At 42.0% G+C, this 72,089-nt stretch overlaps 1 long non-coding RNA gene across 2 annotated transcripts; it reads right to left on the bottom strand.

Moving 5' to 3' along the window:
* Positions 1 to 2,066: 2,066 nt before the first annotated feature.
* LOC115091531 lies at positions 2,067 to 38,003 on the bottom strand. Of its 2 annotated transcripts, none has more exons than XR_003856755.1 (3): positions 37,879 to 38,003; positions 36,856 to 37,004; positions 2,067 to 2,318 (listed from the first exon to the last, which is right to left on the bottom strand). It is a non-coding gene; the product is annotated as an uncharacterized LOC115091531 (long non-coding RNA). The 2 variants fall into 2 exon arrangements; XR_003856754.1 differs by lacking the exon at positions 37,879 to 38,003 and adding an exon at positions 37,122 to 37,193.
* Between the last annotated feature and the right edge of the window lie 34,086 nt (positions 38,004 to 72,089).

Here is a 72,089-nt window from a genome sequence, read left to right on the forward strand (position 1 = left end):
GACACTGAATACTTCCGGATTGAATACAGGTACTGACCCCTGTTTTGGCTGACCATTTTGATCCACTACTCTGGCCTTGATTCTCGCTATTCATTTGGACTCTCTGTTCTGGCCTCCTGTGACCACCAGACATTCTGGTTTGGACCTCGACTGCGCACCCTTGTTCATGGTGGGCATGCCTCTACACTTTCACCTAAGACCAGGTGGCCCAGGTAACCAAGGGCTCAACCTGAGGGAACCTCGGGTTGCTATTGGTGAAGCTCCAGCTAGCCTCTGTCTCCTCCTGTGCTCCGCCTCCTGGTGGCAGCGCTCTCCGGGTCTGACTGGAGGGCCATACCAATCCTGCACCGGGCCAAGGGTCCACCTGCAGCGCAACACTTTCAGGAGATCCCAGGATGTGAATGAGTCATAGATTTGCAGTTCAGAGAGAAGGAAAACCTTGATGCTGAAGTGAATGGCAACTCCATTCACACTGTGGAGGTAGAACTGTTGTCTTTTGTGTTTCTGAAGTTTTTGGTTTAGGGAATTGAAAGGTACATTTGTGAGAAGGAGTGAATGGATGATAGTACAAACTGTGAAAGGTTAAGAAAAATTTGCTATGTATGTATGGTATGTTTGATGTATGTATTAAATGGCGTTCTTGCAACCCACTTGCTTTATTCATATGTTAGTTGTACTGTATGGTGTTGTGAATTAGGAGAGGGAAACCAGGCTTGGGGGTTCCCTCTGTATGGCACTTGGATTGTTATTAGAGATAATTATTAGAGAAGTACATTAATGGCTATTAATCAATTTTACTTAGGCAATAGCCACTGCTATTAATTGCATCAGTAGCATGGGATCTTCTTAGTGTTTGGGTAATTGCCAGGTTCTTGTGGCCTGGTTTTGGCCTCTGTTGGAAACAGGATGCTGGGCTTGATGGACCCTTGGTCTGACCCAGCATGGCAATTTCTTATGTTCTTATGTTCTTATCTTTAATGCTTTCATCATTTGGCTAATCTAACGGTATGCTCCCTTAATGTGGATGGGTTACATTCACCCATCAAATGCAAAACATTCTTGATGGAGCTGAAATGGAATAAAACTGATATTACCATTTTGCAAGAAACACATCTTGTTGATATTGAGCATGTAAAATTAAGGAGAGAATGGGTGGGGCAGGTATTTTTTCATCTCACCAACGGGATGCTGCAATCTTAGCTCAAAAACAGTCATTCTTTGAGTTAGAGCGTCAATTTAAAGACCTGTCATGATGTTCTATAATAGTGATGGGTTCTTTTGTTGGTGTTAAAGTGCTGTTGGCTAGTATATATGCACCAAATCAGTACTCCCAAATTTTTTCAATACTATTGTTTCAAAATTAGTTTCTTTACAAGAATATGTTCCTTTGCTTGGGGGAGAATTTAATATAACTGACAACCCTTTAATAGATTGTTCACCTCCAAAGACACCAAAGAAAAATCAGGCAGATATTAGAATTGGGTTTCCTAGTCAGGAGCTCTGGTTAATAGATGTATGGTACCTAAAGCATTTAGATGATAAAGAATATACTTTTTATTCCCAAGTACATGATGTATATACCCAGGTATACTGTATATTGGTTCCAGAGCTATGATTTGATAAAATACAAAACTGTGACATACTGAAGGTCCCCTTCTCAGAACATTCTTTGCTCAAATTACAACTATCATTCATAAGTAGGGGAGGGAACCCTCCAAGTTGGAGAATGTCAGTGGCAATTTACTTTGAAAAGAATTTTTGAAATTTCTGAAACAATAATGGAAGGAATTTACACAATTTAATTTAGATGAAGATCTTAATGTTCTCACATTCTGAAATGCTAGATAGGCATATTATTGCCTATCAGACTACGCAACTGTGAGAGCATTCTAGTAGAATCTTAGAACTTTCTAAAGTGTTGACTCAGCTTAGATGGTCACATACTGTAACATTTGACCCTAGTTTCAAACAAAAGATTAGTGATACCCGAAAGGAGTTAGATGATTTATTGAGCTATAAGTTAAGCAATATCTTCTCTAATTCCAAAACAGGCTTTTACAGGCTTTTCCAATGGAGTAATTAAGTCCAGCAAATTACTTGCAAATTTAATAAAAAATGTTAAATAAAAAAAATGGTACACAGGCTGCCCTATTGGGATGCTATTCATCAAGACACACCCTCAACATTAGCTGCATTTCAGGATTTCCATCAATAGTTCCATATGAGTGAAGATTCCTCAGTGGATTCTCAGTGGAAGTTATTTCAAGATCTTTGTTTTCCTCAGTTGAATCAACATAGTAGGGACACCTTAGAAGAGCCTGTTAAGGAAGATGCAATTAGGAGGGTTATTAGCAAATTACAACAGGGAATATATCCTGGGCTGAATGGGTTCAGTAGAGAATTTTATAAACAAGGGGAGACAAAATTGTTATTAACTTGAAAGAAATGTTTTTAGCAGCTAAAGAGGGTGGTCATTTTGAGATGGGATGAAATCTTGCCACAGTGGTGCTATTACCAAAACCAGGTAAGGATATAATGTTTCTTTAATCATGCAGACCAATATCCTTACTTAATCAGGATATCAAGATTTTAACTGCCATCCTTGCCAACTGAATAAACCAATATGTCCAATCATTAAGTGTACCAAATCAAACTGGTTTTATCACCAGAATGCATTCTTCTGCAGATCTGCTAAAGGCCTTGGTGGCTGTCCAAGGAAGTCATAACAAACAGGGAGATAATTTCCTTGTTAGTTTGGATGCAGAAAAGAATTTTGCATTGAATGGCCTTTTATGTGATGGATATTAAGACTGTATAATTTTGGAAACACCTTCCTAAATTAGATATGGCTCTTTTACACAGATTTTTATGTGCAGATCATGGCAAATGGAGTTTTCTCCAATACTTTTTCTTTGAGTAGGGGTATATGGCAGGGGTGCCCATTGTCTCCCCTGTTGTATGAAATTGTCAGCCCAGTGTGCTGTGGTGATCAAAAAAGCAAACAGAATGTTAGGAATTATTAAGAAGGGAATGGAAAATAAAATAGTGGATGCCATAATGCCTCTGTATCGCTCCATAGTGAGACCGCACCTTAAATACTGTGTGCCGTTCTGGTCACTTCATCTCAAAAGGATATAGCTGCACTGGAGAAAGTGTAGAGAAGGGTGACCAAAATGATAAGGAGCATGGAACAGCTGCCCTATGAGGAAAGGCTAAAGAAGTTGGAGCTGTTCAATTTGGAGAAGAGATGACTGAAGGGGGATATGATAGAAGTCTACAAAATCATGAAAGGACTTCAACAAGTTAATGTAAATCAGTTATTTACTCTTTCAGATAATAGAAGGACCAGGGGGTACTCCATGAAGTTAGCTAGTAGTTCATTTAAAACAAATTGAAGAAAATTCTATTTTACTCAGTGCATAGTTAAGCTCTGGAATTCATTGCAGAGGATGTGGTTATAGCAGTTAATGTAACTGGATTTAAAAAAGGTTTAGATAAGTTCCTAGAGGATAAATCCATAAACTGCTATGATGGTAATTAATAAGCAATAGTAGCTTGTGATCTTTCTAATGTTTGGGTACTTACCAGGGACTTGTGACTTGGATTGGCCACTGTTGGAAACAGGATACTTGGCTCAATGGACCCTTGGTCTGACCAGGTATGGCATATCTTATGTTCTAATGTTTTAGTGCTGTTACCTCTGGCTATTAAGTTGAAAAATCTGAGTATTTTTCAAGGAGTTGCCATTAAGAACAAACAAGTAAAACTTAGTTTATTTGCAGATGATGTGATGTTATTTATAGTAGGGATGTGCAGCAGGGAAGGATTCATCCCATTCGGTATTCGTATTCTTCGGGACCCAAATCCGTTGCATCCGTTCTCGGGGGACCCCGATCCGTTCATTAGTTACATATGTATTCATTGCCCAAAAAAACCCCATCCCAACCCTTTAAAATTAATTAACTACAGCCCCCTACCCTCCTGACCCCCCAAGACTTGCCAAAAGTCCCTGGTGGTCCAGCGGAGGTCCTGGAGACATATCCTGCACTCGGGCCGTCGGCTGCCAGTATTCAAAATGGTGCCGGCCATCCATTGCTCCTACCATGTGACAGGGGCTGACCAATGGCACTGGTAGCCCCTCTGACATAGTAAGGGCAAAGGCTATCGGCACCATTTTGAATACCGGCAGCCAACAGCCCGAGTGCAGGAGATCGCTCCAGGACCCCTGCTGGACCACCAGGGACTTTTGGCAAGTCTTGGGGGGTCAGGAGGGTGGGGGTTTGGTTTATTCGTTAGTGATATGTTGTTGTGGGGGTTCACCATATGTTTTGTGACCCCCACGAATACAATGAATATGGCATATCGTTGCAGATTGCCAATACATTGCAAACAAATGCACACCCCTAATTTATGGGCAATCTTAGAACATATTTCACTGAAATTATTAATACTATTCAGTTGTTTGGGGCTTTTTCAGGATTGAAAAATAATTTCAGCAAATCTGAGTCATTTCATTTAGATCCTATTGTACAGTCAGATGGCTGGAATCATTCCCCCTTTAAATGGTCTTTGGATAAATTTCAATATTTAGGCATACGGCTTACACATAGGGGCAGATTTTAAAAGCCCTGCATGCGTAAATCCAGCTGGATTTACATGCGTAGGGGACTTGCGTGCTGGCGCGCCTATGTTGTATAGGCCGCTGGCGCATGCAAAGCCCCAGGATGCATGTAAATCCCGGGGCTTTTCTTGGGGGGGCGCATCAGGGGCGAGTCAGGGGGCTTGTTGGGGGCAGCGCGGCATTCGGGGTGTTGCGGGGGTGTGGGCGTGGTGCCGGCCCGGGGGCATTCTGGGGGTGTGGCCAAGGCCTCCAAACCAGGTTACGCACGTGCCAGCCGGCACGTGCGTAACCTGCACGTGCCGGCTGGCACGGGCAGGCGTAACTTTCTGAACAAAGGTAGGGGGGATTTAGTTAGGGCTGGGGGGTGGGTTAGGTAGGGGAAGGGAGGGGAAGGTGGGGGGGCTAGAAAAAGAGTTCCCTCAGAGGGAACGGAGGCAGGCTGCTCGGCTTGGCGCACTCAGGTTGCACAATTGTACACCCCCCTACACCCTGGATTTTATAACATGCACGTGGCAGCGCGTGCATGTTATAAAATTGGGTGTAGATTTGTTCGCGCTGGGTTGCGTGAACAAATCTACGCCCGCGCATAACTTTAAAAATCTACCCCACAATGTTCAAGATATTTTTAAATATATGGGTAGGTTTTAAGAGACACGCGTACGCACATGGAAGCAGCGATTTTATAACATGTGCATGTAGTTGCACGCATGCTATAAAATACTATACCCACTTGCACATGAGGGCGGGTGGCGTCTCATGCGTGCAATGAAGGATTTTTAAAAAAATATATGCGGCGACGCTTGTAGGCCTTTCCCAGTTCCCTCCCAGTCCGTTCCAATTAAGGAGTAGACTGGGAGGGAACTTTCCTATCTCCCTAACTAGTCTTCCTCCCTTTTCCCCTCTCCTCTCCTCTCCTCCCCGACCCCTAAACTCCACCTAACTCCTCTAATTGTTTTGTTTCAGAACTTATGTGCTCCTTCGAGCAGCAGCAAGTTCCATGCGCCAGCCGCCTGCCGGCACACGCTTCCCTAGGACAGGGCCTAACGGCCACTGTCCCAGTCGGCCCCCGCCCCACCCAGACCCCGTCCCCCAGCCCACTCCTATCATCAAGCCTGACACTTCTGCGCATATCGGGAGATACACATGTGGCCAGGCCATTTTTAAAATGCTCTCGGCCCAGCCACACGCATATGCCCCGGTTTTTGTGCGTGCCAGCGTTTGAAAATTTGGGCTTTAGTGTTCTAGACAACTTGTGTAAAATTAAAGTATTCCTTAAGAAATGGATAACATATTTATTTATTTATTTATTTATTTATTTATTTATTTATTTATTTAATTGAAGTTTTTATATACCGACATTCATTTAGTAACATCACATCGGTTTACAGACAACAATTTCGCAACAGCGCTAAGAAAAAATAGCCATTAGCGGCAGTGCTTTATAAATAATGTTAAACTTAGGAGAATGATAGAGGCGTATAGATTAAATGCCAAACATGGTTTGACAGGGAGATGTGCAGTAATAAAAAAGGTTATTCTTTCTAAAATCCTGTACTGCGTGCTAATTTGGATAAAGAACAAGGAAATACGAAGTTTTAGATCAATGATTATTTCCTTTATCTGGCATAACTAGTGAGCATATCTGAAATTAGACCCTTTAAGCTGTGACAAGAAGATGGGAGGTTTGGCTATGCCTGACCTATGTCCTCATAATAAAGCCTGTCTCATGAGATATAGTAGTGAAGGACTATTATAGGAATGGTCTCGGCTGTATAGAATTATTAATATATTCAATAAATCCAGGGCAGTGACGAGCTCTCTATGGATTTCTGGATTCTGAGTTTTCACTTTTTAAAAGGCATGGAGATGGTGGAGAAAGAGTACTCATAGATCATGTACTGTCTTTCCATTCTTATTTTTTTTATGGGTAATGGAAAATTTCCATCTGGCCTAAATAACACACTTTTTAATTCTTGAGAGCAGAAGGGGTTTTATTGTTTGAGCTATTTAGTAAATCCAGAGTTGGAATTCTATACTCATTCCAATAATTGCAGGAAGAATGGGAACTTCCTGGAAAAGATTTTTTTTTGGCTTATCTGCAGTTAAAACAGTATTGTCAGTATTTGCAAAGAGAATTTAGCTCAAATTACAATTTCAATGATGAAGAAACTTTTATGGAAACAGTTCCCAAATTTAATAAAGTTGGAATTTGGATCATGTCTCTTAGAAAACAAATCAGTACATTTTGTTTGTCCAATCTGGTAAAAAACTGGAGAGCAGATTTCAGCTATGCAGTGGAGAAAAGTGAAGTTATTGCTGCATTTGCTGCAATTTATAGACTTCTCTTCCCAGCTAATCTAAGAGAGATTCAGTATAAAATAATACATCACATTTATATTCCCAGATTGAAAGGAGTTAAAATGCAACTTTGGAGTTCGGTTCTCTGCCTGAAGTGCAAGCATCACGCTCTGATTCTCTCTGTAAAATATTTACACAAAGCTATAATTTATAATCTTTTTGGAATCAACTTGTGACCATTGTTGAGAGCTTACTTGGCGTATGTATAGGCTGGAATGATAAATTACTGTATTTTTACTTGTTGGATAGAAATGTTATTTTATCTACTGGGGGGGGGGGCAGAGATTTGTAGCTGTATCTTTAATATTGTCAAAAAAAAATTGAAATGTTAAGTCATATAGGTATTGAAAACTTATGGAGCAAAGAAATCTCAAGTTTTAAGGCTTTATTAAAGCTGAAAGGTTATTTTCATTTGTGGGGAAAAGTGTTGAAGGGGTTAATAAACATCTAGATATAGGTGAACTGGTAGATGTAATGTATTTGGATTTTCAGAAGACATTTGGCAAAGTTCCTCATGAGAGGCTTCTAAGAAAAGTAAAAAGTCATGGGATAGAAGGCGATGTCCTTTCGTGGATTACAAACTGGTTAAAAGACAGGAAACAGAGAGTAGGATTAAATGGACAATTTTCTCAGTGGAAAAGGGTAAACAGTGGAGTGCCTCAGGGATCTGTACTTGGACCGGTACTTTTCAATATATTTATTTATTATTTATTTATTTAACGTTTCTTTTATACCGATGACCGTTCGCACATCGCATCGGTTTACAGTGAACACAAAACCATTGGGCGGGGCCCTTACATAAAACAGATAATATACTGAACTAGGAAACATATAATTGAAATTAGGGGGGAGCCCTTACATCAAAACTATTTACATTAAAACTATATACAGAAATTAGTGCACAGTACCAAATCGACAAGCATAGAGGTGGTCAAATCAGGAAATCCGAGTAAGGGTAAGGGTCGGAGGGGGAGTTATGTAATAGGGGGTGTGATGGAGTAAGCTTGTTGGAAGAGCCAGGTTTTAAGTTTCTTTTTGAAAGCGGGGGTATAGGTCTCAGTGCGAATATCATGGGGCATAGAGTTCCATAACGTGGGGCCGGCCAGAGAAAAGGCTCTATTAATAGTGGAGGAAAGCTTAAAGGATTTAATAGTTTGGGCTTGGAGTGTTCCTTGGAGTGCTGGGCGTGTAGGTCTCTTGGAGGTACGGGGTATGAGGGGGGGGTTGAGCCAGTTGAGGTTGGAGTTTAACAGACTTTTGTGTATGATTGAGAGAGTTTTATAAAGAATTCGTGACTGTATAGGGAGCCAGTGTAGTTCCATAAGTATAGTTCCATAAGTATATATATATAAGTGTAGTTCCATAAGTATATATATATAAATGATCTGGAAAGGAATACGACGAGTGAGGTTATCAAATTTGCGGATGATACAAAATTATTCAGAGTGGTTAAATCATAAGCAGATTATGATAAATTGCAGGAGGACCATGTGAGACTGGAAAATTGGGCATCCAAATTGCAGATGACATTTAATGTGGATAAGTGCAAGATGATGCATATAGGGAAAAATAACCCATGCTTTAGTTAGACGATGTTAGGTTCCATATTACGGAAAGAGATCTAGGGGTCATAATGGATAATACTTTGAAATCGTCGGCTCAGTGTGCTGTGGCAGTCAAAAAAGCAAACAGAATGTTAGTAATTATTAGGAAAGGAATGGTGAATAAAACAGAGGATGTCATAATGCTTCTGTATCTCTCCATGGTGAGACCGCACCTTGAATACTGTGCACAATTCTGGTCACCACATTTCAAGAAAGATATAGTTACGATAGTGAAGGTACAGAGAAAGGCGACCAAAATGATAAAGGGGATGTAACTGCTCCCCTATGAGGAAAGACTAAAGAGGTTAGGACTATTCAGCTTAGAGAAGAGGCGGATAAGGGGGGATATGATAGAGATGTTTAAAATCATGAGAGGTCTAGAACGGGTAAATGTGAATCAGTTATTTATTCTTTCGGATAATAGAAGGACTAGAGGGCACTCCATTAAGTTAGCATGTAGCACATTTAAAACTAATCAGAGAAAATTCATTTTCATTCAATGCATAATTAAACTCTGGAATTTGTTGCCTGGGGATGTGGTTAGTGCAGTTAATGTAGCTGGGTTTAAAAAAGGTTTGGATAAGTTATTAGAGGAGAGGTTTATTACCTGCTATTAATCAAGTTAACTTAGAAAATAGCCACTGCTATTATTAGCATTCAGTAGCATGGGATATACTTAGTTTTTTGGGTACTTGCCAGGTACTTATAGCCTGGATTGGCCACTGTTGGAAACAGGATGCTGGTCTTGATAGACCCTTGGTCTGACCCAGTATGGCAATTTCTTATGTTCTTATGTAATGTAGATTGATATGGATGTAAGTGGGCTAGGTTGCATTGTACCATGATTGATATTGCTTAATATGGGAACTAACTTGATGCTGGTATGAATGATAAGGTGTAAATGGTGTGGGTATGAATGGTATTTGCATGAATGGGTATGTGTGGTGGGGAATTGTTTGAGATCTGTTGCAAGGAATTAGCAATCTGTTAGTAATCTGTTCGAGATCTGATGCCTGATGGGAGGAGCAATATAGGAGTGTTGTGGGAGGATCCTTGGACCGGTGGCAGATGACCACGCCCCCAGGGAAAGCTCCCGAGAGGGACCACCGATCAGGCTCAGAGTTAGGAGACAAACACACACTAGTTCTTTTATTAGACAGTATACTGAACCACCAAAGATGGCAGTAGTGAGCTGGAAAGCCCGGCTGAGCTGTAGTCCCTCAGATACTGGAACAGCGATCCCTGGAGGCTGAGCTGTAGAGAAACTGAGATATAGTGAGTAGGCAGGGTATGCAGATGGTAACACTCACACAATGTCCCAATAAAGCTCAGGAGCTGGAATGTATAGGCCCTCGAGGAGCAAGTACCTGGTTCCAGGGAAAGCTCTGAGAGAACGATGATAACTCACTAATGTAGTTGATATAGTTGGTAGTGATGACTTCCAGGCAAAAGAGCAAACGGAGCAAGTCTGGGAACAAGGGCCCTCAAAGAGCGAGTACCGCTTCCAGACTGTCACCTGAAAAACAAAGGAGAGAGCGAGGCCTCCAAGGAGCAGGTACCTCTAGTAAGTCCGAGGAGGCAGAGTAGCTTAGGTAGCGAAACCCTTGCTAACTCAATCTGTTAGAAAATACTGAGACCTTAAATATCTGTCACGGGTGATGTCATCTTCGGGGAACGCCCCCGAGGTTCACGCCATCGCCGGTTCTTCAGTCGGGGCCGCGCCGCGTGCGTGCCCCTAGGCCTCCAGGGTCATGGTGGATAGCAGCGTCGAGCCGGTCCACTTGAGGACTTGCAGCAGAAGAACGCCGCGGCAGCCAAACTTCCCACAGTCAGAGAAGCAGGCGCCAGAGAGGTAAGGAGGGTGGAGAGAGGGCATCAGGCACTGACAGACACAACAGTACCTCCCTTCAAAGGGCGATTTCCTCTTCGGGTACCAGGCTTAGGTTTTGAAGGATGCGCGAGGTGGAACTGACGAAGCAGTTCTTTGTCCAGGATATTGGTCTGAGGCTCCCAAGAGTTTTCTTCGGGGCCGAAACCTTCCCATTTTAGAAGGTATTCAAAAGTCTTGCCTCTCTTATGAACATCCAGGACTTCTTCGACTTTGTATTCTAAGTTGTCTTCTGCATTGATGACAGGTGGATCTTGAGTCTTAGAAGAAAATTCACTGAGTATGAGTTGTTATCAGCAGTGATGGATGAGCTGCTGGGGACATCACTGAAATCTTCAGTGAAAGTGGCGAAGTTGGGGAATGTCCAAAGCCCACTTCAAAAGATGACACTGTAGTGGATCTTTCAGCTTGTTGAGAGGACTCCTCAGGTCTTCCACTAGACGTCTGAGAATGAAGTTGCCTCCTGCCCCTGAGTCCACTAGGGCAGGAGTCTGAACCGTGACTGGTCCGTAAGTCAAGGAGACTGGGAGAGAGAGTGTACAAGAGGGTGCAGTAAGGCCTAAGTATAGTCCTCCTGTAGGACTTTGGCCCGTCCGTGCTTTTGGGCGAGTAGAGCATGTAACGACATCATGGCCAGGCTGACCACAGTACATGCAAAGGCCGTGCTTCCTCCAAAACCTTCTCTCCTTGGAAGTCAAGTGTCCATGACCAAGTTGCATCGGTTTATCTGTATCAGCAGCAGGGACTACTGGAACCATCTGAGATGTAGAGACAGCACTGGCCTACCTTTTTTTTTCTTTATTTCAGAATGTATGCCAGATCCTGAGCTGGCATAAGTTGCGTGCGCCAGCAGTCTGCTGGCACGCGATCTCCCGGCACAGTGGCAAATGGCCACTGTACCGGCCGCCTCCAACTCTGCCCCTCCCCGCCCCTTTTTCTAGGGCCTGCACTTCTGCATGTAATGGGAGTTTCGTGCATGGCCGGGCCTTGAGCACATCGCGTGCATATTTAAAGGGGTCTGGCCACACACGTAACCCCCATTTTCCCCGCTCACAGGGGATTTAAAATTTAGCCTTTATTGTATTATGACCTCTCACATCATCTCTAATAAGAAATGTAAACAAATATGCCAGATTTCTTTCTGGATGAATGTTTATAGAGTGGCATTAAATCCATCAAAAACTGAATTGATGTGGGTTAATAATAGTGATGTGAAGTTGGTGGATATACTTTGCTGCCAGAAGCAAAAAGTTTGAAAATGATTTTGGTTACCACTTAACTCTTGATGTACACATCTCTTTGCTTTGCCAAAGAGCCTCTCATTCCCAGCCCCAGCAGCAGCATCCCTGCCTGTTGACAGGGAGAGGAACTCCTGAAAGAAATCTGAGGTATAGAGGCACTTCAGAGTAAAGATGGCCTGTGTTTTGCAGAGTGCATTCACTTTGCAAAACACATCACTGCATCAGTAGAGAAAACGTACTGGGCATCTTACAAACAGTGGCATGCTATTCATGTAAAAAGATCACTTGTTAGCATAGTCTTCAAGGGAAGGCACCAGTACTAGCCTTGTAACCCAGTCTGCCAGTCAAAGAAGCAGTAGCAGTAACAGCAACAGAAAATTGCTAAAATTGGGGAAGTCAGTCTTCCAAGCTAACCCCTGGCCTCCTCCCCATCCTCAAGTGAGTTGACAGGCAAGCAGCCCTCAGCCCTATATCAGCAGCAAGCCACCATGGAGAAGTTGGAGAATATGTCATCACATCACTGTCCCATAGTAGGAGACATGCAGTATCAAAAGTGTTCATGTACTGCATTGGGGAAATTATTGCCATGGTAAAGAACATGGGATTTAAGCAACTGCTCCAGCTGTAGGCCCCCAGTTACAAAGTACCTTCCTGGCCAACATTCAGCAGGCAGGTAATCCCCAGTCTGTATCCTCCAAGCTGTGCTATCACTCTGGTGCAACAGATCAAGTTATAAAGGGGGAAAGGGGGAACATCCATTTCACTAGTGGCACTTGTTTAGTGATAGATTTTATCTGTTTTACAATATTAATATTGGTGCCTTCCTGTAAACCGTTATGATGGTACTTAACTTAATGACGGTATAGAAAAGCTTTTAAATAAAATAAATAAAATAAAATCTGGACATCCAGAATGCTATACATGCTTATCTTTCCCTGATACTACACTGAGTTCAGCTGTCTGAGGCAAGAACAGGTTGCTGGCCTAGCAAAGGAAGAGAAACAGGGTTTAGGTGGCCTGTGTTCCATACCCAGCTGATGGACAAGTGTAATACTTTGGTGAATATTGGAGACTGATAGATAGAGTAGATATAGTGAATTAAGAACATTTATTAATTTAATTTTTTGTCTCTGCTAAGCTGAAAGATAGTTAGTAACAAATGAGACAGTCCTGGCCATTTTGTTTGAAGTCAGGAAATGCCATATTGTAAAAGAGCTCAAATGTTCTTTTGAAAAACAAATGAAAAGCAATTAATTTTTGTTTAAGATAGAAATTGAGGCTTGTGCTTTCCATTTGAAGTGTTAATAAGGGGGTAGAGGAAGAAACCCTAGTAGCTAGCAACTACAAATGATGCCATTAATTCTACTGGCTGAAAGCAATTTGCTGGTCAACATTGCCAATCTCAGGACAGTACTGTAAAAGGGGCAGGATATTACAATTTTTTGATAGCCTGTCAGACAAGGTTGGAATTTAAACTGGGGAATGGTAGACGTTTGCATCAGAGCTTAGTTCTATGATCCATTACTTATTCATCCATGTAGCCTATCAAAGACAAGGGACCACTTACTAATAAGACATTAACTAATTACTTATAAAGATGGGTTTTGTTTTGTTTTGGGCAGGGAGAGGCAGAGAGACAGAGATTAAAAATAGCTATGATATACTGGACTATATAAAGAATTAGCAAACAAGGAAATGGCAGTTTCCTATTGGGCTGCTCTGGTACGTTCTTATCCAGTAACTGGAATGAGCACAGCCTGTTGTTGTTTGGCAGCAAGGGCTAGTAAGGTGATTTCTAGATTAATCTTGGTTTTATTTTACTTTTTAGATAGATAAACAATATTAGCATAATAACACATCATTTAACCTTAAGCAAACTGAGTTTATTTTTATTTATTTATTTATTTATTTATTTATTTATACTTTTTCTATACTGACGTTCGTTTGCACATCACATCGGTTTACGATGAAACAGGTAGAATGCATAGAAAACATAAGATAAGAAATTAGAAATTACATCTCAATGTTTTTGAACAATTAAATAATTTAGGACAGATAAGATTCAGCATTAGGGAAAGCAGAGAAATAGGATTAAGTAATGAAACTTTTAACAAAAATATAATAATAATACTGGTGTGAAATGAACTTTATACAAGACTATTATGAGCATTTTGTTGTTTCTGGGATTGGATGTCGGAGAGGGTGGGAGTTTAGACAATAACCATGCAATTTTATAATGAATAGAGACAGAGTTTCCGTGAGGATCACCTGGTCCATGTGTAGTGCTGGAAGTCATTGTGAATTCTTGCAAATTCTTTCATCACATAGCTGGAGCAACTGGACTACAAAGAAATTCATTTAAAGGATTCAGCAATCATGTGAGGTTGAACTGAAAAAATCATTCTGACCAAAATTTAGATGGGATTTTGGAGAACTCATTTTTAATTTACTTGAACTGAGAATTGAGAGAAAGGGTTGGGTTTCTAGTTATAAGTTGCAAAAAGCTAATTTTTCAATCTTTTTCAATACTAATAAATTCTTCTTTCTTAATAATGCCATGGGTTTCTGTATTCAACAGAGAATAAGTCTCAATATGTTAGATAAATATGCATGCACTGATTTTGCTTATATACTTGTAATAGTAAGATTTTTTTAAATTGAATTATTTTTTTTTGTTCTATCCTCTACTGTCCATCCCAGGGAGAACATTTAGTTATGTGGGTATATTACAGATGCACATTCTAATCCACCCAGGTAAGAGGTGGAGTTATTTAGGTGGCCCCTCCCATACTGGGGGCTGTCAAGTTCAAGTTTCTCCTCCTACCTCACCTCTTTCTTGGTTCTGCACCTTACTATTTTGTTGTACTACTCTAGGACAACAATTGAAGTCATCAGCTCAGTGTACTGCAGTATTCATGAGGGCAAACAGAGTGTTGGGAATATTTTGGAGGAGAGTGGTGAATGGAACAGGGGTGTCGTAATGCCTCTGTATTGCTCTATGGCAGGGGTCAGGAACCTTTTTGGCTGAGAGAGCCATAAACGCCACATATTTTAAAATGTAATTCCATGAGAGCCATACAACATGTTTAAAACTAAATACAAGTAAATGTGTGCATTTTATGTAAGATCACACTTTTAAAGTACAATAAGTCTCTGAAAATATTACACCAGGCCTTAAGACACCAATACATCTCCTATTAGGAAAACGGACCAAGTCAGGCTGCTATAGAGTCCTACACAGAAACTACACGCCAGCAGAAAACCTCACCTGAATCACGTGCTGACCCTCACCTAACACATCCAAAGAGACCAAAACGCATAACTAGAAGCATGAGAAAAAACTGAATTGGAAACTGCAACAAGCCAGAGTCTCTGTATGCAGTGTAACAAAGGAAAAAAGAAACATCACCCATCCTTATAAAACAAATCAAGAAATATAAAATCATCAGCAGTAAAACTGTACTAACAAAAAGAACATATTTTGAAACAGCTGATGAGAGGAATATCCAATAATTAAAAACTCATATAAAAAATTTCCAGATACCAACAAAATATTTTAAAATAGCAGACACAAAGACCCAGTAATGAAAAATAATAAGGATACAAAACATTTTTTGCTCTGCATACCTGGGAACATTTGATATCCAGGTGCCCTGAGATTGTTCTGAATTAGCAGGAGGAGGGATGGTTTGCTTGGAACTTTCTCCTCTCTCTGTCACATACCAGCACTCTCTCTCACACTGGCTCTCAATTACACACCTATACACACATGCTCTCAGCAACTCACATATATACATGCTTTTTCTCTTTCACTTATATAGGCTCTTAATTACACATTTACACACATGCTGTCTATCTTTTCACGCTTACACACACACACAGGCTTTCAATCACATAAATACATGCTGTCTTTTTCTCTCAAACACAGATTCTCATTCACATGTTTATAAACATGTCCTCTCTTTCTCTCATTTATACACAGGCTCTCAATCACATACTCACATGCTCCCTCACCTAAATCAGCTCTCAATCACACACAGACACACATGGTCTCTCTCTCTCATTTAAACACAGGCTCTCAATCACATACTCACATGCTCCATCACCTAAACCAGCTCTCAATCACACACAGACACACATGGTCTCTCTCTCTCATTTAAACACAGGCTCTCAATCATATACTCACATGCTCCATCACTTAAACCAGCTCTCAATCACACACAGACACACATGATCTCTCTCTTAATTATACACACAGGCTCTTAATCATACATACACATGATTTCTCTCACACACAAAGGATCTCAATCATACACACATACTCTTTCACACAAACAGGTTTTCAATCACAAACTTACACATACAGGCTCCCAATGGTAAACTTACATTCATGCTCTCTCTCTCACAGGCAGGCTCTCAATCACAGACATACTCTCTTTCACATATACAGGCTCTCAATCATTCACATACATGCAATCTCTCACTCACACACACAGGATCCCAAACACACATGCTTGCTCGCTCATTCACTCTCTCTCTCCCCCACCCCCACCCCGGGAACTCGCGGCAGCAGCAGCCTCCTCCCAACGCTAACCTCCTTCATTTCAGCCCTCGCGGAGGAGGAGTCCCATCGGCGGCGGGGGTTGACGCTCTTCTTTATTTTCCTCCGAACCGCGCTGCAGTCTTCTTTTCTTCGGGCCGATGCCGAGCGCACTAGCGTGGCCTCTTCTTCCCGTGCACGCACCCGATGCTCACCACTTCCTCTTCCAGGCCGTGGGGGGGGGGGGGGGGGGGGCGGGAAGAAGAGAGCACGCCGGTGCCGCCGACTCCAGCTAATCTGCCGTGTTCCGCCCAGGCTGACAGCATTTTAAGCCCGGGCGGAGGAGGACCGGGGAGCAGCTGGGTCAGCGGGGGACTGGAAAGTGTGGCGACACTTGTCTGCGAGCCAGATGCAGCCCTCAAAAGAGCCATATCTGGCTCGCGAGCCATGAGTTCCCGACCCCTGCTCTATGGTGATCTCACTTGAGTGCTGTATTCGTTTCTGCCCGCCGCATCTCAGAGAAGATATAGCTACTCTAAGATTAACAAGTGGCACAATTAGAGCAATTCAGGAAAGATTTGTTTTCACTCAGCACATAGTTGAGTTCTGGGGTTTGTTCCTGGAGGATGTGGTTGGGGCATTTTGCTTAGCTTGGTTTCAAGAGAGTTTGGATGGGCTCTTGGAGAAGAAGTCCATGGATTGCTATTGGTTAGGTTGAAATGGGGAATGGCCACTGTTTGTTACTGGCATTGGTAACATGGCACCTGTTTGGCCAGTGTTGGAAGCAGGATGAAGGTTTAATGGATCTGATCTAGTATGGCAACTTATGTTCTTATGTTCTAGGATCCTGGCCCCCTTCTTCCACCTTGCTTCTCTGTTGGTTATACTAGGTGTTTTGTTCACAAAAAGAAAAATATGATGTTTCTTCTCATCCTACCTCATTCCTGGTTCTGCATCTTGCTGTGTTAGTCTGCTTAGTCAGATTTGATTGCAAGGAGACACACATTGCTAACTGTTCTTGTGGCCAGCTAAGTTGAAAAATTTAAAGTTAGTCATATTATAGATTGATTTCTTGGTGATATTCTTCTGAATTTCTGTATTGCATGCTTTGAAATCTCTATTTTTCCAAGTTTTGATACTGCTAGTCTGTATTAAGTAGCTGTCGACATCATTCTTCAAAATGCGTTATGCCATTAACGTATGAGATAATGCATTAATGCAAGTGTTAACGCCATAACGCATGCAAAAAATGCTGTAGTGCATGGCATGAATGCAAATTGTTTTGGGGGGTGGGATCATGGAGGAGTTTTGGGTGGGAATTAGTTAAATTAAGGGACATAGCATGTGTTATGCTATTGCATGGTCTTAACACCAGAAATAACTACAGCTTTTTCCCTTGTGTTAAGCTGTACGATATGCATGAAATGGCCATAATGCAATTTGTGATCAATTTTGGGAATTGCATTTTGGCCATTTCTGGGCTTGGGGAGGGAGAGGCAAGAGGGGAGAGAGTGGTGTGGAGTAAGTGAGTGAGTGAGTGAGAGAGAGAGAGAGTCTAGGAGGGCCTCTCTGTGTGCACCTATTTAAATCTCTATAGGAGGGCCACCTAATAGGTCGAGGTGAGGTATTAATGGTGGTTTATTCAGTCTTCCCACCATTACTCTTACACAATACCTTTTCTGCATTGGATAACAAAAGAAGCTCTAGGAATAGAAAATGAGGTGATATCTAAAGTGATGTAATTACTCTATGTACCCAGAAACTCTTAAACATTATCAAAGGTCATATAAGGAATCTTCTTCTGCTGGGAGACTCAGTCATCAGAGGGACCAATTTGGTAATAATTTTGATGGGGACCCAACAGTTAAATGCCTTCCAGGATTTTCAGCTAAAAGAAATACCAACCAGATAGTCAACACAATTACAGAAGAAAGCAGAGACTCCAGAATCGATGATATCATCCATTTGGGGACCATCGATCTTGCTAGACATGGTATTCTTGTGGTTCATAAAGATTTCCAAAACCTAGGGACAAAGATTAGAAACATGGCAAAGACAATTGCCTTTTCAGAAGTATTACCTGTTCATGGAAAGAGGAAGAAAGGCTCTGCCATATAGATAATGTCAATGTTTGGCTCAAAGCATGGTGTAAATCTAGTGGTTTCAGTTACATTGGTAGATGGGGCCTTGTATAGAACAGTAAAAGGTTATACTGTAAGGATGGTCTACATTTGTCCTTGGCTGAAAGAGGATGCTAAGTGAGAAATTCAGAGCATATATAATGAGGCATTTAAACTAGAAGGTAGGGGTGGCAGGAGGTGGCCAATGAAATTTCCATTTCATCCCCAAGCAAAACAGGAATTGGGAGAAGAAAACAACAGTCAATCAGCTCAATAGCAGAAAAGATGATTAAGAAGAGCAGCAGTCCTAAGGAGATGGGCTGGAAAGCTCTGACCTCAAATGCTCGTAGTCTGGGCAATAAAATCCCAGACCTGCAGGCTTTAATAGTGGAAGCGGACTTGGACATAGTTGCTGTTAGAGGGAACTGGTTCACTGAGTCTCATGATTGGGATATGGCCATACTGGGCTATAACTTGTTAAGAAAGGACAGAGAGGAAAGAAAAGGGGGAGGAGTAGCTCTATATGTCAAAACAATATCCAAGCAACTGAACTGCAAAGAATGTGAGGTAGAGAAGATGCATTATTGGCCATTCTTAAATAAGATGAGGGTGCATTCATTTTTACTGGAGTGGTTTACAGGCCTTCGACTCAAACGGAAGAACTAGATAGAGATCTGATTGAAGACATCCAAAAGGTGGGTAAGAAGGGAGAAGTGTTGATTGTTGGAGATTTTAATCTGCCAAAGACCGGAGAATCCCTTCTGCAGAATCGTTCAGAAGTAGAGAGATAGTGGAACTTCTCTGGGGAGGAGTCAAGATGGCCGCTGCTGCAGGACGCTGAGTCTCGCTGCTCTGCATTCTTTTCCCAAAGAATTTCTTTTCCTCAAGTTTAATACTTCTTTTTGAAGAAATGCCTCACAAGAGGAAGGGCAAGGTTAGGATTTACCCTCCGGACCTACCTTGCACCTCAGGACAGTGAATAATTACTGACTTCGCGATCCCAGGAATCCAATCGGGGGAGCCATGGCCGCTGCGGTAGTCTCGAGAGGAGCGAGACTATCATCAGGCGAAATCACACTGAGCACCCCGGATCCCCGAGGCCCGCTATGTAGCTCTCCACTCGTCGACGCTGGAGGTATTGGATTCAGTGACCCAAGAACGGCCAATGGAATTCAAGTCGGAGGAACCCCCAGCATGGTAGAAGCCGGGGTGGGAGCTTCGGCTCAACCTCCACCACAGCAGGAGTGGGAGATCTCAGAAGGGGAAATCCCCGGAGTGGGAACTTTGCCATCAGGAATATCGGACCGGAGGTCCAGACGGGAGGAGGTAGGAACTGAAACCCCAGTGCCCTGGGAGTTTGTGAAACCGGTGGAGATAACTTTAGAGTCCCTTTGGGACCTAATGATGGCTAATGCCCACACCCTTAGAGACCAATCTCAGCAGATGGGGGTAATGGTGAAAAGACTGGATGTGGTGGAGAAAGACCAGAAAGAGAATTCTATTCAACATAATTCGGCCTTCCAAGAAATAGTTGTTAAAGTTAAACAAGTTCAAGATGTAAATATTTCTTTGATGAGAGATCGATTATCATCACAGAGAAGAATAGAGTTGATTGAGAACTATTTAAGACATTTGAATATCAGCGTGGTGAATTTTCCCAAAGTTATGGGTGAACCAGTATTATTGACCTTTAAAAGATACATGTCTGAGGTTCTAAATATCCCAGTGGAAGCGCACCCTTCTTTAAAGAAAGTTCTGTTTTTACCTGTTAAAAGTGTATCTACACAATTACCTGTGGGTGGAAACAGGGTAGATTTAGAAAACCTCACAGAGTATCTGGAAAATTCAGGCTTGGAAGTGATAGAGAGAGCAGTTTTGTGTGTGTCCTTCTTCACCGAACCAGACAGAGCTACTATGATGAAAGCTTATTTTCAAAACATTAATACTCCCTTTATGGGGGCCACAGTTAGGGTCTATCCAGACCTTTCTAGGGCCACCCAACAGCGGAGGAAAATGTTCATTAATATGCGGCCCGAGGTTCAGGCCAAGGGCGCGACTTTTCTTCTCAGATTTCCGTGCAAGTGTGTAATAAAATATGTGGGGAATACCTATATCTTTTTTCTCCCTGAACAACTGAGACAGTTTCTAGAAGGAGGGACATAACCTTGTATACATCGGGGACATATATATTGAAGGGTTCCTATCAGCAGGTAACAAGATATGATATGATTTCAAATTTCTCCTTTTATTTTCCCTAGAAATCCTCCCCTCAGTATTTCCAATGTAAAGCAGCTTAATGTTTTTCTTTCTATCCATGTTTTAAGATTTTATATATGGAAGAAGTTATGTTCATGGAAATGTTAGATTTCTCCTTTTGAAAACTGTATTTCTGTATTTCCTTACAAAGTGTTTCTTTGTTATATTATTTGAAAATTCAATAAAATATAAATTAAAAAAAAAAAAAGAAGTAGAGAGATAGTGGATGCCCTGCAAGGGGCTCTGTTCAGACAAATGGTAATGGAACCCATGAGGGAAGGAGTTATAGTCGATCTAGTGCTCACTAATGGGGATGGTGTCTTTATTGTCCGTGTGGGTGCCCACCTGAGCACCATTGATGATCAAATGGTATGGTTTGATATTGCAAATAGGAAACAGAGAGGTCACACAAAGACCTGAGTTTTGAATTTCAAAAATACAGACTTTATTGAAATGGGGAGGTAGAACTAGAAAACTGGGAGAAAATGAGAGACGTGGAACAACAGTGGGCCAAATTAAAGGAGCAATTACAAAGGCAACAAATCTATATGTGAGAAAAGTAAACAAAAGTAAAAAAAATAAGAAACCAATCTGGTTCTCAAAGGATCTGGCTGTTAAAATAAAAGCAAAAAAAGCAACGTTCAATTAATACAAAGGATCCCAAAAAGAGGAAAACAGGGAAGAATATCTGGTGAAACTGAGGGAGATGAAGAAAGAAATCAAGAAAGCAAAAAAATCAGGAGGAAGAAAGAATTGCCAAAGAGGTAAAGCGAGGTGACAAATAATATTTCAGAAATATCAGAGAAAAGAGAAAAGGCTGAAGTGGTATAGTGAAATTGAAAGGTGACATAGATCAATGTTTGGAGAGAGACAAAGAATGGCTGAAATATTAAACAAATACTTCAGTTCGGAATTTATGTATTTGTTTATTTATTTATTTATAACTTTTATATACCGAGGTTCAATTAACAAGGTTAATTATCACTTCGGTTTACATTACAACCAGCAAAATAACATAGACAAAGTCTTGTTTTACAATGAACAGGGAAGAATAACCTGGATGAAAACAATTCTGATGATGGACCATCGATAGTTGACAGGACTGTTGATGGGGATAGAGTAGGCAATACTCTGTTTACAGAAGAGAATGTATGGGAAGAGCTAGGAAAACTGAAAGTGGCAAGGCTATGAGGCCAGATGAGATACACCCCAGGATACTGAGAGAGCTCAGAGATATGCTGGCAGGTCCGCTGAAGGACCTGTACAATAGATCCCTTGTAATGGGAGTGGTGCCACAAGATTGGAGAAGATTGGTAGTGGTCCCACTTAACAAGAGTGGAAGCAGAGAGGAAGCTGGAAACTACAGGCTGGTTAGCCTCATCTTGGTGGTGGAAAAATTAATGGAGACTCTGCTGAAGGAAAGGATAGTGAATTATCTTCAATCCAGTAGGTTGCTTGACCCGAGGCAACATGGATTCACCAGGGGAAGGCTCTGTCAGATAAATCTTATTAAGTTTTTTCAATGGGTGACTAGAGAATTGGATCAGGGAAGAATGCTGGATGTGATTTACTTGGATTTTAGTAAAGCTTTTGATATGGTCCCACATAGGAGACTCAAGAGGCAAAATGAGAAGCTTGGGAGTGGGTGCCAAGGTAGTAGTACGGATTGCAAACTGGTTGACTGACAGGAGACAAAGTGTAATGGTAAATGGAACCTACTCTAAAGAAAGAACAATGTTAAATGGAGTACCACAGGGATCGGCTTTGGGACCGGTTCTGTTCAATATCTTTGTGACTGACCTAGCAGAAGGGATAGATGGTAAAGTTTGCCTATTTGCAGATGATTCTAAGATCTGCTACAGAGTGGACATGCTGAAGGAGTAGAGAATGAAAAGTAATTTAAGAAAGCTTTAAGAGTGGTCGAAGATTTGGCAGCTGGGATTCAATGCCAAGAAGTGCAGAGTAATGCATCTTGAGTGTGGCAATTCAAAGGGGTCCTTCATCAACATTAGGGCATGCTATAACATATCATGAGATTCATATGCAAATTCTAAACATTTAGTCAAAAGGAAGTAGTGTGGGTGGAGTTTATTAAAATGAGGGGCGCTTAATGTTGCATGCAATACCATAACGCATGCTATCTCAGGATTTAACACTGGAAATAACTACACCTTTTTTCCTAGTGTTATGCCTGCGATAGCTATGTGTTATGGTTGCAAATCCCATTTCAGTCAGGGAGAGGGGTGGAGAGGGAGGGAGAAGAAGAGGGATCCTCTGAGGAGGCACACATATTAGTCAATTTTTTATACCACTAAGAGGGGCAATTCTGAACTCGGGGTGAGGTTTTGGTGGTGGTGACCTAGGTTTTGGGGAGCAGTTTTACATGCACATTCAGAGGTATGAACAGCAGAGTAGACATAAGTGAAGATTTTATGTGATTTGTAGTGATGAAAACAATATAAAGATGATATTTTTACAATGTACTCTTGACCTAGCTGCTATCAAGCTAGGCCATAGTACAATGTGATTTGTCATCGCTCCAAATCACTTAAAACCTTCACTGATATTTACCTTTGCCCTCCCCATGATACCTTGGAGGTTTTGATGCCACTAAGCTGTTTTCCATACCTCATGCTTTATACCTTGGGAGTTTTTCTGTCACCTGCTGTTTGCCAAAGCATGCACTCTGCATGTTTGGGGTTTTGATGCTATGTTTGCCATACCCTTCACTCTATACCTTGGGGATTTTGATGCCACTGTGCTATTTGCTGTAGCCAACACTCTATATCTTAGGAGTATTGATATCTCAATGCTTTTTGCCACAGTTTGCACTTTATGCTTTGGGGACTTGTCTACTGTTTGCCATATCCTGCACTCTAAGCCTTGGGATGTTCATGCCACTGTTGCTGTTGCTTTGTTGTATTTTTGTTGCCTTGTGGATTTCATGCTACTATTGTTGATGCCCTTTGTTAATCTGTAGGTGCCTTACAGTGCTCATTCCACTATTTTGGATACTCTTTCCTCCATTTTAAGTGACTTGTGGTGTTCATGCCACTGCTTTTGGTGCCCTTTTTTGCTCTGTAGGTGTTTTGTTGTGCTCATGTCACTATTGTCAGTGCCCTTTGTTGCTCTGTAGTTACCTTGTGGTGCTCATGCCATTATTGTTGGTGCCCTTTGCTCCTCTTTAGGTGTCTTGTGGTGTTCAGGCCACTGTAGGTGGCTGGTTTTCACCTCCCATGCTACTTTGGCATCTTTATGTCAATGCCTTGGCGTATTTCCTGCTACTTTTGGTGCTTTATTTGCCCTCTCATTGTGCCTTGGGCTGTTCATGCCACTCTTGGTTTTGCTTTGCATCTCTTTTAGTGCATTGGGGTCTTCATTCCACTGTTTTTGCTGCCCTTTACCCCTTTTTTGGCCCTATGGGGTGTCTTGCCACTCTTGCTCCTTTCAAAGTGTGTTGGGGTGTGGCTGATTTTGTTTGGCTTCTTTGCCCTATCATGATGTCTTCAACTATTCATGCCACTTTTGGTATCCCTTTGTCACAGAAACTCCAATTGTGGAGCCCAAAAAAGGATGCATTGCTTCCCCTGTTGACTTCAATGGGAAATGAATGAACAAATGACACAAATAAATGGAAAAAGGTTTTTGTTTGAAATGAACAAAATGAATTTTTGCTGCATATGAAATTAATGAATGAATGAAAACAACATTTTTCTCTGTGCATACCCTTATTTTTTTGGTTAAATTGTGACATTGATATTTTGACAAAATACTATAGTTTCACATTCTAACTTCAATCCTGTGATAAGAGGCTTTAGTAGGAGAAGGTAAATAAAGCTGTCATACATTTCGACAGTCATACAATATTATGGCACATTTTTTCAATTTTGGAATTCTGGAATTAACATGGCACATGTTTTTGCTACTTAAACATATACCAGCTGCCGTCTTTTTAACTCTGCTATGATTTTGTCAGCTCAATGACTGCCTACGTGAGCAAAAATTCATGGAAACTGCATCCTAACAGTGTTGACAAGATTTTTTATTTTCATGATTACTTTCCTGCTTTTTTTTTTTTCATTTTGCCTGCAGGCAAAGGTTGGCATACATGTCAAGAGAATGTTCTCCAGCTGGGGCTTGCAGTATAGAGAACTGTATACACCAGAGGGCTCATGGGACCTTAGGCAGATTATTATGGTAATATTGGAGAGCACTCTCCTCTCCCTCCCACAGCTGGGCCGCCTCTCTTATTGTAAGTATTGAAGCAATATGTTTTGCAAATTATACACTGGGAACTACAGGGACCCAGTAAAGTGAGGAAAAAGAGAAACATTACAAAATATTGCATTTAATATTTTTTTTTCTTGTTCATCAAGCAGAATAAATTAAAGCTTTAATTTTTTTTAATTAAGTGAAGATCGTATGCTGATAAAAAAGCTAGAACAGTACAAACATATTATTGATTTTACCGAGTGAGAGTTTAAAGAGAATATTGTTATAGAGAAATTCGACACCATCCTGATATCAGAGAACCATACTTGGATTACATAATAGCTTTTATTACGGATTTCAGAAATCCTTTTGAGCCCAATAAAGATGGATTAACAAAAAAAAATAACATTTTAATCAGTCCTATCGTGGTCTTTTTGAGATTTCACTGTTTCATAAGTGATGAAAGCTTCTTACTTTGTTGGAAATGCATAATAGAAAAAGTGCTTCAAATTTTTCACATTTATAGGTTTTCTCTAGTGAAAAGATATGCGTGCCAGCATTGTTATACTTTTTATCCAGGCATGAGGGCCATCAAAAATTTTAAAACAAATAAAAAGTAATTAATTGTAATCTATACTTTTAATATACTACTTGGAGAAAATGAGAACATAATTTGAATTCCTACATTGGATAGTATATTATTATTTTATGTATTACTAAAAAAAATACTTCAGATATACTATAAAATATTACATTTGTCAATTGCTTCTTTCTTTCCACCAGGGTAGTAACATAGGGGCTAATCAATGGTAACCTTTATTTACACATCCCCTCCTCTTTATCCAGGACATTAATGCTCAGTAGAAAGGGGAATTGTTTGGGTAGGAGCCATGAGCATGCAAACTGTACTAATTGGAATATGAAAGGCTTAGTGAACATTCAAATTTGTTCTACAGTAAGGATGACCACTAGAGTCTGAACACTGTATATACAGAGACTGAACACGAACACTGAAATCAGCTTATAACAGGGGACAGCAGCAGTCTCTGCTTGTGCTTACTTTACACCCCACAGAATGGTGAATCGTGTTTGGGGATTGTAAGATCAATTAATGTGGAACCATTCAAAATTTGCAAGAAAAATTTTAATTAAAAAAATCCTTGGTGGATCATACCCTTATGATAAACAATGCCCCTGTTGGTAGTTTAAGAAGAGGAATTAAGAATCCCTCTTGTGCAGTGCTGCTGTGCTGTGATGAGGACAGTGTTAGGACACTTGCACTGCCACTATACCATTTTACGTAGACAATGAACATGTTTGCTTGTTTTCATTTATGCGGTATAAAACTTTTTTTTTAGATTCACTAGCAACCTATGTATAAAAAGAAGTGCTACAATAATATTTCTTACATACAATACTAACCATGTAAAAGTGACAGCACAGTGCAGGCTACCTTAGCCATGAGCAGTCTCATTAATTTCACGAGGGCTTCCTGCAGCTACAATCTTTTCTAACCTTTATGTATAAATGGATAGCAATAGAAAAATATATTGTTTGGCTTATTCTGTACACTTTACACAAATGTTCAATAGCTAAACTCAAATTTTTTTTGTTTCTATAATCTTTCTTCTACACAAGGATTAACAAGGTCAGTTTTTGTAAATTAATTTTTAATTGAATTCCCCAAGTAGTTATTTTTATTAAAATAAAAACAGGATGAAATTGGCAAGAAACCAATTGGGGATCTTACATTATGAGAGGCTTTTAGGACTACCATAGTTAGAGCTCTGACAGCCCTTCTATGTTAAATTGCTATTTCTCTTAGACAGCGTTCCACAAAAAGAGGAATATTCAAAAGAAATGAATTCAGCATTTTTTTGTTTTCAATCCATAGCTGTGCAGCAATTTTTTCACAGTATGCCAAGACAACCTACTCTGGCTCCAATAAGATCAATGAAGCTAGTCACAAGTTGCCCTAGAATACTGATAATAATGGCTATGAGCCACTCTTTTGCCATCCGTCTGTCTCTGTCTTTCAAAGTTGCTGCTAAAACGTTTGTCAGACATCTAATGTAGGAATATCTAATCATGGTGGGACAATGGACTAAATTAGGTATCCCTATTTAGGACTAGACAGTTTAAGAATGTGGGCAAGATGCTGAGGACAAGAGGTTCCATATATATAACTAACATACTTTACTTTTCAGGACATGTGTATAGGTACATGATTGACCACTTGTATAAATGGATCCTAAAAAATTGCCCCTGGGAAAATCCTCATGCACCCCCTGATGAATCCTAAAAATTTGGTGTGAATAGAAGACTAACAAAATAGCTGTTAGGGACATACACAGACATGGTAATCTTCCAAAACTAGTCTAAAAAAAAAATAGAAATGCAATGTTCTCGCAACCTAGCTTGATGGACTCTCTACCCGGGTAACATCAAGCTAGGTTGAGAGAACATTGCACAAATCTCATCTTTGGGTGAGTTTTCTCACTCTGAAAGTCATCAAATCTTCACAAGAGAGCACTGTTCTGTTCGTATGTCTCACTTTGAATGTCAAAGTGGCCCCTAACCCCTACACTAATACCTAAACGTCACTTGAGTGACCAGGTAGGCCTCATATAGAGGTATAAATACCTATCTAGTATGAGGGCATTATGTTTAGTCTCTCTCTCTCTCTCTTTCTCTCTCTCTCTCTCTCTCTCCCAGCAGATGTAGAAGGGCCCTTATAGCTAGGCTGGAGCTTAAAAAAACTAAAAATGGCATTTGCAAAAACATCATATAGCACGATAAAGCCCTATCACACGGCTTTACACAAATGAAAAAGGTGTAGTTAAAATATGCGATATGGCTTTGCAAATTATGAAGCCAGCCCAATTGGCCACAAATTCCTCCCCTTTTTCTAATTTGCTTCACACTATGCGTTATGGCATTTTTTTCATGTGAAAACGCCTTAACACATGTGAAAATGCCATATAGCACTTTGATAAATGACCCCCTTAGATTGTAATTCAAGGGTAGGCAACTCCAGTTCTCAAATGCCACAAACAGGTCTGATTTTTCAGGATATTCACAGTGCATATGGATGAGATGCATTTGCATGCATTGCCTCCACTTTATGAAAATAGACATATCTCATGCAGATTCATTGTGGATATCTGGAAAAACCAGACCTGTTTGTGGCACTTGAGAATTGGAGTTGCCTGCCTCTGCCTTATTGGATGGTATATGACATAATAAGAGGGATGAAGCAAATTTTACTTCACTGCAAAGGTTTTCCCTGATTAGTCTTTATTTATTTATTTGTTTGTTTGTTTATTTATTTATTTTTCTATATCGGTGTTCGATGTTACATATTACATCGGTTTACATTCAACCGAAAACTGCAGGAAATCAGGCGTTTCCTTTGTCTAATACATTGAACATTTGTCTAATACATTGAACAATTGTAACATGGAAGTGGTTAATAAGGGATATGAATGGAACATGGAAATGGTTAACAAGGGAGAGGAACATTAATGGAGGTCAAAGTGAAAGGAACTCTTATCATGTTGTAGTCAGGCGTAGGATTTAATTCTTATAGTTAGGACAAGGTGGAAGAGCTTCTATTTTACAGTGGTCTTGCCCATAGCCATTATTTTTAACAGGAAAAATGTACAATACTGGAAAAATGCATGTAACAGAGTTAAACTGCATAAAAACTTCTGTAATGTGTGGGACTGTAAGATTTACTTAACTAGGAGGTAACCCGTACTAATGTGTCTAAGTCTTCCTCTTTCTGCCTGCTTTTTGTGTTGGTCACAACAGCACAATTCCTCCTAGGTATAGAACCATGAGAGTGTGCATACAGAGGTGATTACACATGCAAAAATTATTATATACATGTGTAAGTAGTCTGTACTCACGTATTCTATATTTCATAGAAGTCGCAATTACACACGTATTTTCACTTTTGTGTGCACATTATGGGCCTGATTTTAAAAAGCATTTACTCGAGTAAAACAGGGTTTTACTCGAGTAAATGCACTTTACTTGAGTAAGTGGGCTTTTGAAAATTGCTATAATATATGCCATTGAATTGTCCATAGGATTTACTTGTGTAAGTGCAATTTACTCCAGTAAATGGCTTTTGGAAATTGCTACAATAGTAGTTACATTTACATGCGTAACTCCTTTTGAAAATTACCCCCAAAATGCATGTAAAAAAGGGACAGTGTAAGGGCATTCCAGGGCAGGGCCAACACTTATGCACATAAGTTGCTATTTTAAAAGATACTTATGTGCGTAAATTTGCCAACTTGTATATTTTTACACCTGCTAATTATCTTGTGTAAATGTTATTAAACATGTTTATTGTGTAGTACTGACTAGGTGAGAGGCCTGGATAGATTAAAGGGAGTTCAGGTTGAAGAACCAGGAAGGTCTTTATAACCTGGAGAAGTACTGGGTGAACTGATGAACTAATTGGTGAACTGGTTAATTTCCTCACTTGTGCATTTTTTAAAATTGTCTGCCATACACATGTAAATTGGGAAAAAGTCTTAGGTTTACTTTCATGCATAAAATATATGACAGTAACTTTTAAACAGGTGCGCGGGTGTACATGTGCACTCGCATGCCAGCTCGCACATGTTCTCGTCAGTTTTATAATATATGCGCATATATGTGCATATGTTATAAAATAGCTTGGACATGCGTACATGTATGCACAATTTAAAATAGATATGCTCAAATGTGTGCAAATGCCACTTCTATCGTGTAGGTAAGGGAATTTTATAAAGGATGCATGCTGACTCCATAGATAGTTTTCCCAGTTTGTTCCCAGCTCTTACAGTTAAGAGACAGGACTTCCAAACCCCTCTAGTTTGATAGCCTCCCTTCCCCCCTATTAGCCCCAAAAAAGACACGTAAGAATTTATGTGCATATTTCTTGCCCAGGCCCTGATACACACACACCCCACCCAGACATGCCCAAGTTCCCTTTTAGAAACATTTTAATTGTGAGCTGGTGGTAGATACACACTTCCAAGGGTGGCTTTTAAAATCTACTTGGCGCATGCCTGCCCATGTGCACATATCTCCCAGTTTTGGCACATGAAGGACTTAATTCTCCTTTATGCAATTATATTTTTAAAATAGGCAGGAAAATATGCGGTTTCAATGTATTGCATGTCTTTGCGTGTATGCACGCATATATGTGTATGTTGCAGGGTAAAAATATGTGTATTTTATAATATGAACAATTGTGATATGCGTGAATTATAAAATATTATGATAAAACTATGCACACCATATAAGCGCATATACAGTATGTCGCCATGCATAGTTGTTTGAAAGTTAATATTTCTTGTTTTTCTATCCCATTTCTTTGTTGCGTCCGTCACTGCTCGACGCCCTCACTCCGTCCTCTTTACCTCTGTGGCGACTCCCTCCGGGTCTGATGGACGGTTTGATTCCGCGGCGTCTTCTTGCCGTTTCCCTCCGGCGTCCCCAGACCGGCATGACGCTGCAGATCCGCCATGTTGCCTGATGACATAGGGTGCACGCGCTCACTCCGATTGATGTACCAGCAAGGGCGCGAACCTCGGGGCGTCCCCCGAGATTACGTCATCCGCATCCAATATAAAAGGTCTCAGTATTTGCTAACGAATTGAGTTAGCAAGGAGAAAGTCTTCGCTTCAAGCGGGGATTCGTCCAAGCTATTCTGCCTCCTCGGACTTACCAGGGGTACCCGCTCCTTGGGGGCCTCGCTCTCTTTTCTTTATTTCAGATTGCAGATAGGAACCGGTACTCGCACCTCGAGGGCCCATGTTCCTGGACACTTTGAAGATTCTCTACTGCCTGGAAGCTATTGCAGATACAGACTTTTGTGAGTTACCATCACTCTCTCAGAGCTTTCCCTGGAACCAGGTACTCGCTCCTCGAGGGCCTAACCCTTTCCAGCTACTGAGCTTCCTCAAGACCTTATGGGAGTTTTGTCATCTAGTTCTGGCTATGAACAGAGCATACCCTGTCTACTCACTATCTATAGTTTCTCTACAGCTCAGCAACCCTGGGATCACTGTTCTAGTACCTGAGGGACTTCAGCCCTGCTGGGCATATCAGCTCACTACTGCCACCTCTGGTGGTTCTACTAACCTGTCTAATAAAATAATTATCTGTATCTGTCTCTATACCCAAGCCTAGCCGGTGGTCCCTCTCAGGAAACCCTCCTGGGGGTGCAGTCATCTGCCATCGGCCAAGGATTCACCTATCTACATTCCTCTACAGCTGAGTGCCCTCTCTAAGCACTCCGCTGGTAACAGATTGCCTCTCCTTCTCCATCAGGAGTCTTCAGCAACAGATTCATAACAGATTGCTAGCTCCGCAGTCTAACCTCTAACAGATTGTTATCTACTCCCTCTACAAGAGCTGAGCATATCAGATTGCTAACTCCTCCTTCCTCAGGAGCAGTTCCATAACAGATTGCTAACTCCGCCCATGGAGCATAACAGTTTGCTAACTCCTCCTTCACAGGAGATGTATTCATAACAGATTGCTAACTCCTCCTCCAACAGGAGTATCCAACAACAGATCTACAACAGATTTACTACATTCTTTAAGTAAAGCATTCTTGCATGCTGACATAAATGAATGCTGAGTCATTTCTGCTTCACAGTAAGTGTTTCTCCTAGAGGTGTGAGGATCCCTACTGCGCTCATTAAGGAGCACATGTGACAGGGGCCGACCAAGGCACCGGTAGCCCCTGTGACATAGTAAGGGCAAAGGCTATCATGCCATTTTGAATACCGGCAGCCGACGGCCCGAGTGCAGGAGATCGCTCCAGGACCTCCGTTGGACCACCAGGGACTTTTGGCAAGTCTTGTGGAGGTCAGGAGTCCCCTCCAAGACTTGCCAAATGTTCCTGGTGGTCCAGCAGGGGTCCTGGAGCGATATCCTGCAATCGGGCCGTCGGCTGCCAGTATTCAACATGGCGCTGATAGCCTTTGCCCTTACTATGTCACAGGGGCTACCGGTGCCATTGGTTGGCCCCTGTGACATAGTAAGGGCAAAGACTATCGGCACCATTTTGAATACTGGCAGCTGACAGCCCAAGTGCTGGAGATCGCTCCAGGATCCCCGCTGGACCACCAGAGACTTTTGGCAAGCCTTGGGGGGGGGGGGAGGGGTGTCAGGAGGGTGGGGGGTTATTCGTTAGTGATACGTTGTATTCGTGGGGGTTCGCCATACGTTTCATGACCTCCACATATACAACAAATATGGCAAATACATTGTGGATTGCCAATACATTGCAAATGAATACACACCCCTAGCGCTCACCCACTTCTGACCCTGAGGAAATAAATTGGGTCAGACTGGTATAAGAGAGAAGAAAACCCCACATGTAGAAATTAAGGAATACCAACAACAATGAAACTTTGTCAGTACTTTCATGTTTGGTACATTTCATACATTTACAAGTCACAGTAGCACCACAATTTGATATCTATAGTTCAACACCTATGCATTCTATGGCTACACAAATTCCTTAAATTAAGGTTGTCAAACAGTCCTCAAGGGCTGCAAACTGGCAGGAATTTTGGGATATTCCTAATGAAAATGCATGAGCTAGATTTGCATGCACATTGCCTCAATTCTAAGTAAATCTATCTCATAAATATTCATTAGGGATATCCTAAAACGAATGTGGCCCTTGAGGACCAGAGTTTGACAACCCTTCCTTGACATTCTCTTATAATTTTAGCCACCATGATCAGGGTTCCTGCTATCCTTGTTCATCACTAGGGATTTGCAGTATTTTTTTTTGTTTTGTGTCATTTTTTGCTAGATTTTGTTTTTAAAATGGTTCATTGTGTTTTTCCCTAATTTATACCTAGATTCATCAAAATGCTATAAATGTAAGCTATTTTAGTGTTTTGCATATGTATTTTATGAGAAAGGGGAGAGAGAGAGATTCTTTATAAGGGCTTCAAAGTAGTCAACTATTTATACCTCTATAGGAGGGTCATCTAATAACTCGAGGTGAGGTTTTGGTGGTGGACTAGGGTTTTGGAGCCAGATTTTTATATATACAGTCAGACGTACGAACAGCACAGTACACATCAGTGAAGATTTGATTTGATTTGGAATGAGGAAAGATGCACAAAGATGAGATTTCTTTCTACAATGTTCTTTCGCCCTAGCTTGATAAATCTCTACCTGGGTACTAACAAGCTAGGGTGAGAGAACTTTGTAGAAATCTCATCTTTGTGCACCTTTCCTCATTCCAAATCACATCAAATCTTCACTGATGTGTGTACTGTGCTGTTCATACGTATGACTGTGCATGTAAAACTGACCCCAAACCTCTAGTCCACCACCAAAACCCCACCTCGAGTTACTAGATGACCCTCCTATAGTGGTATAAATAGTTGACTAATATGTGTGCTATCCTAGAGACTCTCCCCCTCACCCTCCCTAAAATGCCTAAACAGAATTTACAATATTTATTATAAATTCTGTTTCAGGCATATCACACAGCTTAACCCTAGGAAAAAGATGTAGTTACTTCCAGCAGAAGAAATGCGTTACACTATCACATGCAGTGTTAATGTCCCTCATTTTCATAAACCCTGCTAAAACTCCTCCGCTTTGACTAAAATTTAAAAATTTGCATTCGCATCTCGCAATGTGATAAATAACACATGCGTTATGGCGTTATCGTGGGCATTAAGGCCCTTACGCCCATGATAACACCATAACGCATTTTGATGAATGACCCTGTTAGTGGTTAGTGCACACTAACAGATGAAATTTAAAAGGCAAAGGCACACATTAATTAGGGATATGCAAATAAGTCAGTCTCATGCATTCTGACCAGATTTTAAAAAGCATCCAGATACATGCGTAAATGCCGCAGCATGCACATCTCACAACTTTTCAAAAAGGAGCAGGGAATGGGCATGGTGTGGGTGGGGCATGAGCACGGCAGGGCCTAGACAAGAGGTGCGCAAATAAATACTTACAAGCTCCGGCACGCAATGAAATCCCCTGCTGCTAACTTTACTTCTGCTAAGGATCGTGTGTAAGTTAAAAAAAAGAATGAGCCATTTCAGAGAGATTTAAAGGATCTCGGGTAACTGGGGGGAGTACAGGCTATCAAACCAGGGGGGTCTGGAGGAGTTAAGCCTTTAACTGGGCAAACTGGTGGCTGAATTAGTAAACTAGTAACAGCACTGGTGAGTGTACCTTTTAAAATTCCCCAACTGACGTGTACACAAATGTGTGCCTGTGCAACCCATTTGTAAGTTTCCATTTCTGTTCTATTAGTACACACTAAGTTAGGTTAGTGCGCACTAAAAGAACAGATTAATTTTAAAAGGAGTGTGTGTGCGTGCCAGTAAACGTGTTTGTGGGTGTGCGCGCCAAAGCAAAAGTATTTAGTATCATGCGCGCAGGTATAAGCACATGATGGGAAATGTTTGTAAGTTTTTGCCAAAATGTATGCGCCTTCTACTCAGGCACGTGTTGATCTGTGCGCATGCACAACGCAAACGCAAGGGTGGTACTTCCACAGTTCATGGGTATGTAGTCTTAACATGCCAGCACGAGCCAGACAACCCAATTTCACCACCAGGGACATTGCCCATCTGGCATTCCTGGTGGTGGCAAATAAAGGAGAGTTCTTTCCAGTGCCTGGTCAGAGGAGGAACCTGCAGCTGATGCAAAGGGCCTGGAGGGTCCCGCAGCTGACCTTCAAGCAGTGAACATCTTACCAATGTGGGTAAGTAGAATGTGGTTACTGTGATTAGCTAAGCTAGTGCATAAAGGGGGCACTGGGGGGTTGTCAAGGTATGGCTATGCATGGGGGGGGGGGCCCAAGTGGCCACCATATAGAGTGATATTAAATATGTATGGATGGAGACTATAATGGTTTAACCTGTCATTACTAGCATGGATGTTCATTTGTTGACTATGTCGTACTAGGTAACAGACATATAGGAGGCCGGGTTTACATGGAATGATTGAAGTCCTATAGGTCCAAGTATAATAATGCTGTAAGAAAGAGATACTACGTCCTTTCTCAGGGACAGAACATTTTTTCATGCTGATATCTATAGCAATGCCTCTCAAGCCAGTCCTCAGGGGGCCCTTAGGCAGTCAAGTTTTCAGGATACCCAGAATGAATATTCATGAGACAGTGTGACATGCACTGCTGCCATTTTCTCAGATCTATATGATGCATGTTCCTGGAGGATCTCCTGAAAACCTGCCTGCCTTGGTGTGCCCCAATGACTGGTTTGAGATGCACTGATTTATAGGATAGTCCAGCATTTAGAAGGCATGTAGAAGGCACAGATTAGGACCAGTTGCAGGGTTCTTGGTACTCCACAAGGATATTCCCACTAGTTGCACAGCACAGCTACGTGACTAGTGACCTGGGGCATCATAACCTTTCATAGAGGCTATGTGTTCAGGTATATTTTAGCTGCAGGTGTCATCACACCATTTCGATGTGCATTAATGGATTGGCAAGAGCCATTACTCAAATCACATAGTAGTAGTCTAAATTGTTACATATCAGTAAGGAGGTGACATTACCAGCTACAGAGAACACTCAAATGTTCTCATCTGATTTATTTGCTCTAGCCTGAGGACCTTAAGAAGGTCCAGTGGCTGCACCTCTGGAGGTGGTGGCTTGATTGGCAGCATGCTCAGTAGGATGGGGCTGATGGCAAGTCAATTTTCATGCTTATTGGGCATTGTCCTTTTAAAAAGAAAATGTCTCTGTGTACCTATAACTGGACATCATTCTCACATGTATTTATTTATTTATTTATTTATTTATTTATTTAAAAGATTTTCTATACCGTCATTCATAATCACATCACAATGGTGAGCTTTTGTCTTAAGGTAATGATGAAGAGATAGAAAGGGCGGATGATGCTGAGGAGAAAACACCAACCCTAGCCCCTGCACAAGCAGCAGCCGCCACTGGTTGAGAGCAGGATGCTCCTTCCCCAGCCTTGTCACCACCTATGGAGGAAGCGGTGGTGATTGAGCAACACCTCCCAGAAGAGACGCACACTGGGCCTCCAGCTGGTCCTGACCCCTTTCCCATTCATGTAGGGCCTCCTCCCCATTTTGTTTTGGAAGTTAGGGATGCAGAGACCCAGACCAGCCAGCCTTTGCATGGCACACGCCTTCATCTGCTACTCCCCTCCCCCCAGCTCAGCAGCCAAGAGTCTCATCATCGGGAGCAAATGCTCCTGATTGTGAGCCTCTCACCAGATGAGAATTTTAGGTTTTTCTGAGGCGGATGATGGCAGAGCAGAGAGCTTTGCATGCCTACCAAAGGAGGGTGCTCAGGACATTAGATGCCCACCTACAGTCCTTACAACTCCTCGGGGCAGCTGTAAGACTCTTGGGCAACAGGATGCCACCATCCTGATCACCCTCCTACCTCCCTCCCTAACTCCTGGGGATTTTTTATATTTTAAAGTTTTGTACAGTCTTTAGTCCCTAGATGTCCCCTCCCCTGTTCCTTTATTATTTTTTTTATTTAATATGTAAATATAGTTGCAAAGTTTTAACAAAGAATTATTTGTTGGCAATTCACGTGCCTATGTTTATTGAGTACCTTGTGAGAGGAGGAAGGGGGGATTGGGTGAGGTGGGTTGGGAGAGGGAGTAGCTAGTGAGAGAAGACAGGGGGAGTGGGGGTAAGGGATGAACGGGGTTTGGAAGAGGGAGTAAGTGTTGAGAAATAAATAAGTAGAAAATGAAGAACAGAGCAGATCATAAGAAAAAAAAACTCCAGGCATGTATTATCAGTTCATGTAGTTTATTTTTTTGTTTTTAAAAGCCTCTACTTGTTTATGTTCAAATACTTATATACTTACCTTTGTTAAATGTATAACGCTCCGGCGTAAGTTCCTGTTCACTGTACACCGACGTGATATCTCTGATGAGCGGCGGTATATAAAAAATTATAAATAAATAAATAAATAAATAAATAAATAAATTTCACCTTAAAGAACCATGCCAACAGTCGAGGAGGGAGAGACATCTGCAATGAGATGAGGCATGCAGGCATGAGATGCATCTATGCTGGAAGGAAGTGCTGGAGCGCAATCACCATCTCCACATACAGCAACAAGCCACGACATTGACATTGACCTGAAAAAAAGAAAAATTAAATTAAATACATTTGCACTGCAACCTTCACACATTTCTGCATACCCCGGGGACCCAGAGAGGATGGTACTACTTAAAATTAGGAATGCGGCTACTGACATTTAGAGATGAGATGAGTGAAGGTGGATGGTGGGACAGGCAATGAGCGAGTTCAGGAGGGAGGGAGTGGCATCTGCAAAGAGAGGAGATGTGCATCTGTTGGTATCCTTTCTTTAGTAGCAACTAGGGCCTAATTTATTCCCTTATCAGGATTAAGAAGACAACATGCAGAGCTGTTCTGCTCTAGGCTCTCCATTCTTCATCCCCCTTCCCCCTTGCTCTCACCTTGAATTGCTCGGAGAAGAACAGGAAGGGGGGTCATCCTGTGGCTTACACAGCAGAGCACAGAACACACACACAAAGGGAAGGATTTAGCATTAATCAAAAACTGTTGCGCATGTGAATTCCACTCTGGGCCACTGCTTTACATACTCCTACGTGTTTTGCCTTCCAGCTTCTCAGGCTATCACCCCAGGCCTTGCTGCATCTGTGACTAACGACCACAGACATTAGGGTAAAAGGGGGGAGATAGTAAATCAGGGGATGGGGAATGAGAATAAGGATGGATGCTCTGAGAACCAATGCAAAGAAGACCAGGTCTTATGGAGAGAGAAAGCCCTATTCTCCTCTTCAGCCCTGTGCTCCAGCATTTCTATCCCCCTGCTGCCTTTCTCCTACCAATGCTCGTAAAACATATAAAGAGTGTAAACAATAGTGAATTAGTATTCTAAAAGGTCCGATTGACATCCTCTTTGCCCCATGGACCTAAGATGTAAGAGAAAATAAATGCTAGATTTCAGTTCCTAAACATGCCTACCTGTTTTTAAAAAAGCTGCCTAAATTATGAGCTGTGCCTTAAGTAGTCCTTGCCATGCTCATATGTGTTAGCTGGTAATCCCCTACTAATTAGCTAAAGGATGACCTCTTCCAAAACCACCAAAAAAGTACTTCTGTAGCACCTACCTGGGTCTATCCCACAGCATCTTTGAAAAGTAGGGCATGCAGGCTCAAGCGCAAACAACCAAGCTCCCAGCTGAAGGCAATTATGCACTTCAAGGCTACTTTTTCCATATCTGGTAAATGCCAAGGACTAGTAGAGTCACCTGCTTGAAGGTAATCCTGAGAGCTTGACTCACACCTGGAGGTTGATGGGAAGTGTAATAGTCAGCAGCTGTTTCACAACAACTCACATTAATAGGTGCTCACCAGAATTGAAAAAAAGAATGTTACATGTGTAAATCACAACAAATATGCCCAAATAAATTCTTATTCCAGAACCATATACATGTACACACACATCAAACAAAAATAAGGACTCTGGTATATCAATTTTCATCAATATTACTGTGGAACCACACACAATTTCTTTTTGTATTTGTAGGACCTCTGTGCTACATGAGTCTGTAACATGTACAGCCCATGAGTAGTTTACAGGACCAAAATTACTTTATTATTCTAAAGAACACTTTTGGTGTGAATGACTAATCTTTTGATACGAGAGCTGTTGCCTCTGTTATATTATTGGCACGGTGATGCCACAATATCATAACGTGGGGTCTTTTGAATAGTTTTACATAAAATATGAAAAATTTGAAAAACATTCCATAAAAAAGTGGGTTTTCCAAAAACTCCAACAAAGAGTGTTCTTTAGAATAATAAAGTAATTTTGGACCTGTAAACTACTCATGGGCTGTACATGTTACAGACTCATGTAGCACAGAGGTCCTACAAATACAAAAAGAAATTGTGTGTGGTTCCACAATAATATTGATGAAAATTGATATACCAGAGTCCTTATTTTTGTTTGATGTGTGTGTACATGTGTAAATCAAACATATTTACATGTATACTAATTCATGTGCATAATAATGCTGTGTATTTATACTTTATACGTGCATAAGATGTACATGCGTTAGCACTGTCCACTTATGCACGAATACGCACGTAGTTTATGCTCCTGTGCGCGTATCTGTATGCGCACTGCGTGCCTCTGTGGGCATAAAAGGAGTCAGTCTGGTCCTTTTTTCTTTACACCACCATGTCTCAGGGCCAGCCAGGACACATGCTTAAGCCAAATTTTCTGCCCAGGGAGGATGAACTTCTTGTAAAGGAAGTGATGAAGGCTTACAGTGCTCTATGGTGAGAGGGCAAAAACTGTGGGCTCCTACCAGAAGGAACAGATCTGGGAGTGGATTAGGCACAAAATTAATGCTATTTGAAAAACAGCAGGAGTGTGGGTGAGTTGTGCCACAAATGGAGAGACCTGTGACGTCTGGAGGAAAAAAAAAACCAGACGCAGAGGCTAGTGGAAGGGGCAGACTCCCAGCTCACCTTCACAGCGGTGGAGCGGATGGTGCTGTCCACCATTTCAGAATCAGCTGTGAGTAAGGTGGATGACCTGGACACCTCACAGCCTAACCAACAGCATGGTGAATAATGTATATAAGATACCTAGTGCAAGTATATCTACATGGCATATAGTTATTGTGAAGAGAAGAAAATCCCAAAGAGCCAAAACAGTCCTATAATATATGACAAACAACAGCAGCAAAAGTCCTTTTGCTGCTGATATAGCTAGGGTGGCCATACCCTGTCCTTCTACTATCATAATGTAGGCCACAAGTGCCCACAGAGAAGAGCATGATTCACCCCTGGTTCCAGAGCATCGGGACTAGAGTGTAGGGCACTGTACCTAAAGATAGGTCTTTGTGCTTTGTGCCATAATATTATACTTGGACCTATGGTCTGCACATAGAAAGCATGCCTTTTTAGTAGGAGACCGGTACATGGGATAATTTTTGTACTTTCCATATCTGTATGTTAACAGGACCTACTGCTGTCTAGGGGTGTGCATACAATTTTTTTTCATCCCCGTTTCGTTTTTAGGTCAGGGGAAAGCCATTTTGGTCCACTCCCCGGATTGGAACACTTTTATCGTGCTATTGCATGAAAAAAAAAAAAAACAAAACAAAAAACCCCACCCCAACCCTTCAGATTTAATTAATTACAATCCCCCACCTTCCCGACCCCCCCAAAACTTGCCTATAGTCCCCAGTGGTCCAGCGGGGTCCTGGGAGTGATCTCCCGCTCTCAGGTCGTTGGCTGCCAGTAAACAAAATGGCGCCAGTGGCCCTTTTCCCTTACCATGTGACAGGGGCTATCGGTGCCATTGGCCGGCCTCTGTCACATGGTAGGAGCAATGGATGGCCTGAGAGGGGGAGATCACTCTCGGGACCCCTGCTGGACCACAAGGGACTTTAGGCAAGTTTTGGGGGGGTTGGGAGGGAAATTTCATGGGGTTTTCCTATCATTTTCGGGGACCCCCGAACCGCAATGAAATAGGAAATATCGTCTATATTTCCTATTTCCTTGCAAACAAATGCACATCCCTACTGCTGTCTACTGTCCTTTCACCTCCACACTCAACTAAATAGAATCTTCTTTGCCAGATTTATTATTCAACTATATAACTTAAATGTGATAGATGAACTTGCAGAGCACCAGATCTAGAGCTAATAAGTAATCCTTTTCAAGAGTGTATGCAGATAATTGGTTACTTCAGCAGCTAAGCATGCAAAATAAATGCCTATGGTAAAGAAACAATATGTTTGGAAGGCATACTTGATTGATATTTTCATGGGAGTATCAGGAGTTACAGAAAGAGGAGTTGAGAACATGAATTGATTGTGAACATAGACATTCTTTAGACACTTATACACTATGATGTGAAATATCAACATGTACCATGTTTACTGTTGCCAGGGAGCCGAGATGAGGCCAAGGCAGTGCCAAGTGGCCTGCAAAGGCCATGGCACAGCATACAGCAATTGCCCAATATCTCGGAGGAGGAGAAGGCAGCAGAGCTACACCAAGGGCCATCCATGAGAGAAGAGCAGCCACTTTCTTGCTTCAAAAGGGACAGTTTTTATGCTCATCTCCTCAGACATTATTATTTTATGCTTTATTTATTTTTATGTTTATTAGTTTTTTAACTTAATTATGTTATTTTACTTTTACTGTGAATTACTTGTTTTGATATTTATGTTTTTTATTGTAAATCGCTTTGATTTTGATAAGAAAAGCGATCCATCAAATATAATAAACTAACTAACTAAAATGATGATGTAATCTCAGGAAAGAACAGAGTTTTAAATTCCATTTTCACTCTGCAGTGTTTGAATGTAAAATAATAACATTGGCTTGTAAGCTGAGCTAATATGACCTGGAGGTCACAGATCATGGACATGGAGACCATGAAAGATCATCATCTTACCAAATTTACCTTTTCTATCTGTTAGACAACATCTGCAGTCAAAATCAGAACAAAGGTCAGCCTTATGATTGGCATTAAGGGGCCTTGAGTATACAGGAAAAGACACAAACACCCTCACAAACATCATGGCATTTTCAACACTGCAGAAAAGACTGATTCTGCCTGAGGAAATGGACCTCAAGTGCTTCATAAGAACTTGTTTGCTGCTTTCGTCAGGAAAATACCACTCAGCTAAGAGGAGCAAGCAACAGGACCTAGAATAGATTTAAAGTTTCTAACCTGAATTGTTCTCTGAGGACAGGCAGGGTGTAAGTCTTCATGCAGGGTGACGTCATCTGACGGAGCCCAGGTAGGTGACGTTTTATTTCATAGCTTCTAGAAGCTTTGGCATACTCTTCTGAGCATGTGCATGCTGTGCCATGTCACACACATCGCGTTATCCCCCTTCAGTCCGTATCATAAGTTACAAAAGTAGGAACCAATTCCAAAGGGAGGTGAATTCTGTCTGCTATCCTTGGGGAACACCTGTTACAGCAGCTTTCACTTTCTCCAAGGACAAGTAGGATGTGAAGTTTTCACAGCCGCAGAATCCCTAGCTACAGGTTACCCCCTAATAAAAAATATAACCAGAAAACAGTGCCAAAGTGCAGAACTATGTTTGGTAGCCACAAGCCATTTTTGCCATTTTCTTTCTTTTTTTTTCCCCCAAATAGCAGCCTAGAAACAATAATAACGGGCCCTAGGGGGAATGGAGCTGGATTCTAAACTCAAATTGACCACAAAGGACAGATTGTTCAAACCTATTGTTGTGCTGGGAATCTTTATCTAAATAATAGTGAGATGGGAATACGTGGCCTGCACTCCATGTACTAGCTTTGGAAATCTCTTCCATGAAAGTCGACCTCAGATGGTACTGATGCCGCCATGGCTCTAACACTATGAGCCTTGATGTTTATCCAAAGTCATAACTGCCAGGGCATAACAGAAAGAGATGCAATTGCTATCAAATGAGAAATGGTGTTGTGAGCAGTAAAAGTTCTAGGTTTATCAGGGTCAAAAGAAACAAAAAACTGAGTGGACTTTCTAAGGGTTTCAGTTTGCTCTAGATAGAAGGCTAAGGATCATTTGCAATCCAGATAGTGTAAGACTTCTTCATTTTTGTGAACACTTGGCCTGGGGAAAAATGTTGAAAGGACAAATGACTGGATGTGTGCGCAGAACCACACTATTATTGAAAAACTTAGAATAAGATGGATAAGTCTTGAGCTCATTGATTCTGAATGCTGAAGTGACCACTATCAAAAGTATGACTTCCAAGTTAGGTACTTCAGCTCACAGGAGTCTAATGACTCAAAAGAAGCTTTCATCAACTAGGTAAGTACCGTATTGAAGTTTCAAGACAAAAGGGGGAGCCTTGGTGGAGGCTTCAACTGTAGCAAGCGCCATATGAGATTGACAATTAAAAGCTGTACAGAGATGGGTTGTGATAAGTAACAGTTTCACTGAGATGACCCCTAACAGAGTTAGTCTTCCGATCAGACTCTGAAAAATGTATAAGGCATTCAAGCAGTTTTTGTGTGGGACAGGTGGAAGGGTCTAGGGCTTGTTCTTCAAACCAGAAGGCAAACTAGTTTCATTTTAAATTGCATGATTTCCTTATGGAATCCTTCCTAAAAGCCAGAAGAATTCAAGACATAGCCTCAGATAGGTTAAGTGAATTCAGTGCAGTCCTGTCAACATCCAGGCTGTGAAAACTAGAGACCTAATTTTGGGATGACACAATGTTCTCTGGTTTTGAGTGATGAGAGCAGAGGAATTCCTCAACTAAATTGGTTCCCCAGTGAACAATTACCAGAAAGCTACATTTGTCTCCACTATGAGAATCATGATCCCCTGATCTCTTCTGAATTTTAGCAAAGTTTTCGCTGCTAGAGGAACTAAAGGATAGGCATACAGCAGATCCCCTCCCCAATCTAGAGAGACTACTTTGCCTTGAGTCCCTCTTCTGGAGTAGAAGATCAGGACCTTCTTGTTCAGATGAAACACAAATAGATCTAACACTGGTGTTTCTCACTTGTAGAATATCCAATTTGCTTTTCCCCAATCCAAGGACCATTTGTGTGGTTCTATAATCCAACTCAATATATCTGCCAGAACATTCTTTTTGCCTTCCAGGTTTGTGATCCTAAAGTTCATTCCTTGAGAAATGTTTCAGGCCCACATCTAGATAGCTTCCTGACATGGGAAGTATGAGCCAGTTCCTCCTTGCTCCTGATTTTCTGAATGAATGAGGACAAATTTGTTGGCCAACTGATTTTTGACAGCCTGTAAAGCATACACTATCACCTGTAGCTCTAGGAAAATTATGTGATAGAGTTTTTCCTGAGCAGACCAAGGACATGGGTGTGGAGTCCTTCTACATGAGCTCTTCTACCCAGATTGGATGCATCCATTTAGGACAATTCAAGTTGGAAAAACTTTCAAGACAATTCCTCTGGTCAGATTTGATTGAATCAGCCACCAGGACAAAGTCCTTGAGCTGCTGGGGTGATCTGGATGTTATCTTGAAGATCATGTATGTCCTGAGTCCACTGTGATTGTAGGGTCCATTGGGCTTGTCTCATATGGAGACATGCCAAGGGAGTAACTTGTACTGTTTATGCCATGGGGTCCAACAACCTCAATTTTTCCCATGTTGGTGATACCTACTGACTCTTTCATTTCTTCCCCTGTGAACATCAGTGTGATGATCTTTTCTTGAGGAAGAAAGGCTTTCATTTGAGTCATATCTTTCAGAGGTCCTATACATTTTAAATGAAATAGGATTTAGGATAATTTTTATGATGAACACTAGCAATTCCAGCCACCAGATGGTTTTGCTCATTGATTCTATGGAACATCCTTGAGAAATACTCTTAACCAGCCAGGGAAATTCATGCACCCCTAATTTGCACTGAAGTGCCACAGCTACTGCAAGATATTTCATGAATACAGATGAAGCTGATGCTAGGCCAATTCATAGTGGGGTAGATTTTCAGAGGGTTATGCGTGTACGTTATGCGCATAACGGGGCTTTCCTGGGGGGCGTGTCGGGGGTGTGTCACGACCGGTGCATCATCGGGGTGTGTGTCGGGGGCATGATGTGGCCGGCGTGTCATCTGGGGTGGGGCCGTGGGGCCATGGGCGCGGTTCTGGCCCAGGGGTGTTCCAGGGTCATGGCCGTGGCTTCTGGACCAGCCCCCAGACCGGAACATGGCGCACTGGCAGCCGGCCCGGCACGCGCAAGTTACGCCTGCCTCAAGCAGGCATAACTTTCGCGACAAAGGTGGGGGGGGTGTAGATAGGGCCAGGGGGGTGGGTTAGGTAGGGGAAGGGAGGGGAAGGTGGGGGGAGGCCGAAGGAAAGTTCCCTCCGAGGCCGCTCCACTTTCAAGCGGCCTTGGTGGGAACGAAGGCAGGCTGCGCGGCTGGATTTTAATGGATACATGCGGCTACTCGTGTACCTATTGAAATCCTGCGTACTCTTGTTCGCGCCTGGTGTGCGAACAAAAGTACGCATGTGCGCAACTTTATAAAATCTACCCCAGTATGTATTATTAGATGAGTTGCTTCCCTACTACTAAAAATCTGAGATACTTCCTGTGACCCAGAAATATTTATGTGAGTATAAGCATCATTTAAATCCAGGGAGTATAGCCAATTCCCTTTTTCCAGGATTGGAATTAAGGTGCTTGGAGAAACCATCTTGAACTTTTCCTTTACCAGGAATTTATTCAAGGTCCTTAGATCTTGGATGAGTGGAGTTTCCCTCTTTTCTTTAGAATCAGGAAATATTTGGAGTAGAAACATCAGGGACAGGTTTGACCGCATTGTCCTCTATGAAGGAGGAAGGTTTCTTTTGCAGCTTTCCTGATGTTGAGAAGCAAACCACAAGCTTCTCAAAGTATAACTTGGTGGGGTTTCTGTTAGATATACTCTGAATCCATTTCTGATTATCCTGAGAACCTAAAGTGCCTGGGGTTGTTGTGGGCCAATATTTTACATAAAACCTCAGTCTTCTCCGAGCAGGAAGGCTGTCTGGTACAGATACTGGAATTCTGGCTATGACTTTCTGGGTACAATCAAAACTTCACCTCAGGTTTTGGATTGGATGCTTGTTTTGGCGTTTAGGTCTTCTGCTGTCTGAGGTAACACAGTGCTGTCTGTTGAACACAGTGCTGGTCCTGCACTAAGTGGCTCATGAAGGGTATGCTAGTGCTTGCAAATGCTGCATGACATCACAGATGAGGACACAGAAGGAGAGGAATCCACAGAGGAGCAACACAAGCCCATAGTGGAGGAAGAGGAGGAGGAGGAGGACCATTCGATTAGCTTATCAGAGCAGGAGCAAGTCCCTCCTCCAGAGGATGAGATGGTGGCCAGTTGTTGACAGATATGCATGGCCTCTGGGATGTGGTGTGGAAGGAAGTGCAGGATCTCCATGAAGCAATTAGAGAGGAGATGCAGGGCATGCAGCATGAATTAGGGGCACTTCTCCAATCCGTTGATGCCCAACATATTGACCTGAGTACCCATATGGCTAATATAGTCATAATGAAAATAGAATCTTCAAGAATAACTAACCCTCCAAATATATGGTTACAATAGTCTCCTATCTCCCCTTATAGACATTTCTGTTCCTGTTTTTTCCCTATCTATTCCTCTAACAAGCAGTAAACACCAGTATATCCCAGTAACAAACAAGTGCTGAAAAGCAAAATATAAATAAGTAAACAGAAGTAAATAACTAAGTAAACAGTAACAGAGGTATGATCCTGTTTAACCAAGATTCACTCACTACGAACCCAGCAGTATGCCCCTTCTGTCCCTGTAACTCCCATATGAGCTTGACTTTCCCAATGTCCCCCAGTAGGTCCCAGTCTGTCCCTATTACACTTCCTCCCACTCCCTGACTTGCTTCTTTGTCCACTCACCCAGAGAGACTAGTCCATCATTAGACAAATTGCTATTCAAAAGGAAAGTTTGCACTGATTGGCGTAAAAGGGCAGTAGCAAATGTGTGTTTATGCAGCGAAAAGCACTTCTGCACAAGCACATGTCCCTTATAAAATACATCATTACATGCGTATGTGCAAGCTACTCCTCATCAAGACCCACCATGCCCCATCATGTCTCTTTTTTGCGCATGTCAAAATGCTCATTCATACACAAATACACAATATTGCCACTTTATAAAATACCATGAACGCATGCACTAACTACATACATGTATATGTGCTGCTTTTTTGCATGAACGTCTTTTAAAATTCACCTTTAAATTTTCAAATATACACACATTATTTTGCCCTTCCTTGGCCATTCGCACAAATAGCATGTGCAATATACTATACACAATTATTTTTACCACACAGACTTTGCACTTGCTTATTTTCAAAGGGAAAGAACTTAAGTACAGCTTACAGCAGTGTTTCCCAACCCTCTCCTGGAGACACACCTAGCCAGCTGGGTTTTCAGGATTGTCACAATGAATATGCATGAGATAAAAATTGCTTACCCAGGGTCTCCAATGTATCCTAATCTATCTCATGTATATTCTTTATGGATATTCTGAAATCCTGACTGGTTAGTTGTACCTCCAGGAAAGGGTTGGGAAACACTTGTCTATGGTGTATACTGGCTAAAAATGCCCTTGCACCTTGCAAACAATCAGGGTCATTTATCATTTCGTGTTAGACCCTTAATGCTAGCAATAATGCCTTCACACACGCTATTGTGCAAATATCACATTTGCTATGCAGGTAGGAGGAGTTGGGACGCAGTTAATGGTAATGAGCAGCTCCTAACATGGAATGCGATAGAGAAATGCACAGTAACATGGATTTTAATGCCAGAAATATCTACATGTCTTTTCTGTGCTTTGTGCCCAAGTTAGCAGTGAAAAGGTTTTTATCGCACATGCCATTCAGGAGAGAGAGAGAGAGATCCTCTGTATAGAAATCAATGTCATTCTCTACCTGTACTATACAAATCAACTCCTCTTGTACGTTTCATCGATTCAAACAACAGAACATCTTCAGTGATGTCAACTTTTCTGTACGTACCTCTGACTGTGTATGTAAAACAACCCCTGTTCTGTCCCCAGCTGTGGGTACATGTTTTTATCTGTACATATTGTAGTTTATTTATTTATTTATTTATTTATACAACTTTATATACCGACTTTCAAATACATGTCAAGCCGGTTTACAATTATCGAAATTGCAGTAGCAAAATCAAACTAATAATAGATTGTTATAAAACTTATCTAAGTTTACATTCATTCAATAATAAAATAAAATTATACTTAAAAATTTAAACAATAAAAACACTAAATCAATCTCATCAATAAAATAATTCTCAAATTAATAAAAAAAAAAAAAACCCTAACCTGTGAGCCTTGCCTTTAAGGGAGCTTTGCCCTTAAGAGAAGTTCCCTCCCCCTTTGCTTTCTCTCACTTGGGAAGAGTTTGAATGCCCTCTCAATCTAACTTGATGTTGTGTCTGTCACTGTCTGACGTCTCTGCTCCGCCCACCTTACCTCGTTGGCGACTCCCTTCGGGGTTGATGGAAGGCTAGCTGCTGCGGTGTCTCTAGGCCATCCTCCTGCGGCGTTCCCAGACCGGCTCGACGCTGCAAGCCGCCATGTTGACCAGATGCCTAAGGGAGTGCGCATGCGGCCCGACTGATGTACCAGTGTTGGCGCGAACCTCAGGGGCGTCCCCCTGAGATGATGTCACCAGCTCCAGATATTTAAGGTCTCAGTTTTCGCTAACAAGATGAGTTAGCAAGGGATTGGATTACCTAGCTTCCTCCTGGTTGCTGAGGATGGGATTCACTCTCCATAACCCTAGCTAATCTGCCTCCTTGGACTTCACTAGAGGTACCCGCTCCTCAGGGGCCTCACTCTCTCTTTCTCTTTTCAGGTCGCAGTCCGGAACCGGTACTCGCTCCTTGAGGGCCCACATCCCGGACTTGCTCCTGAATACCACTTCTGCTAAGAAGTCATCGCTGCTTACAACATCTGTGAGTTTCCATCTATCTCGCAGAGCTTTCCCTGGAACCAGGTACTTGCTCCTCGAGGGCCTAATGCATACCAACTCCTGGGCTGCCTTAAGAGACTATTGTGTGAGTGTTACCATCAAGGACTTGTTCCAGAACTCTGCATATACTGCCTACTCACTTTCTTAGTTTCTCTACAGCTCAACCACCTGGGGATCGCTGTTCCAGTACCTGAGGGACTACAGCCCAGCTGGGTGCTTCCAGCTCACTACTGCCACCTCTGGTGGTTTACTATATTGTCTAATAAAATAACCAGTGTGTGTCTGTCTACTACACTAAGCCTGACCAGTGGTCCCTCTCGGGATTTCCCCAGAGGGCGTGGTCACCTGCCACTGGTCCAAGGATCCACCCACAACTATTCTAAATAACATCATATTGCTAACACTCACCATACAGCTCTTAGTGACAGATTGCTAACTCCCAGTAGAGCTTTTTGTAACACTTCAGTCTTCTTAAATGCCTCATAGACTCAAGGAGTTGTCCTTCATGTTCCCCCTGTGTCACATGGGTCTTAGGCTCGTTGCCATTGGACCTTGCCCCCCCCCTGCCCCCAGCTTGTGGAGGCATTTTCCGTTACAGCTCTCCAGGAAAGTCTTCAGTCTTGCACATGTGAGCTTCAAAGCCAGCAGCACTTTGCAAAGCTCTGTGAAACAATTGGCTTTTTTACATTTCTTCTTATCGCTTTGTTCTAAAAAGATTAAATCAGCCTCAGAACCCTCATGCCTTCTCACCCTGCAACCCAAGAAACTCCGTTCTCCCCTCTCCTACCTATCTCCAGCTACAAAGATCTTTGCCTGGGGCTACACTTTTGGAATGCAACAATTGTAAGTAATAAAAAAGCCTACTTGTTCAATAAATAATTTCAAACTTAAAGGATCTTTGTCTCGAGGATTGATTGGGAAGAAAAGTTAGCTGTCTGGATGAGAAAACATGTATGTTTTTATTGAGCTAGCACAACCCCCTAAACTGAATAAAAAGTGCCCCCTCTTACAGTGGTATAGTCAATGACATAGTGATTTCTATACAGAGGCTTACTCTCTTTCTCTCCCTCTCTTTCAAAATGCTGTGATGTGTTAAATAACTCAAGGCAATGCATTTTGTGGAAATGACCACAAGGCACGATAATGTAGTATGCAATGTGGTAGCTTAGAAATTAGCCTAACCATGCCCATTTTGTTTTTTAAATCACAGGTGCTATTTCTGCTATAAATATAGCATTTTGATAAATCTAGGGGTATGTATGCTATTCAAAATTGTCCCTTAAAAGTGCAGGTGTGATATTCAAACTAGCTATTGTGGGATTCTAGGGTAATTTTCTTTGTAATCACTTTAAAAAATGTAGCACAAAATGAGGCACTCTCTAAAGACTAGTTTTATATTCTGTAGCACAAATTCTTGCATAACATTTCGATATAAACAGTGACATACTGTAATACTGTCATTCAGAAAATAAAGTTAGTTCTATCTCTTTGACTCTAGCTCCAATATATTCTTTATTTCTTCCATCCTTTCTTATGCTTTGACTCTTTTTGCAGTCTCATTATTTAATATTTTTTCTTTTCCTTTAATTTTCTCTTTATCTCCCTCTGGCTTTTCTCAGTTCAGGAACCTCAATTCCTTGTCTCTCTTCTGCATTCTTGCTGTCTCCTACAACTTGTCTTTATTTATTCAGTTTCTCTTATTTTCCTCCTTAAGTGTACCACGAGACAATTCACAATAAGCAACATATAATGACAGAAGTTCCACGCAAGTGGTAGAATCACAGTAGAAACAGGTGAACAAAAACAGAAAAGGATCAGAGCCAAAAGCTGAAACAGAGGAATTGGGTTCAAATATATCTGATGTCAGAGGCATCATGCTATGGAAAGGAAATAGATGTATATAGAAGAGACCTTCAAGGATATAGTAGAGTTGTTCCAACTTCTATCTAGCACCCCTTATGCTGCTTTGGAGGTCATCTGGCAGGAGACCAAAACCTTGGTGTAGCAGGAAGTGATCCTGTGTCTAGAACCTGTCCTCCAGTTGAAGCTTTATCTCCTTGCATTGAGGATGTATCTAGGGGGTCCATGCCCAGGAGAGAAGAGTTAGGATAGCTGTTGTAGTGGGTGATTTGATCATTAGGAAAATAGCTAGCTGGGTGGCTGGTGGGCATGAGGAATCCTTGGTAGCTTGTCTGCATAGTATGAAATTCACAGACCTCATGCGCCATCTAGATAAGATTTTAGAGAGTGCTGATGAGGAACCGGCTGTCGTGGTACATATGAGTACCCATGACATAGAAAGGTGCAAGAGGGAAGTTCTGTAGGATAAATTTATTCTCTTAGTAAGAAGAATGAAATCCAGAACCTTGAAAGTTACATTCTCAGAAAAATGTCCTGTTCCATGCACAGGACCCCAGAGGCAGGCTGAGTTGCAGTCTCAATGTGTGGATGAGACAATGGTGCAGAGAAGAGGGTTTTAGGTTTCTGAGGAACTGGAGAACATTCTGAGGAAGGAGGTGCCTATTCTGATAGGATGGGCTCCACCTTAACTAGAGTGGAACCAGGCTTCTTGCACTAACTTTAAAAAGGAGATAGATCAGCTTTTAAATTAGAATATGGGGGAAAGCCGACAGTTGCTCAGCAGCACATGGTTCACAGAGAGATATCGTCAAAGGAGGCTGGCAAACCCAGAACGTTAGGGAGGTAGTTGTAAATGCTGAAAAAACACAGATGCATTTAAATATAGATCACAGTGGTAAACTGCCCTACATGGGAAAGCTCCTCCTGCTGTGGTGTCATAGACTGATGGTAAGGGAAAAAATATGGGACCTTATTATGTTACTTGCAGGGGTCACTCCCAGAAGTCATCTCTCCTGTTGAGTTAACATAAGAACATAAGAACATGCCATACTGGGTCAGACCAAGGGTCCATCAAGCCTAGCATCCTGTTTCCAACAGTGGCCAATCCAGGCCATAAGAACCTGGCAAGTACCCAAAAACTAAGTGTATTTCATGTTACCATTGCTAGTAAGAGCAGTCGCTATTTTCTAAGTCAGCTTAATTAATTGCAGGTAATGGACTTCTCCTCCAAGAATTTATCCAATCCTTTTTTAAACACAGCTATACTAACTGAACTAACCACGTCCTCTGGCAACAAATTCCAGAGTTTAATTGTGCGTTGAGTGAAGAAGAACTTTCTCCGATTAGTTTTAAATGTGCCACATGCTAACTTCATGGCGTGCCCCCTAGTCTTTCTATTATCTGAAAGACTAAATAACCGATTCACATCTACCCGTTCTAGACCTCTCATGATTTTAAACACCTCTATCATATCCCCCCTCAACCGTCTCTTCTCCAAGCTGAAAAGTCCTAACCTCTTTAGTCTTTCCTCATAGGGGAACTTTTCCATTCCCCTTATCATTTTGGTCTCCCTTCTAATATGTTAGAGCTCAAAACCCACCCAACCTAGTCTCCAAGAGGCTTTGGAGAGAGCATAGGGATAAAAAGATCAGGAATGGAAGTTCAGTGTTCAAAATATTTAAATTTCCCTTTAGTAACCAAAATAATTTATTATATTAAATTACAGTTTAAATAGACATGAATTAAAAATGTAGGCAATTGTAAAAATTCCAGTTACAGCTCTTTTCTTTTTATTCTAGGTTATAGAAATAATCAGAACAGGTTCTGTGTTACTATCAGATTAGTATTACTTAGTATAACCTAATAAAAATGTGTAAATATTGATGTCAACTTATATCAATGTTTTTAAGGTTGGGAAGAATTTGATTCTTTGTTAATACCATTCTTTTCAGATGTTCCTGTTTTTTCTTGAAGAAGACAAAGTCCCACGCCATTGTTTAGTGCCTCTACCCACCTTTAGGCTTTGTATATAGTACTTTTTATGTTATCAACCCACATATTTATTTCCAAGTTATTTTCTTCCTGTTCCTTGTAAGACATTTACTTGTCACTGTTGTTATTGTTCAAAATGTAAACCGAATTGATCAGTAATTCTGTTACTGGAAAATCGGTATAGAAAGGTTCTAAATAAATAAAGAAAGAAAGAAAAGGTGAGTATATTTGCTGTTATTTATTTCAGATCTTTCTCTCTTTCACTTGTCTGATGTCAGTGTTTTCTTTCTTCCTTAACACTGTCTTGTTTCTGTGTTTTCTCTTTGTTGCTTTTGTCTATATTCTTTACTCTGTGTCTCCTTATTTATAGATGTGTAGTCCCTTTTATTATTCCTTTTTCCTCTTGTTTTGCCTTTGGTTCAGATATATTTTTGCTTAACTAGCCTTACACATAGCTGAATATCAGTTGCTGGAGCAGTTTGTGAATCAAGAGAAAGTTTGTTGATAGCTAGTGTAGATTAAACTTCCCATTGTGATTAGGGATCGCATTTAGCTATCATGGCTTGAAGATGTGGCTTGAGTAGTTTGGACATTCTTCATCGTCATCCCCTCTACAACCTTTTACCATTTTGAGTGAAAAATCTCTCTGAGGTATGCTGTCCTCTCCTTTCTGATGATTTCCCTATTGACACTTGAAATAAAATATTAGTGTATATTCTAATTTCGCTAGTCACGAGAAATCTTCTGAAGAAGTACTAGGTATTCCCTGGATGTGGTCTGTGAGGGCTTGTTGTACTTATTCTAGTCTAAAGTGACAAAATAATAGATAATTAAAAAAAAAACCGAGTTCTCTAAACAAAGGGAGTGAAAAATGTGTGAAATAGTATGCACAATGTTCTTTAAAACTCTCTCATTCATACTTTTGTTCTCACTGTTAGCTTTATTGTTCTATATCTGTTTGATTTTCTCAATAATCTGTCAGACTTTATTTCAACAAATGTGGTGTTCTGATTCCACTTCACATCTGTCAGTGACTTCTTATGTGTCCAAACTGTTTTTTATTTGTTCAATGATGTAATATATATTCTCCCTTACAATAGATAAACTGTCACTTAAATAAATATGTTACTTCTGTCTCACAAATATTGAGGCAGTACTTCTATTTTCAATCTTATCTGAATAATATTATTTGGAAAAGATGCAATCCTCCACAACTCTTATTCACCCACACATGTTTCATATTTATATTTTGTCAGATAATTATGGCCAATTAGGGCACACACCAAATATTATAAGCGTCTCACAATTCTTCATTCACCATAAATATTCTCAAAAGGCTGATAGAATAATGTGGTTCACCCTTCCTTTCTTTAAAATGAGCAAACAGTTCTAACAATTCTCTCACACACACACACTCTCTCATTCATTCTTGTGTAGAATACACCTTTCCATTTGTGTTTTCACTGTTATTTAACAAGGGAACAACCTCTGTGAAAGAGGAACAGAAAAAAAAATATTCCTGCTGTTTCTGTGTTCTCTATTGCTCTCTTCAGATTTGTTACTGTCAGAACTTTTTCTGTGCAGTGAGATCCTTTCTTGGCTGATGTCATAAGAAACAAAATAGTGCCCAAGGGTATCCTAAGATGGTACTTGTATTGTTAGACACTTATTACCTTCTTGCTTCAAGTGATAGTACAGAATGAGAAGTTTTGGTATCATTTGAACTGGTTGTTTGGATTTTAGAAACCTCAAGTGAGATAGATTACTATATATTTAGGTGTTATTATTCCTGCCGTTTTACCTTGTTTTTTCAAGTACCTGCCACAAGGCAGCTCATTTTCCATGGATTCAGCTTCACTTGAGCATTCCAAATTGTTTTGTAATGTTGCCAATTTTTGCTCAAACTATGTCCAAGCTTTCCAAAAACCTGGACTGGATCGCAAAAACAGTCCAGAATGGAGATACATTTTGTAATAAAATTTACTTTTTAAATTTCTTTCCCCTGAAATTTATTCTTTGGCCAATTGTAATATGTTAGACACCTTTGGTAATTTTAAAAGGAGTTACAAGTGTAAATGTAACCTACTATCATAGCAAATTTAAAAAGCCATTTACAGATATAAAGTGCACTTACACATATATAAGCAAATGATAATTCAATGGCATGTATTGTAGCAATTTTCAAAAGCCTACTTATACAGATAAAGTGCTATGTAAAATTCAGCTGAAAGTGTGCAAATGCTTTTTAAAATCATGCACATTTTTAGTGCTTTTAACCTTGTTTTGCCCCATTTTATTCCACAAATGTTGAGAAAGTACTGACAGCCAAAATTATTTATTTTTAAGATTTTAACAACTAAGAGTACACGATGTGAGTTCTGTGTTAGGAGTTATCACTCAAAAAAAGGACTTTGGGATTGTTGTGGACAATACCTTGAAATCTGTGGCTCAGTGTATGGAATTATTTGGAAAGGAATAAAGAACATGACTGAGAATATCATAGTATAGATCTATGATGTGACTGTACCTCAATTACTGTGTGCAGTTCTGGTTGCCCCATCTTAAGAAAGTCATAGTGGACATAGAAAAGGTACAGAGACGGTTGACAAAAATGACAAAGGGGATGGAAAACCTCCCTGTGAGGGAGAATATAAGAAACTCTTTCAGAACACCTTAAAGGATCAACCACAGCTATTTGTACCAGTCCTACATAAGCCCCAACCCAACAAGGGATTCTGGGTTAGGGTGCAGATGAGGGATAAGAGACCAGAGGCTTGGAGGAGGTCCCGGGGAGCAGAGAGAGAGAGAGCGAGAGAGAGAGCTATCATTTGCAGGGATCTGCTAGGTTTAAGGACTGTGTTGTACCTGAAGTAAGGTGAGCTGTATTAATAATTTTGACTCCTGAAGTAAAGGGCACTTAAGGAACTGCCAGAGTCTGCCTCCAGTTTCCTCTGGCTGTTATCAAGCCGCTGAATGCTCAGGCTAAACAGATTTGGGCTCTTTAGTTTGGAAAAGAGTTGATAAGAGGGGATATGACTGAAATTTATAAAATCATGACTGGGGTGGAATGGGTAAATAGGGAATGGTTATTTACCCTTTCAAGCAGTGCTAGGACTAGGGAACACTGCATGAAAGTAGCAACCGGCAGATTTAAAATAAATTATAGAAACTATTTTTTCACTCAGTGTACAATCAAGCTATGAAATCTGTTGCAGAAGTATATGATCAAGGCTACTCACACAGAGATAGATTTTAAGAGCCATGCACGTGCACAGATGGACATAGCAATTCTAAAACATAGCTATAGTAAAAAGAGATACCAGACAAACTTACTGGATGGATGTGGTGCTAGGCTATTATGCAATTATATAAATCCCTAAGGGAAAAAGTGCTACAAAAAATTATTGTAAAATCAAAATTTTATTTTTATTAATACAAATTTTAATATTTCCTAACTAAAAAACTATAATATTGTTAAAAAGCCTTACTCTATATTGTACAAAAAACTTCTACATAAAATATACACACAGTGGGCCGGATTTTAAGACCCGGCGCATATTATAAAATCTGGGGTCGGCGCGCAAAAGGGGGTGCACCACTTGTGCACCTTGCATGCACCAAGCCCTAGAGGAGCCTCGTTGGCTATCCCTGTTCCCCGAAATCAGAGCGGCCTTGTAGGGAACTTTCCTTCCATCCCCCCACCTTCCCCTCCATAACCCGGCCCCCAGCCCTACCTAACCCCTCCAACCTTTATTATTCAAGTTGCGCCTGCCTCCCCCGGCCTAGCGGGCCTTCGGAGGCCTCTGGCCATGCCCCGGCCCTGGACTGCCCACACCCCGCCTCTTCTTTCGAGCCCCGGTACATACGCGTGTCCTGGGGCTAGCGCGTGTTGCTGAGCCTATGCAAAATAGGCTCGGCGTGCGCAGGAGGAGTTTAAAAGGGTTAAGTGTGTATATTATGCACGTAACCCTTTTAAAATCCGCCGCAGACTGCACTCATACTTCAACAATATTATAGTTAATGTTAAACAATAAACAGATCCATTGACATCAAATGAAGTTAATCATACTTGATCATATTACAGTACACACATGTATTTTAAGATTGGCAATTTGCCTGTACATGTGCATCCAATTTTATATTGATTTGCACATGTGCACACAAATGCCGCCTTGCTTGCATAAGTGGGGGGAATTCTACTAGACACGTGCGCCAATGCTAGAGGCCACTTTTAGCCCGGGTTTGGACGCACGTTTTCGACACTCTAGCTTTACCCCTTATACAGTAAGGGGTAAAAGCGTGTTGAAAACACTCGGCCAACTCCCCCGAAACTAATAGCAAATGCATGTTGATGGGCCTATTAGACATTCCCGCGAGATACAGAAAGCAAAATGTGCAGCAAAGCCGCACATTTTACTTTCAGAAACTAATACCTGTCCAAAGGCATAGTGATATTAAGTCAGAGGCACCAAAAAAAAAAAAAAATTTAAAATGTGCCCATGGCCCATGGGTCGGAAGACGGATGCTCAATTATGCCGGCGTCCACTTTCCGAACCCGTGGCTGTCAGCGGGCTCAAGAACCGACGCCGGGAAAATTGAGCATCTGCTGTCAAACCCACTGACAGCTGCTGCTCTTGTCAAAAAGGAAGCACTAGGGACGTGCTAGTGTCCCTAGCGCCTCTTTTTACCGCGGGCCCTCATTTGCATGCGGGCCGATACTAAATCGCGCGCATAGGAGAGTGGCCTGTGTGCGTGTCAGGAGAGCGGGTGCTCGCCGGCTCTCCCACACTTTTTTCTGTATCGGCCCGAATGTATCATTTTATTTGATTTTCTGCATCGCTGTCTTATGTAGTCATCAGTATAGTAGCCATTTTTTGTTTAATGTCTAGTGGAACTTCATCATCAAAAAATGCGAATGCCGCAGTTGCTCGTGATAGATACCATAATTTCTGGATCTACGTCCTTATTTATACTCGATTAATTTAGGTAAAAAATTGTAATCTAGATACATAGCTTTTAGAGCCAGCAGTGTTAGGAACCAGGCTTGTAAATAGAGTCTGATAAGAAAAATGCATGTTCTTCTGATTGAATTATTCTCTTTTTTGATCAGTTTACATTGATCTTGGAATAAATATATTTTAAAGGTATAAATAGCATTTGCCATCCACAGAGCATGGCTCACAGCTCCAGGAACGTGAAATGAGACTCCTTTTGGGAGAGTACCACTGAGGAAGGTCATGGCCAATTCTAATAATTCACAGAAATTATTTCTATGCTGTTTATGACGTAACTGCTCTTGTAGAAATTCCAGCATACTGACATAAACATCTTCAATGACATCTTCTATCCCACTTGGGTATTTTTTGTTGTCTGTGGCGAACCAGGTTTCCCTAAATCTTTTAAACAAATTCACATCTGGTCCGGAAGTTGCACCCATTACTACATCAAAACTACGTCTCAAGACTAATTCAAATATGTGATGTTGACATGGAAGGTAGAGTAAATCACGATCAAACATTTTCTCAAGATTTGTACAGGCAAAAAGCAGTTTAATATAAAAAAAATATCGATTTTGTTAGTCTGAAACTTAAGGGTCTTTGGGGGCCATTTTAATATTATCTGATTGACCTGAAATTTTACAGCAAGTACTTTTAAACAGATTGGAACAATTTTGGGGGTTGGGAGATGAAAACTATTTCAGTTCACAAAATCATATACAACTAAGGGCCACCCTAATATATATATCAAGAACCAATAAAGAACACTAATGAACCAGTTTTATAGTACAATCATTAAAAAATATGTATTTATTTTTATCAAACCTTAAAAAGCTGGTCTTAACCAGACTATATGAAAACATTCTAATGTGATAACAAAATAACCACTTTGTTTTACAAATTTTACATAAATCATGTTACGGCTAGACTGCTGTGAGGGTAGATGGTGGTCCCTTGGGCTGGCCTACCAGTGACCACAGGGCAGGCCGGGAGGCGGAGGCAAGATCTGGCAAGGTTTCACCCGGAGCCTGGGGTCCCCCCGGGAGGAGCCCGTAGGGACCCTGGCCCTTGGGACTTGGGCACTGCTGAGAATGTCCAGAAGAGCTAGTGCGTAGGGAAGGCAGGAGGCCCACTGGGAGCTGAGCCGGCTAGAGGTTTGCCAGAGAGTCAGAGAAACAGGCCGGGTCAGGAAGCGGGCCCAGAAGGTAACACTCGGGGCCAGAGCAGGCGGGCAGTGGTAAGGAAGTCCGTGGCAACCCGGTTCAGGGCAGGCTGCGGGCTGTAGCGAAGTCAGAAGCAAACCGGAGTCAGGGCAGGCCGCAGGCTGTAGCGAAGTCAGAAGCAAACCGGAGTCAAGGCAGGCAGCAGGCTGTAGCGAAGTCAGAAGCAAACCGGAGACAGGGCAGGCCGCAGGCTGTTACGAAGTCAGAAGCAAACCGGAGTCAGGGCAGGCCGCAGGCTGTAGCGAAGTCAGAAGCAAACCGGAGACAGGGCAGGCCGCAGGCTGTTACGAAGTCAGAAGCAAACCGGAGTCAGGGCAGGCCGCAGGCTGTAGCGAAGTCAGAAGCAAACCGGAGTCAGGGCAGGCCGCAGGCTGTAGCGAAGTCAGAAGCAAACCGGAGTCAAGGCAGGCAGCAGGCTGTAGCGAAGTCAGAAGCAAACCGGAGTCAAGGCAGGTATCAGGGAGTCAACAGGAAACACAAACAGGAAGCAACTAGTCAGCTAGGAACCTCGTTGCAAGGCGTTTAGTGAACGACTGAACGCCGGTTATATCGGGAGCAGAGCGTGACGTCAGCCGAAGAGGTGGAGCCGGGCTTCCGGGAGCTGGACGCACAAGAGGAGCCTCTTCGCGCGCGAGGCCGGAGGAGAACAGGCCTGCAATGGCGTCCGCCACGTGGGAACCGCACGGACGGAGGGACTCCCGGGACCTGGGCTGGGCGGAATCCCGCGGCTGCCGGAGCGGAGGTAGGCGGGCCTGAGCCCGATCAGGAGAGGGGCGGCCGGGACCGCAACAAATCATACAAACATATAAGTTTAGATATTAGAACTTCAATAAAATTTACAGAAACATAAGACACAAATGAATGCTAATGACAAAAAACCACAATACACAAGGTAGACAGATCAGACGAAGCAAATCCAATGATGTAATACGTCAAATGTTGATGACAATGAAGAACAAGGGCGGTCTGGTTACAAAGACAACGCTAACATGAGACTCAAAGGTACAAATCTTCAAAGGAAACCCAGAAAAAGGCCTTTTTGTTTCGCCCGGAAAGGCTTCATCAGGGGGTGAACATTTTGTCAAATTATCCTAGCATCATTCACTTCCTCAGTTAAAACAAGTGTTTGTGCAATTTAACATAGACATTCTTAAATAAATATCAGAGCCTTCCTCCTGTTGTGTTTAAGGAAAACAGTATTTCCTCTATTTGCATTCATTTGGCATTCCTCAAGACTCCCTGTTTTTACCATTATTTTTTTTATGTTTTTGTTCAGAGATTAGAGATTATGGGGTCAATTTTAAATTTTACGCACGGGGGTTCATTTGTGCGTGCTACCCGGTGCGCCAAAATGTACACCCGATTTTATAACATGTGTGCGCTGCCGTTCGCATGTTATAAAATCCGGGGTCAGCGCACGCAAGGGGGTGCACACTTGTGCACCTTGCGCGTGCCAAGCCCAAGGGGAGCCCCGACGGCTTTCCCCGTTCCCTCCAAGGCTGCTCCGAAATCAGAGCGGCCTTGGAGGGAACTTTTTTTTGGATCCCCCCCACCTTTCCCTCCCTTCCCCTATCTAACCCAACCCCTGGCCCTACCTAAATCCCCCCCACCTTATTCGATGGAGTTACGCCTGCATCTGGCAGGTGTAACTTGCGCGCGCTGGCACGGCTGATTTGCCGGAGGACTTGGGAATGCCTCCGGCCCCACCCCCGGATCGCCGCAACGCCCCCGGCCCCGCCCCAGCCCGCCATCACGCCCCCGGCCCCGCCCCAGATCCATCCATTTTCGAAAGCCCCGGGACATACACGTGTCCCAGGGCTTGCGCGTGCCACCGAGCTTATGCAAAACAGGCTTGGCGCGCTCAGGGGTAGGTTTTCGGGGGTTATGTGCATATCTTACGCGCGTAACCCTTTGAAAATCTACCCTTATGGCATTAAATAATTTTTCTTTGCTGACGATATCCAGTTATAGTTCCCATTAGGTGATGACTGGATTGAAGTAGTGGATAGGTTGGGCATGTGCTTTGCTGCCATCTCAAACTGGATGGTGTTAAGAAACTTAGGGCCTGCATGTGTATCGCAAGTTGCACTATTAGCCCAGAACAGTGGTCTCTTATGAAGATTTGATGACCTACGGAGTGAGGAAACTCACCCAAAGATGAGATTTGTGCAATGTTCTCTCCACCTAGCTTGTTGTTACCCAGGTAGAGAGTCCATCAAGCTAGGTGGAGAGAACATTGCACAAATCTCATCTTGGAGTGAGTTTCCTCACTCTGTAGGTCATCAAATCTTCACAAGAGACCACTGTTCTGTTCGTACGTCTCATGTTGAATGTGAAAGTGGCCCCTAACCCCCTACACTAATACTTAACCCTCACCTCGAGTTACTAGGTGGGCCTCCCATAGGGATACAAATACCTGTCTAGGGAGGAGGCACTAGGCTAAGTCTCTCTCTCTCTCTCTCTCTCTCTCTCTCTCTCTCTCTCTCTCTGCAATTTGCAGAATTATCACACACAGCAACCCCTTGGAAAATGAGGCCCTTAAATCTTGTGAAAACTGAGTTGCTGTTCTCAGATCTAGTCTTTGAGTTGGAGGACACTTGCTTAAGATGAGTGATCACTCATGTGAGTAGTTTGGGAATAAAAATTGATAGTAGCCTAACTATTTAATTGCAGGTTGCTTTCCTGGTAAGCAGCTTCATTTGCTATATCCATTTTTTAATCAAAGAAATTTTGCAGCTATCTTCCATGTAACCTTGACTGCCAAGTTGAAATATTATAATCTTTTATATTTGGGTTTACCAAAACAAAATGGTTCAAGAAACTTAAAATAATACAAAATTCTGGCGCTCGCTTTCTTACAGGTCTCAAATATAAAGAACATTTCCCCAGTTTTGCTGAACTTTATTGGTTATCGATAAAGTATGGAATTATATTTAAAGTTTTGACTTTGACTTATAAAGTACTAAATGATATGGACCCATGAGATATGAGAACCAAATTGTTGAAATAGAGTCCATGCTGATTTTTACGCTTCCAAAATGATAATCTTTTGGAATTATCCACACTGAGAAGGTGAAATCATCTAAGTTAGTCTTTCTCCTGTTCCATCCCATATTTACATAGTAAATGACAACAGATAAAGAACAAAATTGTACATCCAATCTTCCTAGCAAGGTGTTTTGGGTTCTAAATACTGCTCTGTACCGGAATTTGTTGCCATGTGAAATTATTTGGCTGAAGACCTCCTTATTTTTAGATGTATATTAAAGACCTGGCTATTTTATCCCTTTGGGGTGACAGCCCGGTCCTAAAATTTCTTGGTTTCTAAATGTTTTTAGTTGTTATAAAGACTATGAAAGGAAAATTGATTCAGAGCTATATTATATGTTTGACTGAGAGTTTAGCATGTAATTGATATGTAAAATACTGAGTCTGAAATACTGTTTTAAGTTTTATTATGCTCTATGTGAAGAAAGGATTATAGGTGATAGTGTATTATATTATTGCTATATGTGATATTTTGCCATTTTATATGGCTGTTTTATGTTTTGTCAATTAAATTGTATTATTGTATTTTGATTCTCCTGGCATTTATGATTTAGCAGTCAGAAAGATGTGAAGCATATAAATTTATGAGGAATTTGTAAAGGAGATTTGGTTTTTACTGTATTCAAAATTAATATGTTTGTTTGGTATTTAGATATAATTTAATGTATTATGTGCTCAGGAGAAGAGTAGTTTTTTTGGATGTGTTTTGGGGAATGGTATATGTTTTTTAAATATGTGTGGGTTATATTTCCCATTGTAAGTTGCCACGAGCTTCCCTAGTTCATGCTGATTCTCTTTCTTGTTCTAGGCCCCAGGGAAGGAATCTCTGGCCATGTGCTCAGAGAAGGGATACCCAGTCAGTACTGATTTTTCTTTCCTCCTGCAGATTGGGAATGAAATCTTTGACCCAGCATGTAAAGGTGGATTTTAAAAGCCCTATGCATGCCAAAGCTAGGAGATATGTGAGTATCTCAGGCCAGCACACACCGCCGGCCAGCCAGTGCTCCTACCATGTGACAGGGGCCGGCCAATGGCACGGATACCCTGTCACATGGTAAGGGCAAAGGGCCATCGGCGCCATCTTTATGATTGGCAGCCGACGGCCCGAGAACGGGAGATCACTCCCGGGATCACCATTAGAGCACCAGGTAATTTAAAAGTGTTTTGGGGGGATCGGGAGGGTGGGAGAAGCTAAGGGGTCATCTTTAAAGGGTCGGGTGGGTTTTTTTTTAATCGGGCCATCGGCGCCATTTTTGAGTGGCAGCCAAAATGGCGCCGATGGCCTGAGAGCAGGAGATTGGTCCCCGCGCCCCCACTGGACCACCAGGTACTCGTAAAAAGTTTTGGGGGGGTTCGGGGGGTGGGGGAAGGTAAGGGGTCAATTTTAAAGGGTCGGGCCTCACTAAAAAAAAATTAACGATGTGAATCGGAACCGATTCCGATTCACATCTCTAGTGATCAGATTTTTTTCTCCCTCCAGCCGAACCCGATCGTTAAGACGATCGGGCACACGATTCACATCTCTAATATACACCCACGCGGCTGTTTAAAAGTTACCATTTTACTTTTTTTTTTCTCTAGTGGCTGGGGTAGAGATGATCGCATGATTCAAAAGCCTAGGTCCACTGCAATAGCCGCTATATAGACTATGTATCACATTCCAAAAGCAAAATTGTGATTTTTACTCTTTGAAAAGACACCATAACCATATACATAGAGAAGAAAGAACACTGACAAAGTATTCAGACAAAATGGTGATTTAGCTGCTAATATGTATATGCAGCATATATGTTAGAGATGTCATTCGTTTGAAATGACATAGAAAATGTCAATAACATTTAAAAATAGTGTGCACTATTTCCAAAATCTTAAAAAAAAAAGAACAAGTTGGGAAAAAAACCTAAGGGCTGGATTTTCTAAGTTCACAGAACTTAGAAAATCCGGTGGTCACAGGGGGCAGGGGGGCAAAAAGGGGGGGGGGTATCCTGCGCTAGCCGGCAGTTATCGCACCACCGTGATAGCCTTAGAAAATAAGGCCCGTGATATCCGGTGCCTGCGCTCCCGTATACAGAAGTTTCTCTGGAAAGGGAAACGTGCGCGGCTAGCCTACCCAGTCTTAGAACTACCAAGGGAGTGGGGAGGGCTTAAAATGTCAGATTTCCGTTGGTACAATGTGGCTTGCCAGCTTCGGTTTCTGGGGGAATGGCTTACGGGATCTTACCAGGCGTGTGCAGCGGGGATGCTAACTCGTATGTTGGCCCCTAGTTTGCCCTTGAATATAATCCAATCCCGCACTGGAGTGCGCTGCAGCATAAATCAGATATCAATGAAGCAGTTCTACGCTTTTCTTCAGGTCCGTCACTACTTGCAGACCTTTGCCTGGACACCTGCTGAGCTGGAGGCTGAACTCAAGTTTGCAAACACTTTTTTTGATACTGCCTATCTCAGCAATACTACCACTGGATGGAAAAACTTGGGGCAGAAGCTTCGAACTGCTGATCGTGTGACCTACCTGGCCAGCCGATGGTCCAAAACCTTGGACTCCCATATTACTGGGGCTCAGCTAACTGCTGCCTTTACCAATTTGTATAGGTTGATACCTGACATTGGTCTCCATGAAGTACAGTTTAAAATCTTGCATTGTGTTTATTGTGACGATGTTCGCCGGTTCCAGATGTGGCTGACCACTTCCCCTTTATGCATTAAATGTGGCACAACGGCAGGTACCTTATTGCACAGGCTTTTTGCTTGCCACTCCCTTCAACCATTTTGGATAGCTGTTTTGGCAGTGATTGGCACCTGCACTGGAGTCTCTCTAGGCGTTACAGGGTCTGTGATTTTGAATGGCTCATCACCGAATCCTCTTCCTGGCGGCCGCTCGAAGGCTAAATTTGAGCGTGGTGCTATCATGCTGGCCTGTCGCACTGTCTTGGCAGATTGACTGGAGCCGGCGACGGGGCCGCCATTCTCTGCCTGGGTCAATCACATGGCTTCCCTGGTGCAATTGGAGCGTCTGGACTTTTTAGCCGGAAATCGGAAGCCAGACAAGCTCTACTGCGCATGCTGGGATGCTTGTGTCTCTACCTTCCCTATGGAGTTGCAAGATGGACTTCGACTCAATGGTTACACATCTGACTGGTCCTTTTAGGTGGGGGGGGGGGGGGGGGGGGGTAAGGGGTAGGATGTGAATGGTAGATGTCTGTACTAGTATGCATGGAGTGGGTCATGGGGCTAGGGGGGGTGTGGAGGGAGGTGCCTGTTGTTTTGTAAGTTTATCAAAGAGTAAAAGGAAAATCAGGATTGCGCAGAAGTCGGGGGTTTGGTGTTCTCACTGTTATTGGCGTTGTCTTGCTTACTGTTTACATTATTCACAGTTTTGGTGTTGGATGCCTCTGGCGACTGCCTACCTGTCAATAAAAAGTATTTTGAAAAAAAAAAAAAAAAAGAAATTTGTCTCCAAATAACATGACACAAATTTTTTTGCCTACACATCCTTAATATAGATAGATAGATCTATATCTGTCTATCTATCTATACACACATACCTGTGAGAGAACAAGCCATTGTTATATTTGTTGCATTGCATGCATGGATTTGTAGCTTTCATTTACCTAAGGAAATCATCCCCCAAACAAACTCTTTACATTTTCCAATGCATTCTTCATTTAAGATAGTTTTGAAACTTGTTTGAAACTCACTCAATTAGAATGTACGTCAAACTATCTGTAAGTAAGGAAACGTAAACAAGAACTGAACCATGAGATGTGAAGATTGAACTTTTCAGCAGTGGGGCAAGTTAAGCAGGATATGTCAAATGGGGGATAAGGAGAACCACACATGTTACTTATGAAAAGCTAGGCCCCGATGTACTAAGCATTTTTCTCATTGAGTTTGATTCATTTAGGCTTTTTTTCTTTTCCCATTCCGTGTTTATGAAAGAAAAAAGCCTCTACAAATCAGGCCATAAATGGGAGAAAACCTTTACTACTTAGCCCTTTAGTTTAATATTACAGAGCCAAGTAATATATTTCTACTTGTTTGACAGCAAAACCATATGAGGTTACTTTCTTGTCACCTAATGTTAGTTTATGTCTTTGTACCATAAACCTTGTAACATTTAACCCTTAAATAAAAGAGTTTTAAAGTTTAATGGCACATTTTGTGTAAAATGTTCTCACTTTGAGAAGCCTTTGATGCCTTTGGCTGTGGTAGCTTTAGAATTATTGATTGTCCTAGCTGTTAAAAATACTCCAAGTAAATGCCACTTGAGTAGATCACAGCAAGTAGAACAAAACTATTATATGTAGGAATTTAATATTTTATGCTGTGTTAATGACTGGTGTAGCATTTATTAAGAAAGTGTGTCTAGGAATCAGAAAAAAATTTAACAGATGTTAACCTTTGTACTCTCAAATTTTGTTTTAACAAAGTAAGAGAAAAAAAGTATTAATTGAAAACTCCACTTCTATCATAAAAAGTGCATTTATGTGTTTATTTATTTAAAAAATTATTATGTTGCACACATATCTAAAATTCAAGGCAGATCACACAGCAACATGTATAATAGATAAAAATAACATACAAAGCATTACAGCAAGCAAAGTATAAAAACAATAAATAACAACCATGAAACCAAATCATATTTAAACACTCCTTATAATTAGATAAATGGAATCTTATTACTGTTAGTTGAATCTTAATTGCAATTTAGATACAGTCCAGTCAACCAACCTTTAATGCTTTGTTGGCATTAATGCCAGCAATATTATTCACAATGCATGGCACAAATGCTAATTTTTAAAATTTATTCAAAGGGCAGGATTGGGAAGGGGTTTGGATGAGATCAATGAAAAAGAGGGGCATTATCACACTTTTAACACCGGAAAGGCATTAAATCTGTGCAAAATACCCAAAATGGAATTATCACAAATTCCTTAGGGGTAGATTTTCAAAAGGTATGCACGCGCGTCCATGTACGTGCGCTACCAGTCGCACACACATGGATGTGTTATAAAATTTCAGGTTGGCGTGCGCAAAGGGGGTATAATTTAGCAAATATGCACGGTGATACACCCTAACCTCCCTTCCCCTATCCTACCTTCCCCTTCCCCCTATCCCTATCCTAACTATCCCTATTTTTTGTTTTACTTTTTGCTCCTGCAAAGGAACAGGAGCAAGTTGTGCGCACTGGCACCCTGCCGGCGCGCAATCCCCTGGCACAGCAGCTAATGGTCGCTGTACTGGGCACCTCTAGCCCCGCCCCTCCCTCTCCCCAGACCGCCGCACCCAGAAAATGCCCCCTGGCCTTCCCCTTTCAGGAAGGCCCACGCTTATGCGCGTACCGGCCTTATACGCGTGGCCAAGCCTTTTTGAAAATAGGGGGTGGGTTAGGTAGGGGAAGGGAGGGGAAGGTGGGGGGGAGGGCGAAGAAAAGTTCCCTCCAAGGCCGCTCCGAAATTGGAGCGGCCTCGGAGGGAACAGACAGGCCGCGCTGGGCTCGGCGTGTGCAGGTTGCACAAATGTGCACCCCCTTGTGCGCGCCGACCCTGGATTTTATAAGATACGCGCGGCTACGTGCTCCACAGTGTGGTAACAGGATATAATTTAGAGCGGGTCCCCCGACCCGGACCCGTGTTTCGCCGCGAGGCTACGTCGGGAGGGACGAACAGTACTTTATTTATTCTACAGACTAAAACAGAAATAATATTACAAAAACAGAAAATCAAAAGGTGGACAACAAGAAAATGACCTTTTTTCTTTCATTTTCACTTCACGGCTACATTCTTGTCCTACACCCGTCTGTCAGAACTGACTGCTGAATTTGTGGTGTTAGATAATAGAGATGTGAATCGGAACTGGAATCGGTTCTGATTCCGGTTCCGATTCACATCATGTTTTTTTTTTGTCCGGCCCGATCGGGTTTTTTTTTAATCGACTGCGCCTGAGCATATAAACAAAAAACCCACCCCGACCCTTTAAAACTAATCCCTTAGCTTCCCCCACCCTCCTGACCCCCCAAAAAACCTTTTACAGGTACCTGGTGGTCCAGTGGGGGTCCTGGGAGCGATTTCCCGCTCTCGGGCCGTCGGCTGCCACTAATCAAAATGGCTCCGATGGCCTTTGCCCTTACCATGTGACAGGGTATCCGTGCCATTGGCCGGCCCCTGTCACATGGTAGGAGCACTGGATGGCCCGCGCCCTATCACATGGTAAGAGCAAAGGGCCATCGATGACATTTTGATTAGTGGCAGCTGACAGCCCGGGAGCAGGAGATCACTCCCAGGACCCCCACTGGACCACCAGGTACCTGTAAAAGGTTTTTTGGGGGGGGGGTCGGGAGGGTGGGGGAAGCTAAGGGATTAGTTTTAAAGGGTCGGGATGGGTTTAGGGGTTATTTTTGTGTGCCATTTTTCCCACCCTCCCCCAAAACGATAAGAGAACCCCCATGAAGAATTTCGTGGGGTTTTCCTATCGGTTTCGGGGAGCCCCCGATTTCTGACGATTTTGAAAATATCGTACAATATTTTCAATCGTCAGAAGCCCGATTCACATCCCTATTAGATAATTACAGCCATGAATTCTTTGTTAAAAAATTTTCTTGTTTTAAAAAAATCTCTGTTATCGCTGAGGTTATATAGACACCAGTCTCCATGTTTGTGCTATTTTGAGATACGTTAGAGTGTTGATTTTTAGTTTTTTTTAGTTTTTTTAGTTTTTTAGATCTTTAGTTATGCCAACACCATTTTCTTGTTGTCCACCTTTTGATTTTCTGTTTTTTAAATATTATTTCTGTTTTACTCTGTAGAAGATAAAATACTGTTCATCCCTCCGACGCAGCCTCGCGGTGAAGCACGGGTCCGTGTCGGGGGTCCCGCTCTAAATTATATCCTGTTACAACACTGTGGAGTTGCCGTTTCAAAAGAATACATTTCCTTACTCAAAATTATGTGTGGACATTGAATTTATTCTGCACATTTTCCTGATTTATCTGACTGTCTACGTGCAGTAGTGCTCCTTTCATGTTTTCTCGAACAGCACAGTACACATCAGTGAAAATTTGATATGATTTGGAGTGAGGAAAGTCACTTAAAGATGAGATTTATACAATGTTCTCTCACCCTAGCTTGACAGAAGAAAGAAGACAGAAGATAGAAAAAAATTAGAATACTGGGCAACATACTACAGATAAGCGTGTGCACACAAGACATTAACAAAGATAAAAAAAAGAAAATTTGAGAGGGGAAAAGAATACACAAATATTAAAAACAAGTGTTGGCATGCTCATGTTATAAAATGCAATATCTGCACTCACGTGCACGCCAGATTTTAACATCTGCATGCGCATGTGCGGGCAGCCCATGATTCACAAATGCAGGGGGGGAATATTCTGAAGTACGTGTGGCGATGCGATCAGACCTTTGCCCAGTTCCCTCCAAGTCTGTTCCAATTAAAAAGCGTACTAGGAGAGAACTTTTCTACCCCTAACACTATCCTTTCTCCTCTCTCCTCCCTGACCCCTAAACTAATGCGAACATTCCCCATTTTTTTTTCATTTTTATACTTACTGCTCCTCGGGAGCAGAAGTAAACTCCTCGTGCCAGCCAGCTGCTGGTGCACACTTCCCCAGGACAGCAGCTAATGGTGCTGTCTCAGTCCACCCCCCCCCCCCCCCCCCCCGCCCAGAGCATGCCCCCTGGCCTGCCCCTTTTGCAGGGCCCAGCACTTCTGCGCAAAACGGGAGTTACGCACGTGGCCAAGCCCATTCTAAAATGTGCACGGTGCGCACAAGGTCTGGCCACGTGCGTAATTCCCGGTTTTTACATGCGCAGTCTTTTAAAATCGGCCCTTTAGGTTCTGGACTTTTCTTAAACAGGCATTGCTGATCACTGGCATATCTCTCTCTATAGCAGATTTAGAACGTTTCTCAACAGAAGGGAAAATACGTGACCCTCTTTTCTCTGGTACTTATACCAAGTCTTCTATAAGTTATTATCAAGTAACTTTGTTTCAATCGCTCTTTGTATTACTAAGCTGTCTTTAATATCATGGGACAGCTTCCAATTTATCTTAAATTAGCCCACTCTTCCATTTTACCTTGCTTGTACTGTGAGTTCAAATTAATACATATACACTCACAAATTCATACTAATAGTGTGTATCTTACTGTTATGTTTCCCTAATATTGTGATTTTTGGACATTGGCCCTTAGAGACAGAGCACCAAGTCTGTGCTTCTGTGCTCTTCAACTGCTGCCTCAGATCTATATAGATTCTAAACTGTTTGTTTTTTCTTTGTTTTTTCTTCTCTGAATCCTTGCCTGATGATGTCATCAGGTTTTTTTTTTTCAATGCACTACACTGTACTAGCTCAGCAAATGTTAATTTATAGTTTTACTACTGCAGCTCTATTACGAATGTTATCAGAATTTTTCTGATATTTTATTTTTTTTCTTAACGCAATCTACTTTTAAAGTCTTATTAGTGCTTTAACTGTTGTGCGCCCTGTCCTCGCTTGGCCCGCGCATGGGCCTGCTCACCTCGCTAGCTTCTCTGCAGGTCACTGGTCGGCCTCCCCAGCGACAGCCGTGAGCTTCTCCAGGCCTCAGCGTCCTGCAGCGGCGGTCGCCAGGCCTTCCACTGCGCACCAGGCCTAACACCAGAGATCAACGTCCTCAGTGGCGTCGGCCACGCCCCTACGCATGCACGTGTGGACCGCCTGGCCTCTTGTGGGGCCAGGGGTGAGTCCTAGTGCCGCGGCGTGTCCTGATTGAACGTACTACATAAGGAAGTTCCTGCCTGCACTTCCTTGCCTTGGCAATCGGGTTGGCACTGTATGTGTACTAGTTTGCCTCCACGTTCACAGTCTTGTTCCAGTCTTGTTCCAGCCTTGTACCAGCCTTGTTCCAGCGTCCTACTGTTCCAGCATCCTTCTGTTCTAGCGTCTGTCTGTCCTGTCTCCCCAGGTAGTACCTTCAGACTGATTTTCTGGTACTGACCTCTGCCTGCTCCATTGACCAATTCTGCTCGCTGCCTGGATCTTGACCTCTGCCTGCCTTCGTGACCTCATCTGACCTCTGAAACCTGACCCCTGCTTCATTGACTACTCTTGGACTGATTCCTGATATCTGACCCCTACTTTGGTGGCACTCCTCGGACTGATCCCCGGGACCTGACCCCAGCTGCCATTGACCACGTCTCTTGATTCTGGCTTTGTCCCTTGCCTTGTCATCGCCTATGCTGTACTGGCCTTCCCTGATTCTCCAGGCCTACAGCCTAGTGATCGACTGCGCTCCCTTTCTGCTCATGGGCATGCCTCTATACTACCTCTCCAGGAGATCCTGCGAGGCCCACCTAAGTCCAAGCAGCCCAGGTCCCTACGGGCTCCACCTGGGGGGACCACGGGCTTCCAGTGGTGAAGCTTATCCTAGTCTCTGTCTCCTCCTGTGCTCCACCCCCTGGGGGCAGGTGCTTCCTGGTCCCTACCAGGGAGACATTCTACACTGCTCCAGGACAAGGGTCCACCTCCAAGGTCAACATTAACTCATTCTCGTGCTGTTATGCTGACCAGCTTACTAATTGCTAGGGAAGCTAAACGCAAGTATTTCCTGGATACAGTCATGGAATTTTCTCGTCACTATAGAATCCTCTGCTTATTATGGGATGACCAAACTGGTTCAACAGAATTTAGTGGTGTGTGGATAATAACATTAACCCCCAAAAGCAAATTTTAATTTTCCTTTCAGCACCAAAAAGTGTTCTTCTCAACAGTATATAAATGATCTAATTTTAATAACATCCCCATAAGTTATTCTCACTCTTAAAAATTGCTTTACAAATTTTCATTAGTATTTATTTTAATCATTTAAAATTATCCAAATTTCTTTCAAAATGTTATTGCCACTAAAATCCCTAGAGTCTCCTTTGATGTAAACAATTCAAATGTACTAGTTTCCTACAATTTTCAGGAAACTTTACGCAAAAATCAGATGCCACCACCCTCCAAACGGCGCCAACAACTTCCCTCACAAACTCCCCAGATGTAAATACATGGGATTCCCCAGGTGATCCAGGTATCTTCTGGTGACCACCTCTGACATTTTTCCAAAAAAAGATTTCTATTTTTATATGTTTTTGTTAAAATTTAACCCTTCCCCCCTTTTTTTTAATAACAGATGACTTGCTGACATTATTATAGATGTTTTAGCATCACAGCCTGGCCCTTCTAAATGCAATGTCGGGGCCTCTGCACAGCCTCGACACAACTCTCCTCATCCTCATTTTCTTTTTTTAGCGGGGGTGAGCCCATTAAAATAAGATCAGGGACTTACCCAGTTTCCACAGGCACTGGCGGTAGGATCATTGGGCCATATATTGGGCCCATAAAAAAAAAAAACGGTGCATCGGGCCTCCCCGTCCACTAGACCGGAATTGCAGTCACGCGTAGGAGTAGGAATAGGATGTCACCAGCGACGGCAGCAATTCAACACCGCCTGTTTCTGCCAACTGGCTGAGTCCTCCCATGCCTCTTCTTTTATCTCCCTGCTTCATGCAGGCCTCCC

This window comes from Rhinatrema bivittatum, chromosome 5, assembly GCF_901001135.1.
Source record: "Rhinatrema bivittatum chromosome 5, aRhiBiv1.1, whole genome shotgun sequence".
NCBI classification, from domain to species: Eukaryota; Metazoa; Chordata; class Amphibia; order Gymnophiona; family Rhinatrematidae; genus Rhinatrema; species Rhinatrema bivittatum.